At 41.3% G+C, this 72,089-nt stretch overlaps 1 long non-coding RNA gene across 1 annotated transcript; it reads left to right on the top strand.

The window, feature by feature from the left end:
- The first annotated feature begins 13,897 nt into the window (after nt 1-13,897).
- LOC309531400 lies at nt 13,898-47,972 on the top strand. The gene is made up of 3 exons (XR_014219296.1): nt 13,898-14,001; nt 24,112-24,141; nt 47,844-47,972. It is a non-coding gene; the product is annotated as an uncharacterized lncRNA (long non-coding RNA).
- The last annotated feature ends 24,117 nt before the right edge of the window (nt 47,973-72,089 follow it).

The following is a 72,089-nucleotide window of genomic DNA, read 5'->3' as shown; positions in this document are numbered from 1 at the left end:
CAAGCCAGCGTCGGGCTGTGCTTGTCCAGCCAACTCATGCCCAATACAATAGGCGTGTCCGACAGTTGAGTGACGTTGAAGCTGATGATTTCCTTGTGATTTCCAAGCCGCAGCACCATAGGTGGCGTCTGCTTCACCACTTGCCCCCCTAGCAGCTCCCTGCCATCCACCGTGACAACCTGCAGGGGCAGCGTGGCAGGCAGCAACTGTATAGCGTGCCGGTCGACAAAGTCCTGCCCTATGAAGTCTGCATTGCTTCCCGAGTCGACGGTGATTGGCACGTCCATGGTGATTCCATTGGGTAGCTGGAGCGATGCGGTGAGCCTCACTACTGGCTTGGGCGGGAGGGGGTCCATGGGCGGTAAATTCCCTGGGGACTGCTTCACTGACACGTCTGGCTGGGCCCCAGTGCCTCTTCCTCCAGCCAGACATCGTCGTTTCCCTGCTGTGGTTCTCCTTGCTGCGTTGCTGCAGTCACCATTGCTGAAACTGCAGTGTGCTTGTGGAGCCTCCGGGGACACTCTTTCGCCATATGCCCTGGATCCTCGCAGATATAACACTTCCTGTTCCCTCTAGGAGGCTTCGCTTCCACTGCTGCCGGTGCTAGGGCTCTGGCTGCTGACTGAGCCCTTGCACTCACAACCTCCATCGGTTCCACCCCTTCCCCTGTTGGAGGCGTGGATTGCGCACGCGCTGCTTCTCTGGGAAGGAAGGAGGAGCCCCTGGCTGGTTCGTGCCCGCTGCGCCCTTCTTCCCTGCTCCACGGACGTTCTTCCAGCCGCACCCCCACCGCCAGCGCCCTCTGAACGATCTCCTGCGTGGTCCGGGGTCTCTCCCCCCTCGCAATCTCATCTTTAACCGAGCTGTGCAAGCCCTCCCAAAAAAGGTCTCTGACAGGAGCCGAATCTCTGTCCCATTCCAGGGCACTGACCAAAGCGAAAAAGCGGGCATGGTACTGCCTTACGCTGGCCCTCCCTTGCCTTAGTCCATGCACCTCCTTCCGGGCAAGATCCACGTCAATGCTTGATAAAAAACACCCATCCATCGCTTTAATAAAGGCGTCCGCATTTTGGAGCGCAGGATCCTTATCTCTCCACAAATTGCGCAGCCATGCTTTTGCGTCTCCATGCAAATGGGACATGATGAACCCCACTTTCTCTTGTTCATCTCTAAAGTCTTTGTGCAGTAGTTGCAGTGCACACATTACGTCTGCTCTAAAGTTGGGGTACTGTTGCAAATTCCCATCGAAGTGAGAGACCAGACCGCCTGTGCGTCTCCCCAACCCAATCCCCTCTGGTTTGGGTGTCTGTTGCCCTTGCTTCGTAAGCACGTCCAACCTGACCTGGAGATCCCTGTAGGCGGCAGCTGCGTCCTCCTCTCTCTTCCTGGATGCCAGCGCCTCGGCATTCAGTCGTGACACTGCTTCTCTCAGTTCCGCTATTTGCTGTTCGGCCGTCATATTGTCTGCCGTTCGTGAGCTCGCTAGTAGGCACCCGCTTTCTCTCCTCTCCGCGAGGCCGTGGATGCCCACAATTTGATGAGACGGAGCTTACTGTCAGGGTTGCTTCCAGATCCTAGCTCACAGAGGATCACGCCAGCCAGCGATCATTAAATAAAAGTCTTTATTGAGTTACAGTCTCCATTCTCACGCTGCTGCGCGCAACTCTACGTCTTATGCTTAGATCGGCGAAGCTCCGTCTGAGTCTCCGCCCCTTGTGCACCAACTTAATATCCTAGCCCTGCTCCACCTTTTCCGCCTGACAGTTCTCCTCTGGGTCCCTCTGCCCCCCGGGGTCTCTCCCTTCCGGGATTCTTCTGACGCTGACCCCCCGGACCCTTCTGTCTCCTTGCGCCGGGCTTTAGGACCTGGCTCCCTTTCCGGGCTGCCTACTGCGCCACCTTCCTGTGCATTTGAACTTGGCGCGCGCGCCCAACCTTCCACTTTCCGTCTAACCGTCTCTTCGCTCCCCGATGGAGGTGTGGCCACTCCTGACTCGTGCCCTCCCTCCTGTTGTGAGCTGCCAGCGCTTGATCCCTGGCGCCCTTCCTCATCCCTGCTCTCTGGCGGTGACGCTGGTCCCGATTTCCAACTGCTCCCCTCTGAGTCCCCTCTGGCTCTATCTTCCTGGGGTGTCCCCCTAGTCTCCCCCCTTGCCCTGGCCACTGGTGCTCCTTTTTGTGAATCTTCTGATTCACTGGAAAGACTCGGAGATCTCGGGTCGTCATCATCACTCATCTTTTCTTCTGCCTCCTCCCCCTCGCTCTCTGTTTCCTCCCTTGCCCTCGCCTCTGCTCCTGAACCTCTGACAAGTATGCTTATGGAAAAGGAGGAGGAATCATTTAAGAGATGTTATAGGGCACCTGCTACTGCTGATCGAAAAGACCATTTTGTACAGGGAGGTGACCTTAAAATGTGAAATGCAATTCCCAAATGTGTGCAACTGCATGAAAAACAATGGCGGGGAGCAGACTAAAAAGCACTTCAGATAGAATACATCTGTTCACGAGTGACACAAAAACACTTGAAGGTTGAAATGTGATAGTAAATTCACCTTCATGAATGGCCATCCATCAATTTAGAAGTCGATTTCAAACTGTATTTGAGTTTTCCACACATGCATGCCAACAGCAGAAGAGAGGCTCAAAAGGACACATGTGAAGTCTGCCTTTAAAAAGGAACTTAAAAGCTTCACAATTCAAGAGGATAAAGTGACATTACTTCAGGATTAAGAAGTCTGAGACTTTCTAGTGTAAGGTGAATAAGGCAACAACCATCCTTTGCTGCTTGTTCTCAGTTGTATAGCATACTCAGGGGGGAATGAAGAAACAAAGTTAATGCTTTTGAAATAAAATAACAGGAGGGGAAACCACGAATTTCCATCATTTTGAGATAAGAGAAATGTGCTGCAGTTGTACTACCTGAAATATGACTGTCTCACAATGCCCTGTGGGGAGAAATTTGTGGAATTCCAGTAATTTCATAAGATCCACTTCAAAGTGGATAGACAGAAATGGGTGAGTCTGGGGGAATTCCTTTCCTTTTGCCGGTCCAAAAGTTTTGCTTTCCCCGTAGGAAAATGTCATAACTTTTGGAAGTTAGGCAGTGGATGGAATCCTAGGCCGGATCTACACTTGTGGTTTATAACGTAAAGGAAGGGCTGAATACTAGTTTTCAAAACACATTTCAACACATTACATTTTGCCTTTAGCATTCATAATGCATTATTAAAACGTGACACCAGAGGAGGCTACAGAGAAACCAGCAGCGCTTTGGCAGAAAAATCTAACAATCAGGTAAGAAAAACTATTAAATTTCTAAGTATGACCTGTGACATTTTAGAACAATATATATAATATTGTTCTAATAATATTCCATGGTCAGTGTAGATCCAGCCGTAGTCTTCAAACTTGGGTGAAGTGGTGCATCACCCAGTACTGATCCAATGGTGTATTCAGGGTGCCCCATTAAAGAGGTCTCAGTGGAAGTCTCTGTCTAGAAGCCACACATGGGGTGCATGAGCCTTAGAGCTTCCAGAAGCAGCCTTAGGAAGGCCACCTCAGTAGATTGATGTCTTGGGAAGGCCATAATCCTGGCTTGACCCTATAGTGGTTTCAGGAGGCTGAAATGGATATACACTCAATGCCTGAGCCAAAGATCCACCTACACCTACAGTGGCCATTTCCCAATCCAATTGGTTGTCTGCCTGAGTCTCTTCTGCCACAGGTTATCTAGTTGCTTCTTGGGAGGCGGGGGATTGTTGCTCTGCAACTGAGCCAACAACTGTGTTCCTTTTTTGTAGTTAAAAAGAGTCATTCACATCTCAACCCTGTAGATGTCTACAAAGAAGTAAATCCCATAGTGTTCATTGGAACATACTCCCATGCAAGTGGGTACAGATATATACCTGGTGCTTCTTATATACTGGATTCAATCTTCATTATTCATTCATTGGATAGTATCACTACCATAACAACATGCTTTTTGACAGTACTTCTATTGGCATGCTCCATCATAATGAACAGCACATCTTAGAATTGGTTCATTTGAGAGAGGCACCAAATACAACTTTTTCTTTAGACTGTGATTCCATGTCAAATTCTTTATAAAGATAAGGTGAAAAAATGTTTTGCTGAAGGATAAATGAAAGATTCAGGTTTATTTAAGCTTGCTGCCATGCTGATAAAACACACCTGTAATTTGAAGGCTTATTTATTTTGTCATACATTGTTGTGTTATTGACGATTTTTGACATTTTTTTAAAAAAGAAGAAGCACAAAACACCAACTGAAAAACTTTTCTTCTTAAAATAATAACTTAGGATAATAAGTAACAGGCCTTAATTATTAAGAACCATACATATAAAGTCTTGGAAAAGTACGGTATACTCTTAAAATACATTATTCAGTGTCCCATATTAGTTCTTATTTTAGTAACGGACAATGGCTCAGTGGCACAGCACATGTTCGGAATCAAAAAGGTATCAGGATCAATCCCTGACATTGCTAGGAAGGTCTGTAAAAACATCTATATAAGAACACGAAGAGCTGCCTCCATTAAGTGTAAAAAATACTGAGCTAGATGGATCAATGGTCTGACTTGATATAAGGCAGTGTTCTGGGTTTATTTCCCAGATTAGTGAGATAGAATTCCTCTCCCAGAGTACATTCCTTTTTTTAAATTCATAATAATAGTTCCTTTCCCACCCCCCAAATAAAGTAAATAAATCCTACAAACAGTCCAAAAATACAATGACCAGATATAAATATACATGAAAAGGAGGAATTATGTAAATAGGCATATGTGGCCCGTAGTATGTAATTCATCTTCATGCAACAACTGCACAGTGGGTCAGCCATTATTCGCAGTGGGGGGGTCATCTGCAAAGTGGTGGCAAATGATGGTCACCTGTCATGGTTGCCTTAGCTGAGATTCCTCCATTGCAGGGGTTTGTACCTCAGAGTTGCTTCCAACTCTACAATTCTATGTTTCCCACCCTCTTCCTCCAATTTATGTCCATGTCCTTTGGAAGTAATGTTAAAATATGTAGTGGAACACCAGTAAGAACAGTAAAGGTAAAGGGACCCCTGACCATTAGGTCCAGTCATGGTTGACTGGACCTAATGGTTGACTGGACCTAATGGTTGACTGGACCTAATGGGGTTGCGGCGCTCATCTCGCTTTACTGGCCGAGGAAACCGGGGTACAGCTTCCGGGTCATGTGGCCAGTATGACTGAGCAGCACACAGAAACTCTGTTTACCTTCCCACCAGAGTGGTGCCTATTTATCTACTTGCACTTTGACGTGCTTTTCGAACTGCCAGGTTGGCAGGAGCAGGGACCAAGCAACGGGAACTCACCCCGTCACGGGGATTTGAACGCCGACCTTCTGATTGGCAAGTCCTAGGCTCTGTGGTTTAAACCACAGCGCCACCCACGTCCCCAGTAAGAACAGTACAAAGCCCTTTTTCGCACACAAGCAAAAAATGAATAGTACTTTTGAACTATGGAGAGCAAGTGACCGACACGATCATTCTGATGTTGGGTTTATGAGAATTTATACCATATATTCCTGACTGGAGCGTGGTGGACTGAAGGTGGAACAAGTGACCTCTTTTCACCCTGTACACCCTACTGAGATACATTATATCAAGTGGATAGGTGAGATCAGATATTAATGAAAGGTGAATGCCACAGGAATCCTCTTATCACCTATCCAGTATCAGTGCTTGTTTTATTTGACTTAAAACACAGCATATCCCCAAGAAGAGGAATGTATTCAACCAAGAGTAGCCAACACTGTTCCCTCCAGATGTGTTTCCACTACAAAGCTCATCAGGCCTAGCCAGTATGAGCAATGAAGATGGACAGTGTGGTTCAACAATATCTAGAGGGCACCCACATAGGTAACCCGTGCATTAAAATGTTAGAGAAATTCACAGGGATCGTTTCATAATTTGTGGAAGTGTGGTGTCCCTTGCTCCTTTAATAGCAGACACCACATCTTTTTTCTTCCATTCTTTGCATGCATCCTTCCACTGTGTCTGAAAGGTCATTCTGGCAACAGCTGCCAGATGTTGTTTGGATGAAGTGACAGAAAGTGTTATAATGCTGGATGAATCTGGCATATGTGCATCAAAAATAATAAATGTCTACCTGCAAAAACAATGTCAGCTTATGCAAAATGACATGCCTTTGCCTGAGATGCAAGCCAAAAGGTTAGGGCCAATATCACACTGAAATATTTTATCATGCTAGAACGGATAAGGATATAACAAACATTTCTAAGCCTACAAGATTTTATTTTTTTGTCTACTGTTTAATCTCACTCCTTGGATAGATGACAATTTTCATAGCTTCCAGCCGGAGGAAGCTAAAGCATTAAAAGGGGGAAAGTTAAGAATATATGGGGAGCACATCTGTTATAGGCTGCCACACTCTTCCCAATCACTTTCCCATTCAGTTTCCATCATTGAGAAGGCAAAAACTAAACTCACGGTATTATGGTTCATTTTTACCATAAAAATAAATGCATTGCTTGATAATTTTCAAAACTTGGCCTTACAGCCCCAAATTTGTTCCGGTAAGAAAAATATTATGAGTAGGAAAAAAAATAGAACTCTTGTTAAACACATGTTTAACAAACATTTTGTTCCTGCTGTATTTTCAAGGGCAAAAATAAAATGAAACTTGAAATAGGGTAGAAGCAACAGTTATCCATAAAAATGCATTGCAAATGAAACATGTAAATAAAGCTCAGGCCCATATTTAGACTCATTGGTGGTGTCTTGTATCTTCATATAATGTGTGCAGGCAACTGAAAAACTTCACTGAAAAGCGAGGAAGGAGAATGCAAAACCATTTCATATTTTACTTCTCCACTAGAAAGAAATAGAAAGCCCTTGTCAACCTTGCTAGGATACTCCATTTCACCAAACCTTTATTAGGCATTACAAATCTAGGAAATCATAAAACATCCATATATAAAAATTTGAAATATATACAAATAAACAGCTATGTAAAATTATGTAATAATGAGTCTTTTCATTGGAGTTTCTTCCCGCAAAATACTCACATTTCAATGACTGAGGATAGCGCAGTCAGTAGATCATGATACTCTTAATCGTATACACACACACACACACTTTTATTAGTTTTTTTAACATATCATGTCTAACAATCATATAACATAACTTCTTATTTTATACAATATTTTAGACTTCCGCCAACCCCTCGGATGATTTTCCGTTCTTACTTATTATGCATCTCTTAATTTCTCTATTGCTCTTAATTATCATTAACTAATAGTTCTCCTCATAGTCTTTCTTGCAATATTTCAAATATTCATCCTTACAAAACTTCTTGCAGTCCTACTAGTGTAATCTGTTCATTACAATTACTTTTCAAATAGTTCGTATATTTACTCCGGTCTTCTAAGAATCTCTGGTCCCATAGGTTTCAAATCCTTTCTGTTAATTTATCCAGTTCTGCATACTCCATCCACTTCATCTGCCATTCTTCTTTTGTCAGTAAGTGACTCTTAATCTCAGGGTCATGGGTTTGAGCCCCACATTGGGGCAATATTCTGGCATGTCAGGAGGTTGGACTAGATGATCCTTGGGGTCCCTTCCAAATCTACAATCCTACAGTTCCATGATTCTATGCCATTGTCCCACAATGAGCTGTTATTGCCAATAGTATCTTATAGCAAACATTCAAAACATCAAAATACAGGTATATTAAATACAGAGCATATCAGTAAATTCAAAAATGACAGAAATCAACAATGTAACAAATGCAGAATAAATTCAACCTTACCCTCAAAAATTTTAGGAAACTCGGATTACATAGATAAACACAAAGCAAAACAAGAGTTAACTAACAATAAAGTTTCTGGCTTTGGTCTTTGTGCACTCCCAAGAGCCTGGCTTAGATACAGGGTCCTCTCACTAGATTAGATTTGGCCTATAAAATACTAAATAGGCAATTTTTCATGAAATTACCTCTCACTTCCTGCACCATTGTCTCAGATAAACACACAATAACCATAATATGTTATTAGAAAAAAGGAGCACAGTATTGTCCTTAATTCTCTTATTAATTTGGTATGCACTTTACACATCCATGTAACTGATCCTAGATGGCTTCCACATATTAAAACCTTTTACCATGGCTCACTGGCACATGTAAGGCATTTCCACTTAAAATAGGGATGGGGGAACTGTCACCCTCCTGATGTTTGAATGCAACTCCCATCAGCCCCAACCAGTGTGGCCAATGGTCTGGGATGAGGGGAGTTTTAGTCTGGCAACATGTGGAAGAAGTTCAACAAAGCTGGTGCTTTGTTGTTGTTTTGTCTCATAGGGGTGCCTGCAGGCTGCTGCCAGTCAATATAAACCACCCTGGCCTAGTTCAGCCATAAGTCTGATGAAGCCTCCTAGAGGTTGTACATTTTTCTCATGCCATTAAAATGTATTGACCACAATAACGTTGCTATATTTTTGTCCAGAGAGTCTCTTTATTACTTCTACATATATATTGCACACAGAGAGTGAAAACAGAACTGGTATTTTGGAATCTCAACAGTTGCAAATGATAGCCATAAGGGCTGACTTACAAAAGAATCATGATTTCAGCCATGCGGGTGGGAATAACTCTAAGGGTCATTAGTGGATAGCACTGAATAAAGACAATAAATAAAGACAATTGATTACAGGGCTTAGTGAGTTGTCCTGAACCTGAATATGTTGTCAGACTTCAGCGTCTTCTTCAAGCACCGAAAGGAATAGATGTACACAATATTCACCCCTTGTGATTTGATTACCAATCAGGAGGGAGTTGAAAATTTCTCAGAACGTAAGTTTCGTTAATAGGGCATATGACAAGACAGAGATGTTAACACATTTGCTGTTCCCTTCTGCAAGTCCCCACGGCTTAGAGATAGAGTCAATGTTTCATAAGCAGAAGGTCCCAAGCTCAATCTTTCTGAACTCCAGGTTTTTGTGGGTTTCTTTTATAAATGATCGGCTAAGAGTAAAGACCTCTTCCTGAGAGGCTGATGAGCCATTCCCAGCCAGGGTTTAGATGGAGAAATAGTCAGAGAAGGTATTAGGCAGCTTTCTGTCTTAAGAAAGAACCGAGTACAGTTTGCTGCCACTGTCACATTCCCCTTGCAAACTGGTGCATGAAGCAGAGTCTGGAGGATGAGACACCCTTAGTAAGAAATGTCTTTTTCATCACATCTGACTGATTTCTGTCATTCCTATAGCAGATTATCATCTTTCCCAAACTGGAACTGTCATGTGCTTCTCGTGGCTCTGAAGATAACTCCTCTGCCGTGTGAAGCAATAGGCGGCTGCTTTTTATCCCATCCATTGTTAGCTGTTTGAATTTGAGACGGCTAGTATTCATTCTCTACTGCTGTTGAAGCCATATCTTACAAGATCTTTAGAGAGGATACATAATACTTTGTATATTTACCAAAACAATGTTATCTGCTGACACAATAAAATAGCCATGTTATTAAACTCCGAAAAAGCCTCGACGTATCTATTTTTCATAACCATTTTAATACACAATGCATTCTTTTCTGCATCTCATATACTTAATATCCACAGCAATCTTCAAGGGAGCATTGTGCCCTGGATCTTATTGAAACAGACTCTTCACAACAGTGTCACTGAAGTACAAATAATAATAAAAAATATGATAGGAGTAATCTCATTATTTTATGCAACCTCAACTAGGCAGGCGGAATGGTGAGACTCCCCTGCCATATTTTCCTTTCCCGGCCAAGGTGTCCCAGGTGTCGTTTTGCTGCCTCGAATAATCTAGCAGAACTAGGATCCCCTGTCTTACCAGGTAACCCAGTGAAGCCTCTGCCTACTGACCCAGGAGCTGCTACATGTCATGATTGTTAGCTGTATAAATAATATTACCAGGACAAGGCAAATAAGAATCCTCCTCCTCTTCACCTACTTTCCCCTTTGTGAATTAAAAAAATGGAGCTGTTGTTTTTTATGTGGCCATCCACACAAGGGATAGATTTTCCTTGTTGTTTGGGTTCCCAAGATTCTGGACATGCTACTATGTGTTCAGTAACTTTAGCTGACCCAGATCCCAGTTGTCTTTCTTTCTTTCTTTCTTTCTTTCTTTCTTTCTTTCTTTCTTTCTTTCTTTCTTTCTTTCTTTCTTCTTTCACATGTCTAGTTCTTGTAGAATCAACACTATAAGGCAAAATGTGCAGACAATATTATTTCTAGTCATTTTGCGAAAAACAAGCTTGCTTCTGCCATCTGTTCTTCTGGGCAGTGAGGGAAGTCACAGGTAAAAATGTAATGCAAAGAAAGCAGTGATATCCATAAAGACAGGCAAAATACTACAATCACAGTGCAATTATCTGGAGATGGAGTCCCATGTTTTGAAGCTATCATTTTCGCTTTCTGGGCAAAAGTAAAAGCTGCCCACAGAAAACAGTAGAGATTCCCTGGATTCTCTACAACACTGCTCCCCCCCCCCACATCAGCAAAGGTTAGCAGAAAAGCAAGTATTTAATATACTGCTAACATGTGCTATATATAAAATGTATTTTAACACATACACACCCTGCGCGCTGCCAGTGCAAACCCAGCCCTTTATCTTCATTTTTCTAGAGGGCACTGTTAAGGCTGAGAGTGGCTTATGACAAAATTGCAACACTGTTAATATTGAAGGTTAGAATTGAGCTTTGACTGCTTTGGATTTCCAGCTAATTTTTTCCCCTACAGAGCTTCCTCCACAATGCAGCAAAGGCTGATCTACTGAGATTGCTTCTTTGAGTTATATGAAGACACCTTGCACATTGCAATATTATATTAAGACAACAACAACAAAGAGTCAATTAACAACAACAAAACCACCCAAGCCACATATTCCCACCAAAGAGTAATGTATGCATTACTGTATTGCACCAAACAATTAGTATAATATGAAAAAGAAGCCATCCTAGTTGTGGGGACTGGAATATGGCAATCCATAACTCAGTATGTAGAACTATTGCTAACAGAAGTCAAACGGTATAGAAAAGTTGCCCAACCTTTTAGACCCCTCCTCACCTATGCCATTACCAAATGTGGTCTGAAATGCTTAAGGTGCAACTCAATTGTGCCCCTACGTATTTCTTCCAAAGAAGGGGAGAATAAACCATGTAATCTGAAAGCGGACTCTGATACCCCAGGAATTTCAAAATCTGCATCAGAGGTCACATTTAGTCAAGGGTGTCTCATGAGAAGGCAGAATGATAGAATCATAGACTTGAAGACATGGAAGGGAGTGCAAAGGTCATCAGCATGACTTTTATATGTGACAATGTATACAGGTTTTCCTTTTTGCTACACAAGTGTGTGTTTTATCAGGGAAATCAATTGTGTGCAGTATAGTGCTTGAATTGAACTGATAGTGTTTGCTAAAGGTGATTTTGGTTACCACTTCATGCTTTAGATGGATTTAAACTCAAACAATTTAAAAGGTAGCAAGAAAAGCAAGAAAAACATGACACACATCATATGTAAAGTGGTAACATCTGACACATTGACTTATATTTTTAGTACAAGGTGAGCAGTATAAGTGTGACTGACAAGCAACTGTGCCAATTAGCAAGATAAGATAAGTGGAGTAAATGTGTGACAAACAGGAGTGTTCTACATCTTCTTCCCCCTGGTTACCTCACCTGGGGTCATGACCCACCAAAGTTCAAAGAGTATATCAGTTTCAAGAAGCAGTTGTACCTGAGAGCCAGATGTGCAATGTAGAAGCAGCAGCAAGGTTAAAATTTATGAGAATTTTTTCTCATATGAGAGAGAGAAGGGAGGGAGGAATGTTTTTTAAAAACCCTCTTATCTAGGACTCAGCAATCCCAGTCTACCAGCTAAGGATTAAGGTAATAACCTGAAATATCTTGGGGGGAAATTCTTTTGCACATAATACAAGTGTGTGGAAAGGGCATGCATCTATTCATATACCTCTTGCATGTATAATTACCCCAAAGAAATCTTTTTTTAATTTTAATCTGATGATCTCAGGATTCTTTGCTGGTAATATTTTTAGATAAATTTAAAAGAAAACGAAATGATATTACAGAGACTGTAGAAGTAAATGAGAGTTAGAAGATAAAGATTGCTGTCTAACTATTATATTCAATACTAGAGATGTGGAAGAGGTAAGTGCTAAAATTGATCACTGAAAGTAGCATCACCAAGTGATCCACAGATCCTGGAAAGGCAGTAGCTTTGCCTAACTTCACTGCCCTATTAGTAAAGCTGTGCTTATTGCTGTGTTATTGGCGAACTGTAAAATGATTGGCCATGTCCATTTGAAAGGGCTGGACATGTTTTATCAAGACAATATATCTACCTTGATGGTCTTAGTGGATGACGGAGGCCAGTTTTGAGTGTACAGTGGGAAGAGGACAATGAATACATTCAACTGGATTTGGCTGAATACTGAGTTTCACAGTAGTGACCAGGCAATCAGCAGTGAATTGTCCATTCAGGTTTGCACATGTTGTCAGTAGAACATAAAGTTACACTGTGCTAGTTCCCTATTTTGTTCTGAGAACAAATGAAGATACTGCTTATATTGTTTAAAAGTCTTGGATGGCTAGGCCCTACTTATCTGAGAGACAGCCAGCCTCCTGATCCTGTTAAGAATTCAAAGATGTCTTTTTCATGATATTCTTTGCACACCAGCAGGGCCAGCCCAAGACATCAGGCTTCCTCCATAAACAAGCAATGAGAGGCTGATCTCTCCAAATCCATAAACAGAAGCCAAGTGGACTTGTAGTTGAATCTTACATCAAGACTGGCTATGGGATCTGAGGAAGGCAAAATACTCTAGGAGCTGCAGGAAATGTTATGAATATCGCTTTCTCTGAGGAAAAACTCAGTTACTATTGGCAGCTAGAGAAAGGTGGCATGGGTTTACATAGTCTTCTTCACAACTGGAATGCAGTGAGTTTCCCCTCTGAAAGTGACAACTCTTTTCTTTGGTCCATAATGATGTTAGAGCTTAACCTCTGTGGAGTGACTAACTAGGATCTAGAATGTTAACATCCTTTCTTAACCTCCATCTCCAAGGGTAATCTATTCTTTCCACTTGAATTCAGGCAGCCTCTGAAGGCATGAATGGGGATAATGGATCGTATGCATGTCATTTAACTACTTTGCACTAAGAGCAAGCCTATTAAATTAATGAACATGACTAAGTTGAATTCCTATGGAAGGTATTTGGTGTAGTACTATGGTAATCGTTCCATTACTGCTTGGCAGATGGAAAATCCCTCCTTTATTTTTTTTGGCATGCTGTTCTGGAGATTCTTCTGACCTATTCCAAACCAATTGTGGGGGCACAGAGGTGCATGGGGGAAGGACAAGAGGAAAGTGTTGTTGCACTAGCAGAAATTATTGTATGGTTTTCCACTAACAGGATTTATTTGTTCAATCTGGCCCCTATGTTTAGTATAGCAGATGTGAACAGTTTTGAGGCCAGGTACCACACCCTATAACAGAAATCTCAACTGTCCTTACCCTTAAACAAAAGTATTATAATTGTAATATTGGATATACATTATAAGAAGTGACTTGATAATTGGCAGGAAATGTGTCACACACTTGTAGCATTTAATAGGTCAACAATTAACAATTATGTTTTTTATATGGTGCATAACAATGGGGGGGAAATCTTCAACTTTATTTCTCCATCTGCCATGCCAGTCTTTAAAGTGCTTATATATTAATCGTGTACTCCACTTAGTTTCCTTGGCAACACGGATTATTCCCTTATAGAGCATATTGTATTTCTACCGCCCTCCAAAGTTGTTGTTAAAATAATAATGCGTTGCTATTATTATAAGGTAGCTGAAAGTGACGTGAAGTCGCTCCTAGGTTGGATATTTTCAAATTATATCAGGAATGGGAAATTTTAAGCTGATAATGATACTAGTTGGGTTGGATTTGCTGCACATTATTGTGAGTATTTTAAGTTGTTTTATTCTTGGTCTATATCTATTTTAACCTTTGTTTTTGTAAGTCACTTTGAATTGCTTTTTGGGGAAAAGCAACATTGTAATAAGTAATTAAAATTATGCTTCTATTATCATTTCAAATCATTTCATGCTGGTCAGTCTAGTGAGACAATACCTGAGTAGATATGGTTATTTTAATCAAACCTAATATTAGTGCAAATGAGAGCTTCAGTGGAAAAGCTCCTGGGCTGCGACTTTGGTATTTTTCCTTCTTTACTAATACCATTCATTTTCCATTACCCATTTTTCTTTTGTATGAATTTTATTGGTGTAGCCCGTTGTCTAGCATATAAAATAAAAGTTCAATATTCTCAGCAGTTTTTAAGATAAAGCAAAGAGTAATCGTATAATGCTGTGCACCTCAAAGGTCAGTACTGTGCCTCTCTGAGGTCTTCACTGCACTCTAGATGGCTGTCTAGTTGGCCTAATGATGTCACTAGCCCTGGCCCTTGGTCTGAAAACAGATCCCCTCCCCCCACCATATTGCATTGCAAGCTAATTTGAAAACTAATTGGCACCAGATAGCCGACAGAGCTAAGGTAGACCTGAGAACAAGAACCCCCACTATTGTTGGTCACTCTGAAATGTACCTGATAGAGAAGCAGTGACATCATTACTGGGCCGCACCATTCTTCACCCCTCCAGGATGTACTCCAGTATTGACAATAACCCATAGCCATATGACCATAATAGCTGAAAAATTATATAGGTATCTCTGAGTGAAGAAACAAAGAAACTAGAAGACTCATCTCCTCCCTTTTGCAGCCTCCTTCCCCAGTCATTTGTCAATTAATTATTAACCTACCTGAAGAATATCATTTGGAAAATATTAATAATTATATCACTGGAGGCCTAATATCTTCAAAAAGAAAGAAGAAGCAACCAAAATAAAATTCAAATGTATTTAAAATAGAGTTAACATCCTAAGTAATGCGATTGTGGAGATTATAATTCTACTTTATTTTACTCATATCACTGAAGCATTGCATATGATTTAGCAATTTCAGCAGTCTTTGATCATCAGAGGAGGAAGATTTATCTATCATAGAGGCTAATTACTCTTATCGTCTACCCTACTCAGTGGTCTCTATAGGCCTGGCTTGTACTTTTTTGATAAAAATAAGAGGGCAGCCTTTGATGATTTTAGACCTGTCTCATCAAAGAGTCATTGGACAGCATCTTTACTGCATTCAGTTCTAATGAATTTGCTTTTTCCCAAGAGAGGGGAGAAAAGACAGAAATGGCATGTTACCTGCCCCCACTCCCCTGGCACACTAAAATTATCATTTCCTTTATCATGACTCTGGACCGAACATCTCAACTATTTGCAACAAATAAAAACAAATCAATATACAATTTGACATGTAGATTGCTTCTACACAAGCCATTTTCTCTGAAACTGCCAGCATTAGTTCATTCAGTTTTCACCCATTTCAGATGAGATCATTGTCACGATTCTACTAACCAGAAAGTCCCAACTTAAATTGCTGTCGCAGCTATGAACTTTCCAGGGAGTGTTAGAAAGTATCTCTCTACCTAAGTACCCCCATCTGCAGTATAGGGTACAATAATACTGACTCACCACACGGGGTTGTTATAAGGACTGCAACTAGATAAAGAATATGCATTATTACTATTATAATTATCATTCCTGCTATTGAATGGGATCGCAGTGCCAACCTTCTATGTGGTCTGTCAGTACACTAGTTATCTGGCTTGCATTTTCTAGCATGTCCCTTCCCCATTATATTTACAGCCCAAGTGTAAGTACAACAATGTGTTTTCCCATTGCTATGCTCCACTACAGTCGAGTGTGTGATGCTTGTTAGACAATTCAGTGTGATAATCCAGATGCTTTTGAAAAGTGTGGTGATTGAGTCTGTAAGAATGTGAGACCATAGCCTGCTGAAGACTCTGGCGCAAGTGCCCATCGCTTCCCCCTCTTTGTCCAGCATGCATCCAAACAGGAGACTGGAAGCAAACATTTCAAGATCAGAAAAAGCAGCTAGTTTAAACTGTGGTTTATTGCAGTTGTGGGCAACCTCTATCAACCTTGATGCTGAGCTACAAGTCTTACAACATCTGGCCACTGGGCCTTTGGGAGTTGGAGTCCAACAACATCGGAATGGCCACAGGCTCCCTCTCCTCCTTTTCTTGAAGCAAGTTGTAATAGGTATGAGTTACTCGTGCGTAAACTGGTGCTTTCTCGGTTAATTTGCCTTGTTAAACCTTTCTGACTGCACAGCCCCTTCTCATAGTGGCTGCCTCAGTCACTGGCAGAATCCGTCAGTGGGCGTTTCTTGAACCTCTTCCAACATAAAAGTTGTTTGACACCTAGTCTCCTCCTCCTCTCACTGCGCGGGAGTCTTCTGCTCAGGGAAGGCGTGGGTAGCGGAGGACCTGGGCTCTCCTCACTGATGTCCAGTGAAGAGTCCTGGAGCCCTCTCTCCACTCCCCCCGTCTGCCTCCCTTTATCCCTGGTGTTGCGCTGATTGGCTTCCCCCTCTACTGAGCTGTTTCTCCCCCTGCTGCTGGGTCCTTCGCCAGCATCATCTGGGAGCCTCCCCTTCGCCTCTCGCTCCAATGTCAGTTTCCTGACACAAGTGAAGTTCAGAAACCATAGTCCTATCTTGCTAAGAAAAGGTAAAGGGACCCCTGACCATTACGTCCAGTCGTGGCCGACTCTGGGGTTGTGGCGCTCATCTCACTTTATTGGCCGAGGGGGCCAGCGTACAGCTTCTGGGTCATGTGGCCAGCATGATTAAGCTGTTTCTGGCGAACCAGAGCAGTGCACGGAAACGCCGTTTACCTTCCCGCTGGAGGGGTACCTATTTATCTACTTGCACTTTAACATGCTTTCGAACTGCTAGGTTGGCAGGAACAGGGACCGAACAATGGGAGCTAACCCTGTCGTGGGGATTCGAACCGCCGACCTTCTGATCGGCAAGTCTTAGGCTCTGTGGTTTAACCCACAGCACCACCACACCTTGCTAATATATCCAGCTAATTGTAGCCCAAGGAATACAAATTGAAAAGAGAATATGAAACATTGAAGGCTGCAATCCAAATCTCCTTTACACCAGGCTGGGAGGGTTGGACTGGGTAGGAGTCCCTACACCCAGCACACTCAGCCTCTAAACATGTGGACTGGCGGAGCCAGTTTTGAGAGTGGGGAGGGCTACCGCAGAATCCACCAGATCCACAGCAGATCACTGCTCTCAAGTGACAACATCAGGCCCAATCTGAGTCCAATCATGTGTCAGCTCCAGGCTGTCACAGTAAATTGCCTATCCCCAAGCTGTTGCCCAGCTGGTGTGAGAAGTAGGGCTACATCTGTGGTGGTGGGCCCTCTACATTGCCCACCCCTCAACCAGAAAGGGTTTGGATTGTAGGCTTAGATGCAGTCTTTTGAAAGGGGGGGATGCTTCTCGCATTGAGAAATAATGCAATAAAATATTGATTTGATTTAAAGTTTTGAAGATGAAAGAAATTAGAGGACAAACCAGCTCATCTGGTCTTTTACAGAGAAACATCCAGATGCTTTGAAAAGCAATTTCTCAAACCTAAATGACTTCTAATTCCTAAAGAAATTAAGCAACTCATTTCATCTTGTTTGGATTATTTAATTATCTGATGCGGGGGGAAGGAAGCAACAAACTGAATCAAATAAAATACGGGGTTCTGTCTCACTGTGAACCACCCAGCTTAACAATATAAAGCTATAAACTATATACTTTGTGTGGCTTTCTTGTTAAGCTTTAAATTAGAATGTGCTAATTAGAGTATGGGGCACAGAGAAAAATGCAATACTCCATTGCAATTGTTCCTGTTTGAGGTCTACATTGTTTCTGCAGAGTAGACTGGTGATATAATTATCTCCCAATTCAAGAAGTAATTCACCTTAGTAATTTTGAATATGTCAAGAGCCCAGTTCACAAATCACCTAATCACTTCTTAGGCACTTTTTTGGACTGCAATTCACTGTATATGAGGAAAGTGACTGGTGTACCAATATCTGGATCCACCAAACCTCAAACTCTCATAGCATAATACTTAACAGCACTTAATTTCAACTCTATTTCCCTGAGCTGTGAATGATGAAAGAGATGTTGAGCTGTCAATGTTTCTAGCTGTTAGGTAAGCTATGCACATTCATGAAAGGGCTAATACACAATTTCCCAGAATGCAAGTTTGTAAAATAGTCCTGACACCATGAACAGCTTTTCTAAAATTTATACTGTTCCTCCCCCTCCCCTGATGCTTTCCTCCAGGGAAAAATTGCAGAAATTCTAGGACGTCTACTGGGCAGAGACTGCTGATTATTCTAAATTATATGGTGCTTTTGTGATATGTTCATTTCTGTGTCCTGTGGATGATAGACCAAAACCATCAGACTTATGCTACTTATGACCTAGTTCACACTAAGCCCTTATTATTGCATATCAGATGGTATGGCATTACAGAAATTGATCAATTAACCCTTTTACATCATGCCATATGACACAAAAGAAACTCCTGCATGTACGGTATATAAGCAGTCTTAGTTGCCAGACATTGATTGCTCTGTGTAGTGCATGAAGAAGCAGTTAAGTAGATTCAAATTAGCAGGATTCTATTGTTATGAGATCACGGGGTTAGGATGGACACCATGGCTGCTCAGGTACAACACTCTGCCCAATAGGACAGGCAAAAGATGATTTGAAAGGGTGTGGTTCAAAGTCTTTATCTCTGTCTACTTACCTGTCTGTATCTATAGATATAGGCATATATTTGTTGTTAAAAATCCTCAAAACAAGAGAAATCTATATAGCTAGGTTAGGGGGAGATACATCTATCAATCTCCTATGTAAACCAGGAGTGGGGAATTTGCTGAATACTCTTTTAAGGATTAGTTTTCATCACTACAGTTTGTGGAAGTGAATTTCACAGTTTAACAATGCACTCTGTATAAAAGTACCTCCTTTACCCTGTCCTGAATAATCCAACTTTCTGATTCATTGCATGGGCCCGAATTCTTTTATTATGAGAAAGGGGGGGGGACTTATCTCTATCCCCCTCCTTCACACCATGCATAGTTCTCTATCATATGCACCCTTATTCCCCCACCCCTACACAACTAAAAAGTCCCAAGTATTGTAACTGAAGATAAAGGGACAGGACATGTACTTAGGGTTTGCCAGGCTAACCCACGAAAAGCAGTGAAGCCTGTGGGAAACCTCACTGCTACTGCCACCAGAGACTATGAATAGCTGAAATACTAGCCATTGCCTCAAGGCAGCTTGCCCAAAAAGGATTGACACAGGAGAAGGAAATCTCCTTTATGTCAGTCTGATATGGCGCTTGCTCTGGAGATAAGGAGTTCTGTACTTATTAAGTAAGCTATTAAGTAAGCCCATTGTCTATTAGTTATATTGAAATAACATTCTTGCTCATTAAAGCAGCAAGCTTATGTGTCTTGTCTCTTTTTTGGGGGTGAAAGTAGTACAGGTGCAAATATAAAATGAGAGAGAAGTCAAATGAGTGTGGCAATGAAAGAGGAGTGAGGAGTGCCAAGAAAGCGAGACTGGTTATTGAAGAGTAGCAAACCTGCCCTAGATCAGGAGTCATCAACATGGCTCTGGGCTGGAGGAGTAACTTGATGACCCTGAATCCACTGAGTTCTCCCTCTCCACCCATAGGCCTAAAAAGGATGGTGACTCCTGGGACTCAGCTACATGAGTCAAAAAAACTGTGTTTTGAATGCGTTATAAGCATGCAACACCAGATGCCGCTGGTGCAAAATAAAAATTCTAAGTGATTTTCCATAGCTCCCCCCTTTTGTTATAATGATTTAACTTTTGACTTATTTATAGTTGTACCTCGGGTTACATACGGTTCAGGTTACATACGCTTCAGGTTACAGACTCCACTAACCCAGAAATAGTGCTTCAGGTTAAGAACTTTGCTTCAGGGTGAGAACAGAAATTGTGCTCCAGAGGCGCAGCAGGAGGCCCCATTAGCTAAAGTGGTGCTTCAGGTTAAGAACAGTTTAAGGTTAAGTACGGACCTCCGGAATGCATTAAGTACTTAACCTGAGGTACCACTGTATAGTGGTTTCCCCGCCTGTGTGTAGATCCACCCCTGTTCTAGTAAGTACATGTGCGTCTACAGTGGAGTCAATAACCAGGGAGAACATTATGCTCCTTCTCTGGGCATATCCCATAGGATTATGTGACAAGGTCCCTCCCTATTTTGACAGGACCCAAGACAGTCATTTGCAGTAGCAAGTATTAATAGGTACAGATGTCTCCCAATAGTGCAATGTAAGCAATACAAGAGAACAGTGCAATACAAAACTGAATAGTACAAGAGAACAATGTTTAAATGTTTACAACAAGTGTCAGAATAAGGTTATGTTTTGGGGCCATTGGGAAGATAAATGCAAAGCTACGAAAGTCATTCTGTCTCATTCCAAGTTTAGATGCAGCAATCCTGCCTCAGATGGATTAGAGAAACCCGAAGACTCTTTCACATCTATGATTCTAAATGGTTCTGTCAGGCTGATGAAGACTATGAAGCTGTGTCTATTTTGTTTTTGATTTTCTTGCCTGGACATTTTCTGTAGTTGTCAAGTGGCAGAGAAGATGCCAATAGCTCTGTGTCATAATTAAAGCTCCAGTGTCAATAGATGCAGAGTGACTCTTAAGTTTAGCATTCAGCAGTGAAGAGTGCCTGCCAATAGTTTGCCTGTAGCTGACAGTTAAGAGATATTTCTATAATCACTCCAGTCACTTTGAGCCATTTTGCTTGAAATAATGACAATGTTGAAATCTTTGGTGCTATTTCACCTTGTGCCCATGCTCTTCAGAGAAATCAGGTTCTGTTCTCATCACTACTTCAGATATAGATTAGAGGCAGCTGAACTGAAGAGTTATTATGGCGTTTGCATCTATCATATCCACTGGATCTGACTACTCTGGGTCATCTGGGTATGACACCAGGACCCTTTACACATCACCTACCTTCAGTGAGATATTTTATCTCCCCCTGCTCCACTGCGAGCATTTCTGGCATAGCTGAGTGATCCATTTAGTGATCCAGTCAAAAGGCTGGTTTGATTGTGTGAGTTTCTCACACCAGATCAATACATCAATGCTGATTCTGTGGGAAAGACGCCACCCATATAGGGTTCAAATATTATGCCAGGCATGAGCCAGATTTCCACAGAAAATTGTTCAAACGGCTCTATAATATCTCTTTTAAAAGGTCTTACAAATATAGATCCAAATCTGGTGAAATTAAAGCACTTTCAGGACTAGCCCTGGGGAGCAATTGAAAGGGGTAATCAGTGGCTACGAGGCCACCTACTCATCTTTCAAATCCCCCTATGTTCACATTATTACAGCAGATGTGCAAGAATGTGTCCCACACTGTCCTAATTCCTCCCTTACCCATTGGTTTGGAAGGCAGCAGACTGTGGCACTGCCAAACATTACGAAAAATATGTCTTCAGGATAGGAATTTGCCTGCATCAAGGATGGAAGGTTTTATGCAGTTTGTCCAAGAAAGGAAGTGTCCATCTACTGCTATATTCGGTCCCTAGCTCTTTGTTGCAGCTGACGTAGGCTATCACTCTTTCATCGTCCCAATGTGGTCTTTGAGCCATACAAATTATAAGTGATCTGCAATTTGCGCTGGCATTGGGATGTGAGCAAGTTATTCCTCAGCTGAAATCCACTGTGTGTTCTACTCAACTATATACACTATTCTCAGAGGTATTTATTCCAGGGGACCTGATAGCATTGCTTTTAACTGGAATGTTACATTATATTAAAGCAATTCTACATGGTATGTAATCTTACAGGACAATTCATTCTCTTACTTGATAGAGCTGGTATTCAGTACAACAAAATGTCTACTCTTATCACCAATGTGCACTACCTTAGCAAATGGTTTACAGACATCTAAACATTGAGTGCTGGGTGTAATTGTTGTTTTCATTCTTTGCAGAAGACATCTTTGAGAGCTTTGTAGGTACTTTATGTTTCTTGCTTGAGCATAGCTCTCCAGTACTATTCTACTCTGAGATATGTAGCCTAAAATGAGATTTCATGCTATTTCCCCCCTCGAAATTATTTGCACTATAAATCACCATTTCTGTTACATTTTTTCAGCTAGGACTAGTTTGTAAGCTTTGCTTCTTGGTTATACAGTTGGCTGACCTTAGTGCCTGCCCATTATATTTTAGCAATAATCTTATTTAACTCAGGTGATTTACTTCTTGGTCTTCTTACATCTGATGTGGACGGATGAATATGGTGGAAAGTAACTATAAATTTTCCACTAATATCACCTTAACTCAACGTTTATTAAAATCTGTGACTACCAATAGCTTTCCAAGTGTATCTAGTTCTTTAAGCTGATCTGCATGTACATTACTATATTTTATACTTGAATGTTCTTGTTATTTATTACTAAGGATGAAGTACTGCTTGTACGGTAGACAGCAGCTATATTTTCATCAATATCAAAGGGGTCAATATTGCAGGTAATGAAAAATCTCTTTTAGGCAATAGCACACTGCTAGAATTTTTATTACCAAAGCATGGTCACAATTGCATTTTTCTACACCTTGCTAACACTTATAGGGTGTGCTATAATCATGCTTTAAGCAACCCTATCATTTTGAAAGTTCTTTCTAGCTCGGGATATAATTACACAAGTTCATACAGTGCATCATAAAGATTTGTCTTCCAGTTCCATACTTTAACAAATATATGTGCAAAAATGTATAAAAGAATAAATTCCATACAGCACAACGCTAACTGTCTCAATCAATTGCATGTTTTAAAGAACAGAGTCTAGTTTAGGGTCCTCAAAATGTTGGGCTGAGATTGACATTCAGGTGCCTTCAGTAACAACCCGTAGGCTCTCCTCTAATTGTATTCTGCATGATAGTCTTCTTAATGTTCCCTTACTCATGTCAAACAAATCCAAAAACCCAACAAAGCTTGATTAGCGTCTTCAATTCACTTGGGGCTTCAACAGGACCTCTGCTGAACAGTGAGGTCTGTATTACTCTTGCAACCAAGTAGTCTGTCCATATGCCAGACCTTATGGCTGCTATTTCCTCAGCTGCTGCTGGTCCACACAGCTGCTTTTTTTAAAAGAACATTGGGGAAATCATGGATGCAACTTTCTGAGATCAATGGGCAACCTTTGGTTAAAATAAAGAATGCTGGTATGTTTGTATGCCAAGTGGCTTCAAGCATCTTATTAATGCTGATCAGATGAGCAGCCCTGGGCCTGCTTCCTACGCTTCATTTCTCTTTGCTTGCTTACTGTACCCTTCATGATTGGCAGCTAAAAGTGTGAAATGAATCCCTTGTAAAGCATTGCGTTTGAGGGAATGTGAGATGATTCACATGCAGTCTCTGGTGTTTCATCTGCAACAACCCCTTCAGCCTCCCACAGAGGTATATCTGACACTTTCATTGTATAGTTTCCATTATATACCAAAGACAAAGCACTTTACGCTGGCCTGTAAGTGTGACACCTTTATTTTAATGAACTCTCCTGTAGTTCTGATTGTTAATTTTTTTCTGAATATTGATGTTGAATATTGATCCCCCCCATCATTGTAACTCAAGATGCTAAATTCTGCCAATTTTTATTTCTCTCCCTTTCTTGTTTTTTCAAGCTCCACATTTCCACATCAGTTTGCATTTTTTTTAAAAAAATATGCATGAAAATTCAGCAGATTTTGTGTGTGCAAATTTCTCCTAATATACGTATGTTTGTACACAATTTTGTCAAATACACACATTTTTGCGAAGCAATTTCCCCTAATATAATGCATTACTTATTGTATGGTATTTTCACTAGTATATGCACTTATGTGCACACTTTACCCTAGCATATGCATTATGTACACATTACTTGGCTGGAGCATGGTAGTGCAAAATAGGACAAGGGTGAATTTCAAAAGGTGACTTTTTTGCATACTCTTTCAGAAAGTGTAGGTTCACTTTTATGCGCAATTTGAATCAAATTTCTTCCCCATCCTTTCTTGTAGCCCACCCTGGCACTTTTGGCTGAGAGGAAGGTAAGAAATAATCACCACCATCACCATAATCATGTTCCAGACAGGAAAGAATTAATACTTGGCGGGGGGAGGGGGGCTGGCTTGATCAAGAGTCTTTTACTGGAAAGTGGCACACCTTCCTAGCTGCCTAAAAGTTAGGGCAAGAACGTTTCAATCAAGTATATGTTTTTGAAAATGCATGCTGTGTTCATAGGTGTATCATGACATTAACCTAAGAGCAAGATGGTGCTGAACAACAATTATATAAAGAAATTGCAGTCCAAAGGCCAGAAGCAATAGCATACTGAGGAGAAAGTGCCATATGAGCAAAGAGTGGGATGAGGTATTTATAGCTGCAGTGATTCACCTTCACAGAACAGGTGGGTTTTTCAGTAATTATGATAATGCTAATAGCTAATGGGAAAGAATAATTGGCACAGAGAAGGCAATTGGGGTTGAGATGCTGCAAACAGGCAGGCATGCACCAAGAGATAAAAGTCCATTCTCTAAGTTAATTGAAAATAATGGCAAAGCAGCGGGGAAAGGTATGCACTAGTATAGCTTAAGCTGGCAGCGTTCAGTAGACAAAGTGATTTATACTGGCTTAATCAGGTTGTCATCAAAATTATCTTTTTGAGGAATCTAAGCAGCATTTTTACATGTATCATCCAGGAGCTTCTCTTTCTGGACAGCTGCAGATTTAGAAACAGAATTAATTTAGAGTAGAAAGAAAGTAAACAACAGAAATTGCCCTAAACGGTTTAGTTTTAAATTAGTACAGTCATAGTCATGAGTAGAAGAGATGGATAAGAATGGATTTTAGAACAAATTAAGGAAAGGGGGAGAGGAGATAGAGAAGAAAGAAAGAAAGAAAGAAAGAAAGAAAGAAAGAAAGAAAGAAAGACGAGGATGGCACACATTGTTGCTATAAAATGAAATTAGGAAGACTGGAAATATGTGATTCAGAGAGCACCAATACAACTAAAATGACATCAGGTTAGATACTGTAGAATTTATTTTCCCTGAATGGACTTAAGGGCAAAAGCATATGGCTTGTGATTCAAAGAACCATGCAGCTAGTTCTGTATGTTCTGGAACAGCAGTATTTCCTGGCACAGGCAGTTTTAAAACTGAGAAGAGTTTACACAATGGTTTGTGTAAAAAAAGATGTCAAAAGTGATGCTAGGATAACCTACAATATGGCCTTTGACACAGCTAAAGCTGTTCTTTAGAATTCCAAGTTTAGATGATCTTTACAAAATACGAATTGTCCACAGTGATACTAGCATGAAGAACATTGTGAGGAGCATCTTGAATGAAATCCAAAGATTGGAATGTTATATATTTATTTGTTGAAGGTGTCTCTGAACATTCATACCCTCCAACATTTCTCTGATCAAAATAGGGATTTCCATTATTATTATTATTATTATTATTATTATTATTATTATTATTATGCTCCATTCATCTGACTGGGTTGCCCCAGCTACTCTGGGTGGATTCCAACATACAGAAAAACATAATAAAACATTAAACAATAAATACCTTCCCTATACAGATGTCTTCAGATGTCTTCTAAAGGTTGTATAGTTCCTTATCTCCTTGGCTCAGGGGTTGCATATCTCCATGCCCTCCAACTTTTCTCTGATGAAAATAGGGACGTCCTAAGGAAAAGCAGGACATTCCAGGATCAAATCAGAACTGTGAATTTGAGATTGTCCCTGGAAAATAGGGATACTTGGAGGATCTGAACATTATAAGCACTGGCAAAGCTGTAAAATACCCAGGCAGTGTAAGTGAAAAGCGAACCTTTACTGTACAGATTTCACACAAGACATGAGCCCATTTCAGTTTTGTTTTGTTTTCCTGTCACTCTTTCACATTCAGATCACAACACATGTTAAGCTGAGCTGCTCTCAATATCAGGTGTAATTAGATAGACAGACAGACGTGTCTCCTGGAAGCTTTAATGTGTGCTCAGTTGAGAGAAGGCCAGCCACCATATTAAGACACTATAGCATACAAAAATGGCTGCCTGGAGATGTGTTTCTCTTCAGAGATTGCTGTCTAATGTACGTTATTATTCTGTCATGGTTTTTCCATGTCAGTCGTAGGAAAACTGTTTGTTGACATTGATCCTAATTGGTTTCCATCACATGCCACATACCTTATGTGATAGAAGAATGAGTTATATATACTGACAGTCATCAGCATCCACAACATTGAGGGAAGCCCTGACTTAGATTTAAAAATGAAGGGGAATGTGTAAGAAGAGAAGGAGATGTAGCAGGCAGGAAACAACTAACAGGGAAAATGAGGCCTGTTTCAATCAATTGTTGAATGACATTTTATTCAAGAACTGAGCTTTGGGGACAAGGTGAGGGAATGAAATTAAGATATCATGGTCTTGCCATGGGAAAAGAACTTTCCCCTTATCTCTGAATAGTGCAGTTGATTTTACTTTGAAAACAATGGAATTAAGAGGTAAGTGTGAACAAACCTTTAAACTTGATGTTCTAAAGAAAGAATGAATTCCACAGGCAGTTAAAGCCCTCTCAGCTCTTTGAATTAAGCTTTTTGTTCACCATTTCTTTCTAAAAGGTTGCATTTTGCAATTCCCATGTCAGTGTTTGGATAAAATCTAGCTTCGTTACAAACATATCCTGTTTATATGGTTGAGAGGGGATCATGCATTTGTTGACAAACCTATCATAGCTTTCTGAGTTGAACCACTTTAGGCTGCCTTTCTATTGCAGAATTGTCTTATTATTCCAAAGGAAAGACGCATACCCAAAAGAAAGATTTGATGCACTGTATCCAATCACACACCTGGAGTACACCTGGAGTACTGTGTCCAGTTCTGGGCACCACAATTCAAGAAGGACACTGACAAACTGGAAGGTGTCCAGAGGAGGGCAACCAAAATGGTCAAAGGCCTGGAAACGATGCCTTATGAGGAACGGCTAAGGGAGCTGGGCATGTTTAGCCTGGAGAAGAGGAGGTTAAGGGGTGATATGATAGCCATGTTCAAATATATAAAAGGATGTCACATAGAGGAGGGAGAAAGGTTGTTTTCTGCTGCTCCAGAGAAGCGGACACGGAGCAATGGATCCAAACTACAAGAAAGAAGATTCCACCTAAACATTAGGAAGAACTTCCTGACAGTAAGAGCTGTTTGACAGTGGAATTTGCTTCCAAGGAGTGTGGTGGAGTCTCCTACTTTGGAGGTCTTTAAGCAGAGGCTTGACAACCATATGTCAGGAGTGCTCTGATGGTGTTTCCTGCTTGGCAGGGGGTTGGACTCGATGGCCCTTGTGGTCTCTTCCAACTCTATGATTCTATGATTCTATGATTCAATCCCAGTCCAACTCAGAGCAGACCCATCAAAATGAAGTAACACGACTAACTTAGCTTCATTAATTTTAGTGGGTCTACTTTGAGTAGGACTAGCATTGGATAAAGTCCAATGACTTTTGTATGTAAAAAAATATGATTGTTTACACCTGACTGGAAGCCCGGGTATTTTTCAAAAGAAGGGTAACATTTCCTCCCTCAGTCAGTGATGATATAATTCATTGCCAATGGTTAATAAGAGCCAGCTTGAAACTTTATATACTTTCCCTAATGAAAAAAACACACACTTGTATATGATTGTCACCACAGCCATTCAAATGAACCTACCATACAAATAGACTTGGTCATCTGGAGATAGCGTGTTCTCACTAGCAGAGAGCACGTGTTGCGGTTGGGGAGCAGGCCACCATCATGACTAGGCAAATTTGGGAACCCAAGATGAAAAAAGGGTTAATTGGGTCGCTGGGGAATTTTGGGTGTTGCAAAATTGGAGGAGGGGTTTAGAGTCTATAAATTGAGGAGCTAGACTAGGAGACTTCTGTAGACATGTTATTTCTATGTCCCAGTGTAGTAAAACACGGGTTATTTTCCCCCCTGCATTTTGGGAATTCTTTCTAGCTCCTTTGCTTCTAAAACAGACTATAAGACCTGTTTATAATCAATCACGCTTCCTCTCTCTTGCATACACAGAGCTACAAGTCTGTGCCTGGCACAGATCCTTTTGTATATCATTCTTTGCATACCACACTTTTTTCTCTTCTAGTTCACCTTTAGTTCACAATGATGTGTAAATCACAATGATGTGTTAATCCTCAATGTATAATTAATTGTGTGAGTTTATATAACAATCTAAACATTAGTAAACACCTTCGTTATAACATTATCAATCTTAGTCATAGGTGGATTAAGAGCTTATATGCCTGTCTAAATACAGCTCTAACATTCTGGCTTTCATGTGCCAAAGATCTATGGAACGATGTAAGCCCGCCTTACATACAAATGAGCCAATAAGATTTCAGTTTCTTTGTCTTGTGTTAAGCCAATCAGCCACTAGCACATTCGTGGCCATGCTTTTGTAACTCTGAATAAAAGGAGATGCTGTGGGCCGGAGAAAAAAAAGATCTCTCTCTCTCTCTCTCACCTTCATCTGGCACACACGCAAGCTCTCTGAAAGAAAATATCTTGTTGTCTGTCTTTATTCATCTCTACAAACCTACAAATGAACATCTGGTGACCCCTTGACGTGATTCTGAAGAAAGGTAAGTAATCAGATCCCCATAGAGATCCCTTTAAAGCCAAAAGCATTCCTCATACTAATCCGACTGGGAAAAAGTCTAAAGCGCTTAATTCGTTAGTATGGGAGGGGATTTAAGTAAGGTGCAAATGGCTCATGCGAAAGAACTTCTTTCGTTAGTAAGACAGACAATAGACAAAGTTCAAATTTCTCTAAAAGAGATTGAACAGCTAATACAGGAAATAAATCATCAATGTCCTTTTTATCAAGCAGAAGGCTCATTGCAAATTAGCACATGGGAGAAGATCGGCAAAATTTTATTTTCCGAGCCACGCGCTCCAATCAGCTGTCTACTCACATGGCAAAAATGCGCAACGGCCATTGCGAAATTAGAACAAGCCTCTTTCAATTTCTCCATTGCTGGCAACTGCAGAAACACCTCCCCCACCATACCCTCTGATTTTGCCTCCTTTATCTCCTTCATCACCCAGCCAAAACCCCCCTCCTTTTTCCTCTCCTTCCATTGCTCCTGAACCGTCTCAGTTTACAAATTCCCCCCCATCCCCCCTCACCCCCCTTCTTTGCCTAAACAAGCTAATCAGCATGCCTTTGTCCCTTCCTCTTTGTCTTCTGAACATGCTGCTTTGCCAAAACAATATGGAGCCGTCCGTGCTGGGCTTTTACAAGCTAAGCAAGATGGGCTTTTTTCATTGGAAGAAACAGCTGCATGGGCTGGTGAAATGCCATTAATTTTTCCTCTCACTTATCAAAATGCTCCTGGAGGTAATCAGCTACAGGTATATCATGAGAAATTGCCTTATGCTGTAATGAAGGACCTAAGGAAAGCCATTAGTGATTCAGGTCTTAAATCTTCTTATGTTACGGGTATCATAGAGGGCATATCCACCTCTTATACAATGATTCCGGGTGACTGGAAAGATCTAATGAGGATGATGCTAACTGCAGCGCAATTTTTAGTTTTTGAAAATGAATTTAAACATGCTGCCATAGCTCTGGCTGATCCAATGCATACAGCAAGCCAGCTTTTTGGTGCTCCACCTTTTGATACCTTGGCTGCCCAAGCCGTGTTGTCACCTTCACACTTTCAGCGCACTGCAACTTGCGTGCAGCGTGCATTCCGTAAAATTCCTGTTTCAGGACAGCCCCAGAGTTCCTTTGTAAATGTTAAACAACATAATACAGAACCTTACCATCAATTTATAGATAGATTAAAAGAATCGATTACTAGAGAAATTGACAATGTGACAGCTCAGGATGAGTTGCTGAAAAAAATGGCTTATGAGAATTCTAATTCTGATTCTAAAAAACTACTGCAGTCTGTTGTAACTCGCTCAAAATTTAGTCTTGCAGACATGATACAGGCGTGTGCAGAAATTGGAACGCATTCACATACAATGTCATTGCTTGCTTCTGCAATCCAGGCTTCAGCGAAACCAACAGGAAATTGTTTTAACTGCCTGCGTCCGGGTCATTTTGCCAGACAGTGCACAGCCCCAAGGGGAACTGCACGTAAGGATAATACTGCAAATACCACGACCAGGCCTTCCAAAAAATGCCCAAAGTGTGGGAAAGGATATCATTGGGCAAATCAATGTAGGTCTCAGGGAAACTCCTTAGGGCCCCAACTCTCGGGCCCCCAAGAATAGAGAGTTGTCAGCCTTTAGTTTCTGCTGCTGCAAAGGTTTCTAAAAATGTGCCTTCTGAATTTGTTATTGATTTGATAAATCAAGAGACCAAATACACTGCATTACCTGGTGAAATTGTAATTATGGCCAGCCAAATGGCAGGCCCACTCCCTTCTAAAGTCACAGGTTTAATTTTACCAAAATTTTCTGCTGCAAAACAAGGCATTCAGGTCATCCCAGGTGTCCTGCCTCCTGACTATGTGGGCACAATCATGGTTCAATTTTGGAGCCATATGCCCATGCAGTTAACAAAAGGAGAATCTTGGGCGCAATTGGTGATGCTGCCTTCTCCACCTGATGCTGTTTCTGCTGTTGACACTAATTTGCACAGGCTCTCTTTATCTTTTTCCCCTCAGCTTCTAGCTGTGACCCAACATATTGGAAGAGAGAAACTCCTTCGTAAGTATAAAATTAATGGAAAAATATTAGAGGGTCTGATAGACACTGGTGCGGATGTTTCGGTTATTTCCAGTAATTTTTGGGAACAAACTTGGCCGCTTGAAACTTCTCCTGAAGTGTGGGGCGTGGGAGGTAACCAGACTTCTTACAAAAGCGCACAGTGGCTGCCTGTCTCTTTGCCTGATAGCTCTGAAGTTATTGCATATATTCAGCCCTGTGTGCTCAAAATCCATCTTAATTTGTGGGGAAGAGATTTGTTGCAACAATTACAAGCAACCATTCAAATAGAATGAGTAAGTTTGTGCTCTCACTTACTTGGAAGTCCACTGATCCTATATGGATTCCGCAATGGCCTCTTACTACAGAGAAATTGATTGCTTTGAGACAATTGGTCGATCAGCAATTATTAGCTGACCATATAGAACCTTCTGTCAGCCCTTTCAATAGCCCAGTTTTCGTAATTAAGAAGAAAAATGGAAAATATAGATTTTTGCACGATCTGAGGTCCATAAATAGTATTATTGAACCCATGGGGCCTTTGCAATGTGGTATGCCTAATCCAAATATGATTCCACATTCATATCAATTGGCTATAGTAGATCTGCAGGATTGTTTTTTCTCTATTCCCCTGCATGAAAAGGATCGCAAATTTTTTGCTTTTACAATTCCAGAATTAAATAATTGTAGACCATCTGAGAGATATCACTGGAAGGTTCTGCCACAAGGAATGATAAATTCTCCCACTATGTGCCAATATTTTGTGGATAAGGCACTTCAATCCTTCCGTCTTAAGTACCCACATCTTCAGATATGTCATTATACGGACGATCTTGTTTTCTATTCTCCAGTCCTTCCCCCTAATTGGAAACATGATTTAATAACCTGTTTGTCTATGTATGGCTTAAAAATTGCTCCAGAGAAAGTCCAGGAATCCCCCCCCTTTCAGTATCTAGGACATAAAATGATAGCTAGCTATTCTATTCCAATAATCCCTGAACTTCATATTTCAAAAACAATGAAATATGTACAACTGCAACAATTGCTGGGAAATATTAACTGGATAAGGCCTTATTTTAAAATCCCTCTTGAAGTGCTAAAGCCATTGTTCTCAGCTTTAAAAGGCCATCGGTCTCCTGGTGAGCAAATCACCTTGACCTCTGATCAACTGAACACTGTTGCACAGTTGAAAGGAATCATGCGTACTCAATGGGTTGATAGAGCAATCCCTAATGTTATGCCTGATGTAGTCATAATGACAGATTCTGTACAACCTTTTGCTGCAATTATACAGATGGGTCCATCTAAAATTCACATACTAGAATGGCTTTATTTACATCATGCACCAAGGAACACAATAAACCCTTTAGTGGATCTCCTTGCTCAGCTCATTTGCAAGGGACGACGGCGTTGTAAGCATCTTTTTGGTATTGACTGTAATCAAATCATTGTGCCTATGCCTTTAGAACAATGGGAAACTGCTCTCTCCACTAGCATGGATTTGCAGTGTGCTTTAGCTGATTTTGTGGGTCAGGTGGATTGTCATATTCCACCCGATACTCGCCTGCAAATGGGCAAGCAATTTCCTATGTCTTTTTCTTCTATTTTGTCCCCTGTTCCTTTGAATGCCCTGACTGTTTTCACTGACGGGGCTCCTTCTAGGGGAGTTGTTGCTTGGCAACAGAATGAGGAGTGGCATAGCCTGTACACTCTCCCACAAAAATCTGCTCAGCGTTCTGAACTTGCAGCTGCTGTAAAAGCTCTGCATCATTTTTCTTCACAACCAATTAACTTGATTGTTGACAGCTTATATGTTTCAAACGTCATATGTAGAATGCAAGGCAGTTATGTAAGTCCTTTATTGGATGATAACTTGTTGAGTCTTTTCCTGTCTTTACAAATGCTTCTTTCTGCTCGCTCTCACTCACTCTTTGTAGTCCACATTCGCTCTCACCAACCTTTTCCAGGTTTCATATCAGATGGAAATGCAAAAGCAGATTCCTTGCTAAAAATTTTGCCTGTCTCTCCTATTGAAAGTCATGCCTTTCATCATCAGAATGCAAAAGCCCTTAGCCGCCAATTTCAAATTTCGTTGGAAGCGGCAAGAGCTATAATTCAGCAGTGTCCCCAGTGCAGCAATCAGATTGGCCATCCCAGCCCTGGGGTTAATCCCCGTGGACTGGAAGCAAATCAGTTGTGGCAAATGGATGTAACTCATTTTGCCCCTTTTTCACCCTGGAAGTTTCTGCATGTCTCTGTCGACACATACTCTGGCTACCTTTGGGCCACGCCTCAAAAAGGTGAGCAAGTTAAGCATGTTTGCAATCATCTTGTTCGTGCAATGTCAGTTATGGGCAAGCCTCATTCTATAAAGACTGACAATGCCCCAGCATATTGTGCAAAGGGCTTTGCTCAGTTTTGTGAAACTTGGGATATTCATCATCTGTTTGGCATCCCTTATAATTCTCAAGGCCAAGCTATAGTTGAACGCTCTCATCGTACCCTGAAAACTGCACTGAACAGGCAGGAAAAGAAAGCAGGCATTCCAAACTCACTTTCAGAAAAGGAAAGTTGGTTGTCTAGTGTGCTTTTCACTCTTAATCATTTGAATATCTCCATACAGGATCATCACTCTTACACACGTCTTCAAAAGCATTTCCAGCAAAAGGAAATTCTTCCAGCTCCACTGGTGCGCTATAAAATTCTACCCTCTAATGAGTGGAGTGAACCAGTAAAATTGATTACATGGGGTAAGGGTTACGCTGCAGTTTCTACTCCACAGGGTGCCCGGTGGGTTCCTGCACGTTGTATTCGGCTGCACCATGGCATGGCGACAGGCTCTTCTAGATCCACTGCCTCAATTCAACCACCAACTCCAGATCACCAGCGATGTGACGTCCAGCCCCCCCAGGATTCGTAAGCGGGGACATCGCAATCCCCCAGTGACGTGGGGCCAAATAAAATCGCTCTCTCTTCAAGCTGAACAGTATAGGAGAGAACAGCAGCTGGAAGCAAGCCCTACTAATCAGCTTCTATCCCTCATTGCTTGTCTTAATATGAATTCCATGATAATTCTCATTTTCAGTATTTTAATTTTGCCTCTCTCTACTTCAGCTCTCCCTATTGGTGATTCCACATCGTTAAATGTATGGGAATCGTTTGCAAGAACGCTCAATGTCTCAGCATTTTGCCTTACTCAGCAAGTAGCCATTGGTGATATCCTTGGATCTTGTCTCATTCCTGTTTGCCATAATCCTCATGACATACAAAATGATACTTGGTTTTTCTCATCCTTACCCATAAATAGTTCTCTTCGCACCCTTGGTTACACTGCTTATTCTGTCTGGGGTGACCAAGTGCGCAAACGCCCACCTTTAGCAATTGACTTGACAACACCATATGTGGCTTCTTATAACGTCAGCTGCGCCCGTATGGTAAATTGTACAAAGACAAATTGCATAAAAATGGGCAAAAATAACTTCAATTGCTCTGATTATGTAAACATTTCTTATGTATATAAGTACACAGAACTACCAGCAGGCTGGTTTTGGTCCTGCCCAGGTTACACATTCAATTACATTCCAGCGAACATTAGCCACGGTATACCTTGCTGCTTAAGCCGTCTGTCTATCATATTGCCTGAGAAACATCATTTCTCTTACTCTAGATATCAGCGCAGTGTTGAACTGTCTGAGGACTGTGATGATCTTGTCTCTCTCCCTAGCAGGTCTGAATACATCTCTTTAGCTGTTTCTCTCTTAGGTGTTCCAGGTTTGGCTGTACGTAATAGCGCAAATATTAATTCTTTAGCTTGCTCTGCAGCAAAATCCCTGAATATTACGTCTCAGGCGCTCCATCTTCTCAACACAGAGCAAGCCGAACTTCGCAATGGTTTATTAAAGTCGAGAGCTGCTTTGGACTATCTACTCATGATTCATCATTATGGTTGTGAACAATTCGAGGAGATGTGCTGTTTTAACATCACTGATAATTCTAAGGCCGTTCAAAGGCAAATTTCTCATTTACAAAATCTCACTCACCACATTAAAAAGGATATCGGATTTTCAGGACTCTGGGATTCCTTTTCCTTGTGGTCGACGGCGTGGCTACCTAATCTCAAATGGCTACGCGATGTCTTTTATTATACCATTGTTATTGTATGTATATTAATTTTGTTTTGTTGCCTTCTCCAATGCATTCCTAGCCTTACAAATCTTTTTTCTCGCCTTCTCTCTCCTCCACCACCACCTAGCGCGCTCCTTGCAGCCTATTATGCGAAATGGCAACGCCACCAGTAAGAAAAAACAAAAACAAAAGGGGAGATGTGGGTAAGATTATTTTGAGATTCGTTGGCACACCACTAATCTTGAAGTACTTTTGCCCCATCCACCCTAGCAGTTTTATTTCCGGCATTTGATGGCAAACCACTAATCCGGAAGTATTGTTGCTTTATTATTCACCTAGTTGCCTTACCTCGCAAAGAAGAAAAAAAAGGAGGAGATGTAGACATGTTATTTCTATGTCCCAGTGTAGTAAAACACGGGTTATTTTCCCCCCTGCATTTTGGGAATTCTTTCTAGCTCCTTTGCTTCTAAAACAGACTATAAGACCTGTTTATAATCAATCACGCTTCCTCTCTCTTGCATACACAGAGCTACAAGTCTGTGCCTGGTACAGATCCTTTTGTATATCATTCTTTGCATACCACACTTTTTTCTCTTCTAGTTCACCTTTAGTTCACAATGATGTGTAAATCACAATGATGTGTTAATCCTCAATGTATAATTAATTGCGTGAGTTTATATAACAATCTAAACATTAGTAAACACCTTCGTTATAACATTATCAATCTTAGTCATAGGTGGATTAAGAGCTTATATGCCTGTCTAAATACAGCTCTAACATTCTGGCTTTCATGTGCCAAAGATCTATGGAACGATGTAAGCCCGCCTTACATACAAATGAGCCAATAAGATTTCAGTTTCTTTGTCTTGTGTTAAGCCAATCAGCCACTAGCACATTCGTGGCCATGCTTTTGTAACTCTGAATAAAAGGAGATGCTGTGGGCCGGAGAAAAAAAAAAATCTCTCTCTCTCTCTCTCACCTTCATCTGGCACACACGCAAGCTCTCTGAAAGAAAATATCTTGTTGTCTGTCTTTATTCATCTCTACAAACCTACAAATGAACAGACTTCCTCTTGGCCGTTTTGCATCGGATCACATGGAGCTCTTGGACAATCTTCTCATTGTCTGGTTACATTCCTTTATTTCTTTATTTTCCCCTTCTTTTTAATCCTCTCTAGTCCCTTAAATAATTAATTTCCCCCCTTTTCCTGTTCAATTTCCCACCCCACCCCTTACCCTGCCCTGTGGGAAGATTCTCCCTGTATCTGTGGCTTGCCTTTCCCAATAGGGAGAGAGCCCCCGTTAGGGGCTTTCTTTCGCAAAAAGGTTTCCCCCATTTCTCTTGTTGAAATTGTGGGGCTAGTCAGGGCTGTTCCCAGCTTAGCTGGTATCACTTTCATTTATAGTATCCCCAAAGGTTGGCTTTATGGCTCCCTGTGCCTCCAAGGACTATGAGCACTCTGTATATGCTCTTGAACTATGCTGTTTCTGAACAAGTTTATTTTCTTTAAGTTTGTTTTGCCCTGATAGTGCCGACTGCCATTTTAGAGATGAGCCATTGTGGCTTAGTGGCTAAAGTGCAGGACTAGGACCTGGGAGACAGGGTTCATATACCCCTCTTAGCCATTGTTATAACAAAACAAACCAAACTGCTCCTTAGGGGCTATTCTGTTGCTGGGTAGTTCGGCCCATTTGTGAAAAAAGAACTTTGGGTTTCTTGAAGGGGTGCTTCCCTCTAAAAGGGCAAGCAGGGGTACCTGGACAAGCTGCGGGCTACCTCAACTCTGCTATTTCACTGGAAACATTTATGCCTGGCCTAGCAGGTGATCCTAGGGCTTTGCCCTAGGATTCGATGGCCTGGAAGCGTTCCCGGCCTCAATAGTGTCCCCATGTGGTCCATGAAGCATTGGTTTCACTGGGTCAGCGGATAGTGCCAGTAATGCCTAGGTTGCAGGATTGGTCCCTGTATGGGACAGCTGCATGCTCCCCAATTGCTTAACCTGGACACTTAAGTCCTTTTGGTGGTTACCTCACTGCAAGGGATGTAACGGGAGCCATGTTTGCAATATGCAACTGGGAGAAGCACCTTTGCGTGCGTTGCAGAGCACGGCGCTGCACGGGCTGCAATTGCATTGCATTGCTAGGAGATTTGCAGTTGCATTGCACGGAGGGTGTGTGCATTGCACGGAGGGTGTAGTTGCATTGCACGGAGTTTGTTGTCGCATTGAACAGAGGGTGTGCAGTGCACGGAGTGTGTAGTTGCATTGCATGGAATGTAGTTGCATTGCAGGGAGTGTGTAGCTGCATTGCATGGAGGGTGTAGTTGTATTGCACAGAGTGTGTTGTTTTGTTTTGTTTTTGCATTGCACGGAGTATGTGTGCATGGCACGGAATATGTAGTTGCATTGAACAGAGGGTGTGCAGTGCACGGAGTGTGTAGTTGCATTGCATGGAGTGTAGTTGCATTGCATGGAGGGTGTGTGCATTGCAGGGAGTGTGTAGCTGCATTGCATGGAGGGTGTAGTTGTATTGCACAGCGTGTGTTGTTTTGTTTTGTTTTTGCAGTGCACGGAGTGTGTAGTTGCATTGCATGGAGTGTAGTTGCATTGCATGAAGGGTGTGTGCATTGCAGGGAGTGTGTTTTGCATTGCACGGGGTGTGTAGTTGCATTGCACGGAGGGTTTGTGTGTGCATTGCATGTAGTGTGTAGTTGCATTGCACAGAGTGTGCCTTTTTTTTTTGCATTGCACGGAGTATGTAGTTGCATTGCATGGAGAGTGTGTGCACTGCACGGAGTGTGTTTTTGCATTGCACAGAGTGTGTGTCTGAAAAGGAAGCTGGCTTGGCGGCAGCTTGGTTGGGACTTCTTTAGGGGTTCAGGCCAGCATCGGCCCTGTAAATTTACATATCATGATGGCAGCACAAGATGCCCCCTGCCCAAGCGGGGGCTGGAAGCTGGCAAGCAATAGCTCAATACCATTTGCCCATATTCCCATTTTATTTAGGGATCCAGTTGGATATCGTTGCTAAAACATACCACTTGGCTATGGAGAAGCTGTCTGCCTTGAAGGAAGTTAATTTGTAATACTTCCTCTGTAGCAAGTGATGCTTCACCAGATCCGATCTTGCTGGGTCACTTAACTAATCTTCCCACTAGGCCAGGCTGCCTAGATTTCACCCCTCCCATATCCAAGAATCTCCTGAGGAGTCTGCTGATTCTCCAGAAAGGAGGAGGCGTGTTCTGGTCTCTACTTATTCTGCTCCAGCACCAAGTCAGTCAGTCAGTCAGTCAGTGTCGGAGAGGGAGAGAGACTGAGTCTTAGAGATCATGTGTAGAGATAAGGTTGCTGCTAAGGGCAGCTGCAGACACTCAGTGCAGTGCAGCATTTATTTATACTTAGACCTATTAAGCTCTGTATATAGTTTGTATAGTTGTAGATAGAATAAAGAAGATATTCTACAGAGCTGCTCTCTGAGTTGTTTATATACTCTGCTAGACTCTGCTGTGCGACGACTGTCTTCTTGTGGGAGTGAATCCGGTGCTCACAACTCTAAGCTGTGAGTCCACAGCACTTTGACCTGTTCATGTGCAGAAGGTGGTCTCTGGAAGTGCTACCCAGCTCGCCTAGCCCAGTCGGGGCTGAAGTGGATGAGTCCAGTTGGTGGCACTGGCTCAAGGGCGATGCTGACAGAGGTCCCCTTACCTTTGTGTATGCCTACCAAGTGTGGTGAAGGCAGATATCAGGCGATGGTAGCAATTCCTGAATGTATGCAATAGTAGTTCGCCATGGCAGGATACCTTGAACCCGCTCAGGGATTTTCAGGTTCATGCTGGTGCTGCTGGATCTTTGTCCTTTGGTTTTTATTTCAAGGGCTGCTGGTGTGCAAAGCTATGGCCTCAAGCCTGGTGTGGTGAGGCAATCATGTGACATAACTTTTCTTGAGTTTTCCCCATTGTAGTAGCAGTTCACATGTGGCCCGAGGAGTTCAGTGACCATCAGATCTGCTTTTGGTCTGATAACCAGGTAGTGGTGAGCGTCTTGGCAAAACAGTCCTCATGCTGTAGCGCAGTCTCTGCCCCTCCGCTCATGCTTTCGAGCTGCGCCACTTAAGGTTTAATATTGTGCTTTCTGCTCTACAAATTACGCTGACACTATCCGATTTTCAGATGAAGCCTTCAGATCCTGGGCTCCAGACTCAGCTATTGCCAGACTTTTCCAGACCTGTGGCATTTTGACAACAATTAGTAATTTCAGAGAGCGGCAGCTTCCATTTCCCCTTCTGCTTTTACCTCTTATGGGAAGGCCTGGATGGATTTCTTAGCCTTAAGCTGGCAGTTCTCGGCCATTCAGAAGAATTGGCCCCCATCCTCTGAGCAGATCCTGCAGTATTTGGTCCACCTGCTGCAGATTGGGCATGCGGTTATAACTATCCGAATTCAGTCCGCTGCAATGTCTGTTACATTGAAGCTTTATTTTTCAGAGACCCTTGTATAAAGTTTGCAGTGCACAGGGCCTTGGAAGGTTGGAATAGGCTCCAACCTCATAGGACAGTGGGCAGGAAGTCGGTCAATTTTTACCTATGCAGTATCTGCAACAAGTTAAAACTTGTCTGCGGGTTAAAGATCAAGGTGAGACTCCTTTCAGTAGTCCATTGCATTTTCGCACTGAGGGTTGGGGAAATGGTTGTTGGAGCCAGCATGGGGCTGAGAGTCTGGAGGCTTATTGCTTCTGGACTTTTCCTTATCCTTTGGAGCTTGTCATTAGAGTTGGTAACTCTAAACAGACTTAGTGGGCAGGAGTGCCACAATCAGGCTTCCTGCCACAGGTGAGGAGGGCCCTTGTCCGGTTATGGATAACAGAATATTTGGCTTTTATTCCCTGGGGGCTGGCCCGCTCCCAGTGCATGAAAATGGGTTCCCGTTAGCCCGGCATCAATGTGCTTACATCGTGCACCAGTTATTACAGCCTGTGGCTTGCTTACCGCTGAATACGCCTCATTCCTTATGATTAGGTGCTGCTCCAAAGGCTGTACACTGGGGGCCTGTCAGTAGACAGGATTGTGAATACGGGTCATTGGAAGTCTGACGCTGACGAGGGTTATATCAGGAAGTGTCACAATGATGTCTGTGCTGATGCTTGTCTGTTATTTCCTTTTTTCATAGGAGCAGCTGTGCACATTTGAGCCACAGCATTGTACACTAGGCTGGCAAGCATGTTGACGAGTTTGGACTGGGGCGCCATCTCAGTCTTCCTGCCCATGTGAACATATACTGGATGTCCAGATGGGGAATGCTTTGGGAGGAGATCCTTCCTTTGGTGCGGTCGAGTGTGACTGTGCAGGTCCTCCCGCAGTGCTGGTGGTACAGCTGGGCGAGAATGTCTGTTGTCTTCCTCCAGCATAAGTTTGCATTCCTGCATGCAAGAGGGCTTGGATTGAGTTGATGGCAGCTCTCCCTGGACTCAAAATAATTTAAGGCATTGGTTCAAGGTGGTTTGGAGGGGGGGGGTTGGAGCACCTGTCCCCTCCAATGCGCAAAGATGTTCCATTAAGGGAATCCAAGGATTCGCCATGCTCTTGTCGACCCCTTTTGAGGGGTAGGGCCATGCAAGAGTCCCTGGGAGCATTTGGGGTGAGCTTGAGTCTGATCCTGGGTCATTCCTCCCCCATGCTGTTTACTGGAACTGACGATATGGTGGGGCCCAGTCGTCAGTGCTGCCCTGCTGAGGTCAGGTGCAGTTAGTTGGGAACCAATGCCTAGACAGATAATAGAATAAAATAAATAAAGTAAATAAAATAACAAATAAAATAAAATAGGTCCTTGCTTTAGGTGGTTCTGTAATATTGCACCCTCCTAATTTTCTTCAAGGCTATTGCCCTCTTTAGGGCAGATGGGGTGCATCTTTCCCCTATGGGGAACGACACCTGGCGGGATGCGATTGCCTTGGGATTTATTGGTCCCCCACAATGTTTGCTGGTACTGACGATATGGTGGGGCCCAGTCGTCAGTGCTGCCCTGCTGAGGTCAGGTGCAGCTAGTCGGGAACCAATGCCTGGACAAACGTACCACCAAGAAGGCTGGAAAGCATGTTAATAAGGTGGTGGAAATAAAATACAGGTCGTTGGAAATCGAATGCATTCAAAGATTATGTTTGTTAACATTATTGGTCTTACAATTTTTGCTTGTTTTATCTTATTATCAGGTTTAGCGGTGACCCGTGTTTGGATTGTGGGGCACAGTATCGTCCATTGGGCTGGCGTCGCAGCACGGCAATCTGGATTGGGTCCAGATCTCGGCTTTCCTCCACACATTCATTTGTCTTGGCTGTCCAGAGGTGGGATGCGCTGGTCGGAGTTCCTGCCAAGTATCCGGAGGCAGTTGCTCCTGGAGGGGCCGCCAGCTGCTATTGTGGTGCAGCTTGGTGAGAACGACCTGGTGCCCATGGACTGTTTGTCACTACGTGCTGCAATTTTGGGTGACCTGGAGACGCTGCGTGCAATGGTGCCAACAGCGAAAATTTTTTGGTCAAAGCTTTTGCAACGCTGCGTTTGGAAGGGCAGTCGTTGCCCGGCTGCCACTGAAGGGCCAGAAAACGCATCAATTCTGCTGTGGTTAAAAAAGTTTTGGAGCTGGGTGGCGATGCAATTTCCCACCCAGAGATTCTTTTTGAGAGGCCATCCTTTTTCCGAGCTGATGGCGTGCACCTTTCCGCTTCAGGGAATGAGGCTTGGATTGGTGTGGTGGTGACCAAGCTGAGGTCTTGGTTGGGGCTGTGAGTGGTTTGGCGGTGAGCTGAGGGCTCCATGGCGGTTAGGCACTGGTTAAATTGGTGCTTGGAGGGGTAAGTGCCTACCCCTCCAAATGATGCGAATGGGAATTCGGTTAAAGGAATCCAGGGGCTTGCCATCCTTTCGTCCTTGTCCGTGGAGCCGGACTTGGGCCGGGCAAGACCCCACCGGAACATGAGGGTGAGAGGTGTTGGACTGCATTTACCCAGCCTCATTTCTCCCCAATACTTGTTTCCCACGCTGGCTTCCGGTGGTGTCCGGAAGTGCCAGCTCTGTCCTTGGGGGGGCAAGGACAAATAGTATAACCAATGCCTAAGCAACCACTCACATTTTCTGTATTTAAATAAAGTTGTGGCCAAAATTATGCCAAAAACCTTAAACAAAAATTAACGTGTGCTGTGTGAATTTTTGGGGGGTGGCACTGCGGAACTCAACACGCAACTCTACACTTAAAATAACAACAATGCTGTTCCAAGGCAAGCCAGATCATACAAAAATTTAAATTCTTTGACATGAATACATTACAAAAGCTAAGCAAATCTACACGATTTCTCTTATTTCATGGAACTTGCTTATTGTTTGCAATTTTTAAAGATTGTTCTTGTTATTTAAAAAAATATACATATTTCCCTTCATCTGAGAATCACAGGGAGATGCAAAACATAGTAAGAAATGAAACAATACCGCCCTACAAAAAAGATATGTAATGAAGGCACCAGGCAAGCTTCTTTGGGGAGAGTAGTCCACAAACGGAGCCATCACAGAAAAGGCATGTTATTATTATTAATGCTAGTCCTGAGAGGGTCTAGGAGCTGGAAGCTAACTATCTGACTACTGAAATATTGTACAACAGTTTTTTGGGATTTTGCGACTTTGCTAAGCTATGCCCACACACTTTCAGTCATATATCATCATGACAATGAGAGCTAGAAACACACCTCAGAAAACAACAACACCACAGTTAAACTGCTGCCAGTTGTAAGCATTTCTGAGTGCTCCCACCATATCATAGCATACTTACAACCCTGACTAAACAGCAATATTTGTTGCAATTGATATTATATTTGTGAGACTTTTGATTGTTAAAATTGGAATATCAGATTTTCTGAATTAAATATGCTTGCTGTGAATGGTAAGCATCAATAGGAATGCTACACACTGTACATGGAATCTCAAAGAATTTCCATTAAATACATTCAATGTAGCATTTATTTCAATCTGAGATCTTACATCCAGGCAAATTGAATTTAGTTTATTTGAAAGTGCAATGGTGCAGACATTGAAATAAACACATTCCCACATTAAAATAAATACATTTGCTTTTTCATTGTGAATCCTAAGCTTTTTTAATTTGAATTTGTGATCATTCATATGGCATTTTAAAAAGGCTTTCTGTTGTTTTGCTTTAAACAACCCATAGCCATTTTAGACAAAATCAATTTTAATGTCGCATTATGAATGGCAATTTGAACAGCGACTATTACATAATTCAGATGTATTTCCATAGTCTTCATATTTCAGCCACATTGTAAATAGACAGCAGTGTAACATGGACTAGCTAGCATGAGAGGCAAGAAAACTGCATGCCGCTGGTGAATCTAGCAGGTTCTACTCTCCCGCTCCTGTTTAAAATCCTAGGAGTCTTGAGGCTGTTCTATCTGATGCAACATTATGCTGTCTGCAGTAAGAGAAAGGGAGTGTGAAAACATTTGCCTCAAATACAAGCAGAGCCAGGCACTCCTTCCTTGCCAGATACAGAATGCTGCAGTAACTGGAGCTACGAGCTGCTGTTTCTTACACCACAGAATGTCAATAACTTGTAGCTTGTGTGGCTGTCTTGCCTCAATGTGGTCCACAGTCTCCTTGTCAAGTTAAGGAGAGGACTATAGTGCAGCAATGGCTAATGATGATAGAGTTAAACATTGTTTCCAGTGTTACTGGTTGGAACAAAGCCTGTAGTTACTTTTATTTTCCTTTGTGGACAGCTGCATATATATTTTCCTGTGGTTTGGGATAAAATGTTGCATTTACGCTGCTAGAGAGAAGTCATTCTCCAAGCAGAATGTCGCCATTCTTTCAACTTTAGGTTCAGCGTTAACTGACTATGGCAAGATTCAGATACGTAGCCGCGTTGGTCTGACACAGTCGAAATAAATAAATAAAAAATAAAAAAATTGTCCAGTAGCACCTTAGAGACCAACTAAGCTTGTTCTGGATATAAGCTTTCTGAAGAAGTGTGCATGGACACAAAAGCTTATACCCAGAACAAACTTAGTTGTTCTCTAAGGTGCTACTGGACAATTTTTTAATTTATTTTGACAATGACAATTAAGTTTGCACCTGTGGGTGCCTGGTATCCATTTCTGTGCAGTGCTAGATAAGGAAGGAATGGTGTAAGCACCATTTGCAGATTGTACATATAGACGCTAAAATTGGCTTGTGTACTTAAAGCATTTATATATTGCCCTTCAGCATATTAAATTCACTTATTTAAGGGGTGATGAACCTGCAGCCCTCCAGGGGTTGCTGGACTGCAGCTCCCATCATTCCACTACATGCTGAAACACACACACACACTTTTTAGCCAGCCCTGAAAGCAGTACAACAATTGCTATTTTGTATTCTTTAACCTTGCAAACTTTTATGAAGTTTAACAGCTCCTGTGGGGTTGTTCTATTTTAGGCCCATTCTGCAGCCAGGTACCTCAGTACTGTCTGGCAGAGCACATTTGCAGCTTGTTTTGCTGAGAGGACAGACCCCTGGGTGGAAAGGGGAACTGTGGAGAGCATGGCTAACTAACTGTAGCACTGAACATGTCCCAATGTCATGCTACAGTACAAAAGCCTGCCTCCAACTATTATCAGTAACAAACGGCACTATGAAATCACATTTGTTGAAAAGTGCACTTCCATGAAATAAGAGCTATATGACACGTGAAAGTCCAGCATATGCACCCATCACACCTGTAGAAACAATCTGTGTTATTTGGGGAGGGGAGTGGGAACCCAAGCGAGAATAGTTGTGAAGCATCATATCACAATGCACAAAGTAGAGATTAGCTCTGCCTCTGGGCAGTTCTATGAACTGCATAGACACATTTTAAAAATATTCATAATTAGCTTTTTTTAATAGACATTCTTTCATTTCTTCAGGCGAGGCATGTATCTTTTTAACAAAATCAAATATACCATAATAAAATCATAACACATTTCTGCAGTTTAACTGTTAAGTTACGTTACATTGCCTCAAGTAAAAGCAGAATAGTAATGTAATGGGCTTTGGCAGAGTGTGTGTGTGGGGGGGGGGGACCCAGTGCTCAGTCAAAACAGGATTTAATAAGGAAGCTCCAATCTTATAATAGTGCTTTGCCGATCAATGAGGTGCTGAACTTCATGAAGTTCAACTGGCCACATTGCACTTGCATATAACTGGCAAAATAGCCAGTTTCAAAGAAGCTGCATGAAAAAGAAAACCCTACTAGAAATGATCACTTTACATTCAGTAATGGTGTGTTTCACTTAGTGCTGTACGGTTTATGAACAAATTCACAACTCTTTTTGGAGATCTATGTTTAAGAAAATCTTATTGGCCTTTTAAAAAATAATAACAACAAGAAGACAAAAGAAAATTAGTATAATGCTTAAGTGTAAATAAAACCTCTAAGCGGCTTACAAAGATGATCAAACATACATTAATATTCTCAATAAAAAAATGGTGTTGAAAACAAGTTTATAAAACTGCAGTATGATTGAAATCAGCAGCTAAAAGGATACATTCTAAGCTAAAATTACATGCTCAACTAAAATTACAGATTAAGCCACCCATCAACTTTACACGTTTGGGTACGCTTACCTCAACAACAGCAAAAGTAGGCACCAAAATAATACAGGAAAGGAGTTACCTAATGTGAGTGAGCAGGGATGTTGCAGTATGCAGGGATTGCCACATGGAAATAGCACATCCATACATATGCACATGAACATTATGTGACACTTGTTTAAAAAATAGCATTTTAATGATAGTGTTTTGAACACTTACCACACATTATTCTTTCAATTTCATCAGATGTGTATTTGAGTCTGTATCAAAGACGACCATCTAAATCAGATGTAAAAATCAGCATTTCAGCTTGACAAATGTCAGTTTTATTCCTGATTTTCTTATCTTTTATCTGAGTTTCAATGCATCTGTACAAAATATAAGCAAATCCTATATTGCATTCTCAACATGATAGATTATATTTCCATTACAATTTGATGGTATTATCCTAGCTCTTTAAATTCTCTCATTCTCTAAAGCTATCCAAAAATATCCCGTTTTTGTTAAGCATTTGGTAATATATATTGGATGGGGATGTAAGTGGTAATTAAGTATAACTGGTTCCATTACAACAGACTTCACTTGAATTGTTACAGAATAATCATACCCTTATACAACAGCTTAAAAAAGCATTTTGTATAAGTATGCATGGTGTATTTGATCTGTAATGGGATCTACAAAACTTTGTGTCATATTCAGATGCTGAGGTCTCAGTAAGAATTCTTTTAATACTGTATGTACACCACACATTAACTTGGGAGTCTATTGGTTTCAGTGGAGCTAACTTCAAAGTGGATTTCCTTAGGGTCACAGCCTAACACCATTGACTAGTGGGAGTATGTAAAAATAGTTTTTATTCATTTATTTAAATATTTAGAAAATGTACTTTTGCCAAAAATATAAAAGGTGGTGTGCAACATAAAAAACACAATACTGAACTGCAATACTCCAGAGTTAAAATATTTTGGCCAATGAGTGCAAGGCAACATGGGGACTGTCAAAGAAGGGATGCTATTTTGTACTACTTTATTGCATGTGCTGTGTAAAGTTGGGTGCAAAAGGTTTCTGACATCTCCAGACATAGCTGGGGCAGGTTCTTTTATGAATGCCATTGCTAGTAAGTGTCTACTAGTTGGAACAACAGTCTGACTCAGCTTAAGATAGATTCCAACGAAGGGCAAGACAGAGGATGCTTGTACTTTCCTCTGTTGTCCTCAACAGCAGTAGCTTTTATCCAGTTTGGTTGCATTACAGTGGTACCTCAGGTTACATACGCTTCAGGTTACAGACGCTTCAGGTTACAGATTCCGTTAACCCATAAATAGTACCTTGGGTTAAGAACTTTGCTTCAGGACAAGAACAGAAATTGCATGGCGGCAGTGCTGCGGCAGTGGGGGCCCCCATTAGCTAAAGTTAACCTCAGGTTAAGAACAGTTTCAGTTAAGAACGGACCTCCAGAATGAATTAAATTCTTAACCTGAGGTACCACTGTATTCCCTAAGCACCATTGGTTTGAATATGTGACTGCCTGGGTATTGATTTTCTTGCTTTACAAAGAAATTACTGGCAAATAGCTCCCCCATTGACCCTTAGAACAACCTAGCAGACCCTTGCACTTATTGTCCTGGTTTGGCCAAAAAAAAAGAGAGAGAAAATAATTGTTAAAATTATTTTGATTAAGATACAGGTATGAAAATATTGTTAAAAATGCCTTTGTATGAAATTTTTATGACTGTTTCAGAATTCTGAAATGATGATGTTCACCCCCCCACCCCATATAAACACACTGTCTGACCCGTCACTCAGATTAATCATTCTAGAGATCAGGGACAGAGTCTTTTCACTGGTGGCCCTACACCTGTCATTCTCTCCTGAGAACTCTCCTTGCTCACCTGTTTTGTGCCCTTTAAGCAGTCCCTGAACACTTAGCAAACCAAACTTTATTGTCAATTGCCATCCCCTTATACGTGACTGAAAACTTCATTGTCTACGTTCAACTGTTTTGCTTTTAAGGTTTTTATTGTGCTCAGAAAAGCTGCATTGCGAGGGCTTGCATGCAGAGGCAGGGTGAATAAATAAATTCAAATGCTGCTGCATATTGTCATGGAAATGAAATGGGGACATCTGGGCTATTTCCATACCAAGTTTATTCTGTGCCTTTCACTCTCATGCATTATGGAGCCAAAGTGTAGCTTAAACAGGATGTATTTATGAAAGGAAATAACTGTAACTGTAGACGGATGAAAACAACCCTCATCACAGCTTGTGATCTGTTCTTTTTTCTCTATCTCTTTTACCAGGAACTCTGTCCGGAACATGCTGCAGCCTACAGATATATTTAGGGGATATGACTTTCAGATTGCCCGTAAAGCTATGGCTACAAGTTCACTGCCTGAATCTCACTGTACTTTGTCATTGCAAGCTTCATTAGTTTCATTTAACTTCATGAGAAGTTGGAGCATGGAGGGATTTGGTGTCTAGTAAATAATAACGCAAAAGATCTGCTCATTCCCACACACACGCATTTGCATAAAGTCAAAGGATGTCAATACAATAAGATTTCTCTCATTATAGGCCTCTTCTTTCTGGATGTTATTGATACTTTTGCTGCTATGTAAATAAATGCTTTTTAATCACCTACTATATTAGACACATTCCACATTCCACAAGTAAGGCAAATGCATCCCCGGGGGGGGGGGGGACACAAACTGACCTTTCCTTATTTGTAGAAACTTAATTGTATGCAATTCTCAGATTGTTTGTTGCTTGGCAGTGAAGCTCAGTTAAACAAGAATAGATGGGAGGCAAATCCTCCATCATGCCTTTCTCAAACCCCAAGGCAGATGCCAGATTAAGAGTGGCAGAGTCATGATCAAAGCTCCAATGGGCAAAGATTTCTGCCTTACGAGTATGATATGACAGGATGAGAAGGCAACATTAAATAATTGTATTTATTTATTTCACAAAATGTATATCTGTATTGGTTGTGGCGGGGCAGGGGAGGGAGTACCCACCTCAAAGGAGTTTACAAAAAGAATAAACTGATGAAATTATCAGTAAGAAAAAAGTTGGAAACTTCTAAAATATTCAAAAGTAATTTTATTTAAATAAGCTTAAAGCCTGGGTAAAACATATGTCATCATTTTACATATCTGCCTGATGTCAATAGGCATGGAGTTCCAAAGTGTGGGTGCTGTCACACCAAAACCACCAATTTCTTACAAATGTGAAATGAATATTGTTCTGCAGATTGAAGTGGTCAAGTGGGTACATAGGGGTTAAGGTGATCTCGTAGGTAAAATGGTTCCAAGTTTTTCACCTTGAACTTGCTACACCCTGTAGCAAATTGGCAAACACTGCATTTCTCTGAGCACAGTCAACATGTGCTGACAGGGTCTTGCTGCTGTCAGCAATCATGCCACAGAATGAAGAATACATAGAAATAATTGTCTGTCTGTCACCAGCTTAATAGTCTCACTTTCAGTCATCATCCAGGCCAAGGTTAGGTTCCATGGTTTTCAATGCGAGAGCTTTACAACACAATTCTCAGTAGAGGCTGGTGTGCTGGGGCAGAGCCAACATCTTGTCTCTAGCTTTGCTGCAGGTTACCAGGATGAGGCCAGGAAGCAGCGAGGGCAGGGCTGTGTGGACAATCAGCAGCGCCAACCTGGTGCTACTGCTAGTGTGCCCACACAGCCCCAGCCTTGCTGCCATGCACCATCTTAATAACCTGCAGTGATGCTGGTGATGAGAGGGCAACTCATCAGCTCTGCCCTCCATCCCCATGACACCACACGCTACAGGAAATCTTGTAGTTATCTGATCAAAAAACATGCCCCATGGAGTCAGTAGGTACAAAATGCAATCTTAAGTTAGGTGTTTTGTTTCCCCGACAAAATGTTTGGGACTTCAATGTGCTGAAAGGAGACTCCTGTTCCCTTCACAGAGCCACAATTCCTAGAATTCCCTATAAAGAGGAAGTGATTGGTATCTCAGCACGCTTAGCAAACTACAGCTCCCAGGATTCATTGGGGGAATCTGTGACTGTTAAAGTAGCATAATACTGATTTCCATGTACAGTGGTACCTCAGGTTACATATGCTTCAGGTTACAGACTCTGCTAACCTAGAAATAGTGCTCCAGGTTAAGAACTTTGCTTCAGGATGAGAACAGAAATCATGCCCTGGCAGTGTGGCAGCAGCAGGAGGCCCCATTAGCTAAAGTGGTGCTTCAGGTTAAGAACAGACCTCCAGAACGAATTAAGTACTTAACCCGTGGTACCACTGTATAGTGTAGATGGTCCTAGAGTTGGTGGACCTTACTTGAAAGCTATCCCATCCACATCTCTGCTCTATGTAGGCAATTCAGAACTAGAACATCTCCAACAGATGGCTTAAAGACCTCCAGCAAGAGACAGACCACCCCATCCCTAGGTAATGAAAGTGAGACAGCTGTTTAGTAATCTATAGCTAATCAAACCCAAAATGACACATTAAATAGAACTGAACGTGAGCATTTAAAGCCATTTATAAATGACACTGAAAGTAATGTAGTAGATGTATGGTTTAGGGAAAACAAATCTAAGAAATATAAACTATGCCTTTAGGGAGGCAAACATGTGTTACTACCAGGAAAAGCATTCAAGTTATCTGAATTCTCAAACAATATATCCTTACCGGAGGGGCAAAAAAAGAATTTCCCAATAAAATGTCACCATACAGTGCAACAAAATTAATGATTTAGAAGGAAAGACATAAAAACATTACTCTTTTGGCCTCCTGTGAAAAGGTAGGCTAAAATGTATTAAAATATAGTCAGCCAAAATAACTATGTATTAATGTGACATACAGAACTACAGGTCTGTGAATTCAGGTGAGGTATTTTTGTCTTTAACCTGATTATGACTTTTAGGAGAATATTAATTCTTTATGTGGGTGGCAAATTTTGCTCTTTTGTTTTGCTTCCCGCCCCCACATCCCGTGCTGAGAATACCTATGAACAGGTGCTCAGAGAATTGTCATAACTGTAAATCAGGCAAGTACTGTGCCTTGTAGTGTGACTTCCAAGAATGCTTTCATCTCCAGCATAAGATATATAAAATCTTCTGCATCTTAGAAACACAATTACACTTGACATTTAAAGAGAAACGAGGAGGGAATCTATTTATAATAACAAAATTTATGTTTCAGTTCATGTTCTTTCCCAAAGAATCTGAGTGATGATGCCATGTCTTTATTTCATGTTTGCACAAAGAGCTAGAAAACGACAACAACTTGCCCAGGTTCAGCCAACGGCTTCATGGTTGGGAATTATTTATTAAATGTGACTGAACATGGACGGTTTATGATGTAATCCTACCCACTAAATATTGCACAGCAAAGTGAAGGTATTCACTAATAAGCATTCATTTTGCACCATAATTAATAATATCTCCATTAGGTTTACCTGGCCTCCCTTATTTGCAGCAGTGCTGTGGGAGATAGTCGCAGAGCCACCTTCCCAATAGCAGTGTCACTTCAACTTGATGAAGCAAGGGCGGGCAGTGATGTGGTGCCATCTTTGGGCACCACAATCTTTGGGCACGGGCCATGCGACTTGTGCAAGATGTGACCCCAGAATACACACATCCCAATTTTTCACATGTCCCAGTTAGAAGGTGCACAGATACAGTATCTTACTGAATCAGCCAGAGTGGCTGTGCAAACTCAGCCTTAGTCTGATAAGAATGTAAGAGGAGTCTGCTGAACTGGGCCAAAGACCCAGCTAGTCTAGCATCCTGATCTCACCATGTGGGAAGTTGACAAGCAGGACATGAGCACTACAGAAATTCTCAGTGATTGGTATCCAGAGGCATACTGCCTCTGACAGTGGAGGTGGAACATAGCCATCATCGCTGGTAACTGTTGTCTTCCATGAATTTTTCTAAGCCTCTTCTAAAGCCCCCCAAGCGCATCCTGTTGGAGCCATCACTTCATCCTGTTGGAACAAGTTCCATAGTTTCAGTATGTGCTGAATGAAGAACTACTTTCTTTTCACTGTCCTAAGGTCTTGAGTCTATCAAAGTGTCCATCGCCACATCTTCTTTGTATGCAACATTAACAAATTATGCATTGTGTGAACCCATTCCTACAGGAAAATGATAGGGCCAAAACCTGACCATTGTGAATATGGGGTTATTAATGGCCTTTCACAGTTCCCAAGTCATAGAGTAAGAAGGGATGACCGCTGTGCTCTGATCTTGATTCTAGCACAGCAGAACAAGCTGTTGCCTGTGATTGGTTCTAAATTTAGGCTCTACAATGAATGTTTCCCTTCTTTATATTGAGTTGCAAAGTTGAATGCTATCATCTGGATTTGGCACATTTGTTGCATGCAATTAAAGAAGAAATAAACAGCAATATTTTAAAGAAAAAATGCTTGTGCAGCATATTATTCCATTTCTGTGGAAGAAAACTTGCATGTGGAAATGTAACAAATCAAAACCATATGAAATTATGGGGGGGTGTGTCTATGTAATTCTGACAGAAGTGCAGGAATAGCATTTGTTTGGTTATATATGATGAGATGGAATAGTGGAGGTACACAGCTTGTTGTGATGTAGCGAAATGAAATTAGCAGGAGACAGTGACCAATATCCTCAATTGCCAAGTGTGTTTGGGCCACACATGGCAATCTTTCCTACTCTAACACTCTTCTTTTAAATTGCTGCCTTTAACAAGAAGCGGCATAGCTGTCACAACAATGGAATGACAAAACATAAAGGCAGTTTTGGGCTGCCTTATGCTATAGCTAAACACTAGGAACTGTCCAAGGACAGCATCTTTTGTCTCATCAACGTACAAGTCGTATTGCTTCCTTAAATGCTTTGGAAAGAACAGTTTCAATCTTGCAAAATACTTTTATGTAACGTCTAACACTTGCCTTCAGTTAGGCTCAAAGGGTCCAGAGTCAATTTGTATGTCCATGCCTTTCATGTGATCAATGTAGCTATTCAGCAATAGGTACTGCAGAAAAAAACCCTCTTAGGGAACATAGGAAAGTCAAACCTTGTCCACCTGATGGCTAGATTCTAGCTATATTTTGGCTGGCAGTAACACTCCAGGGGGGTCAGGGAGAGTTCTTTTCCATCACCTGGAAACAGACATTGCAAATTAGAGATGGCAGGAATTAAATCTGGAAAATTCTGCATGTGAAATGTGTGTTCTATTAGGATGCAAGGTGTTTTGGGGGTATATGCCTAAGATGTTAGCAAGTGCACCTAAAAAAATGTAAATTGTGAATATAAAATTCATGTGGTTTCAAATACATACATCATACAGGTACACTCAACAGGGAGTTGGGATTGGCTAAGACACCCTATCCAATTTGGTGACAAACACAGGTTTGATGATGTGCAATGTTTAAAATTGCTGATAGCATTGAAAATATAGCACGCTAAGCCTACCCCTTTCTAAAATTAGTTAGAAGTATTGAAATAAGCACTATCCTTTTTAAGGGGTGTGTGTGTGTTAGATTTTACTCTTGCCGTAACTATGAATAATAGGCTCATCCAGAACTGGAATAGAAGAAATTTCATGTAGTTTTCTCTCAAAATGGGTTTCATGAAAACATTTGGAGAGCTATTTAGAAACAAGCACATTTATGCAGCAAAACTGCCAGTTATTAATTAAATAGTAGTGTCAATTATCTTAATACCGTCTAGAGAACACATCACATTTTGAGAATCAAATCTGTAAAGGTCTCATTTGAGATGAAATTGGACATGATTAGTTGTGAGTAGCCAGGCAATGTTTACCTTGTTTGGCAGTTGGAAAAGTCACACCAAATCATTAGGTCAGATCTGCCTGATGTTCACAGGAGACTTAGGTGCAGAAAAAGCACCAGTGATACCTCTGACTTTGGGTAACAGCAATATTTGGCTCATGGCAACATTTTTTTCTTGACTAATTCCTTAGCTGGTATTAACAACACCACTTGCAATGTTGACTATAGATCATTGTTTGGTTCTGACAATATTTCCTGGGCATTATAGCTAAGCTGAAGTGATGCAGAAGACATAGCTCCCCAAATTGCACCAAGCTGAATCCCATGCCAAAAAGCAGAGGATGTAGGGTGTATGTGTGTGTGTTTGTCCTAAGAAGTTTAACTATTTGGCAGTATGGCCTGTTAATTTCAATGAAACTGATTTCAAATTCCAGAACAAGAGCCTTTTAGGCTAAGGATCTCTAAGGTGGGAAAGGAAGTAAGGAATAATATTAATACCATTAACATAGCTAACATATGTATTCTGGGAAACTGAACAGAAATAATTCTTAATGCAGATATGAATGTAAAATGCATTATGTTGTACCAAGCTGCAAGCACAGAGACCAGCAATGACAATATATCTTAAAAAAAACTACTCTGTTTTATTGCTTATTATATCCCTGTGCCAAATGTCTACAAGTTCTGATCCTTATGGACCACTTTAAAAGCTGCTGAGTATCATTTTCTGACTTTCTTATGACTGATAGAAAGAAAGGCACATCATTAAAAAGCACAAAAGTATCCAACATGTAGCATAATTTCCATCCTCTGGTACAGATGAATAACTGACAAAGTACTTTGATTGCACTGAAAGCCACCCACTGTTTCTTATTTTTAAACAAAAAATTAAATATAATATTTGGACACACACACACCTCCACAGGATTTATGCTGGAGCGTTTTAACCTTTAAGCTTACATTGTTCAAATATATTATAAAATGTTCTGAATATTGACATTCAGAAATCTGTAATTAGATAAGCTTACAGTCAACATATGATATTGAATGGTCTTGTAGAAATAATTTCTCAAAGGAGACATGAATTAACTTTTAAAAGCCATGCTCTTGATGTAGAAGCCATGCTCTTGATGTAGAAGCACATTATGGCAGTGATTATGGCTGCCAGGTAGTGAGGCAAATACATTCTGCAAATGACACGGGGCACTCCCTTTTATTACATAAAATCTTTCAGATTCAATCTCTAGCCCTAAAAACAGGTCTACTGGGTCAAAATGAATGTCTGTTTATTAAAAGTAGTGGAGAAGGAAAGATTGTCATTGATTAAAGAAGAAAAAGACTAGTGAGCTTACTCACTGCCTTCCCTCAGTATAAACGTATTATTTAGGCTCAACGTACCCTTAGAGTCCCATAATTCTCTATCATTCACAAATACGCTCTGCTGAATCCTTTATTCCACCAGGAAAAAATTCAAGACTTCCTACCACAGGCCACTAACCCATGTATCAATCTTTTGTGTTTGTCTCCTCCTTTCTAGGCCACATCCACACCAGACATTTAAACCATTCTCATACTACTTTCACAGTCAGTGCTCCCCCCAGAGAGTCCTGGGAACTGTGGTTTTTAAGGGAGCTTCAAGTTCTTGGGAGACCCCTATTTCCCTCACAAATCTACAATCTTCATAGATCCCTGGGAAGATGGAATGATTCTTAAACTACTCTGGGAGTTGTAGTTCTGTGAGGGAACTAGGGGTCTCCTAACAACTCTAAGCACTCTTCACAAACTACATTTCCCAGGATTCAGTGGGGGAAGCCATGGCTGTTTAAAGTCGTTTACATGGTCCTTGTTACGGAACCCCTCACAATTCTGTTATGCAGTTCACTTCTCTTATCAGTAGATTTCCCACTTATCATGCAATCAGTCCCCTCTTCAAGGTTAATATGAGGAGGTACCTTCTTTCACCTTTGGTGGACGTGCCCAAAGATTAAGGCTTTTTGGGAAATGATATATAATGAAATGAGAAAGGTATTTAAATATACCTTTCTTAAGAAACCAGAGGCCTTTCTCCTGGGCATGGCCGGCCAATTGGTGTCAAAGAAAGACAGAACATTTTTTATGTATGCTACAACGGCAGCAAGAATACTCATCGCAAAGTATTGGAAGACACAAGATCTACCCACCTTGGAAGAATGGCAGATGAAGGTGATAGACTATATGGGACTGGCAGAAATGACCGGCAGAATCTGAGACCAGGGAAAAGAGACGGCGGAAGAAGATTGGAAGAAATTTAAGAACTATCTTAAGAAACATTGCAAAATTAATGAATGTTAGAATGATGCTGGTTTAGAAATTAAGTGGATTACAGTTGTAAGGATTAAGTTAAAAGGAAAGAAAGGTTAAAAATTAGATAAATTTAAGGGTGAGGATTTGCTGAATTAAAATTTGAAATTGGAATGCAGAAAGGGTAGGTATGAGGAGGTCGGAGAAGTAAGTTATAAGAAAATAAGGGTTTGAAATTATACTTGTTCTTTTTTGTTTTTGTTTGTTTGTATTGTTGTGTTTGTCTGTATAATTTGTGAAACTTTAATAAATATTTTATAAAAAAACAAACCAAGGTTAATATCAGGGTATGTTATGTTACAATGTCTTCTCACCTTTTGCATTCAAAGTCAGTTGCTCTGAGTTACATTGAGCCTCAGTCTCCCCCTTCCACAGCTGCCCTCCCCTTATAAATTGCATGCTGTGTCCTCCCTTGCCAAATGCCTCAGCCAGCATCTGCTCACAATAACTTTTAAGTTTTATGTGCTCAGTTCCCTTTCTGTAAAATGAATAGTATAGTCTTGTGGGATTTTTGGAAACATGAATTAGATAAAGGTTGCAAAGCATGAGAGAGAGAGAGAGAGAGAGAGAGAGAGGGAGAGAGAGAGCACTAGCTAAAGTATACAAAACACCTGTCCATTCATCCAAAGTCCTTTGGATGCAATGGAAACTTCTATTCAGTTCCCATGAATTGAGTCTATACTTTTTTCAGCAAGCACAGTGGAAATGAGGATTCCAGCCCAGCATACTTGAATATAATGCTGCTCAAGTAGCTTGATAAGATAGAAATTCTAATTGTAGACTCTGAGAGATAATAATAATAATCATTGCTGCAATTAATTAAATGAAGTATCTTGGGCAGAGATCTTAAATCTCATGTAAGTACAAGGTCTAGTACACTTTGGGACAGACAACGGGAATGAGTGTAAGGGGCGCAACACACATATGGGATAGGGAGCAACCCTAGTGAAAATGTACTGCATTTATTCATCATTTACCATATGCAGAAAGAAGAACTAGCTACAGTATTCTGAATGTCACTGAGGAGCATAGCAAGGCAGATGAAAAATTGGTCTGCACTGCAGATTAAAGAGTATGGTCCATAAGCCCATACTGAAATGAAACAATACATGCCATCGAAATACAGTGGCATGTGGTACCTTGGGTTACATATGCTTTAGGTTACATACGCTTCAGGTTACAGACTCTGCTAACCCAGAAATAGTACCTCGGGTAAAGAACTTTGCTTCAGGATGAGAACAGAAATCGTGCTCTGGTGGCGCGGCGGCAGCGGGAGGCCCCATTAGCTAAAGTGGTGCTTCAGGTTAGGAACAGTTTCAGGTTAAGAACAGACCTCCGGAACAAATTAAGTACTTAACCCGAGGTACCACTGTAGAAGTTTTCTGTTACCAGTGTATGAAGACACTGTAATCAATGCAGATAGTCAGCGGAAGGGTGTCCCACTGAAATTGATTATCACGTAAATTAAGCACTACAAACAAGATAACTAGAACAACTGCATCATTATCATAATAATATCGGAGGTAGAACAAAAAGTGCTACTATTGTACTTATTTACCTGGTTCCCTAATGTCAGTGGGATTTAGTGCAAGCACAGATGCAGATTCTGTTCTGATTATTTGTTAAAATTGAAAGCACTGTTTCAAAATGATTAATAAATGTGATACATTCTTTTAAACAAAAAACCCCAATCCTTTCTGTCAGTTTTTATTTTCTTTTTCATATAAGTCTATGCTCCATCCTCCAGATGTTTGTGCAGCAGGTATAACAGAACAATGGCACCCATAGTGCAACATGCCCAAAACACGCAATACATTTAAGTGTTTGGTGTATGCAAGAAATCAGACTTAAATGTGTCATTGTACAAGATCTTAAATATATGAAACAGATAATTAAATATAATGGGCATCATGTTAAAGGAAAAATTGATGTTACTTGAAATTTCTGACTAGAGAAAAATGCAAGAATCATACATGAAAAGCTCAAGACAAGACACTAATCTATTTTTTATTTCTCACAACATTGAAACAATCAATACATCAATCTGTCGCTATGTATTTCAGTGGGTTCTGCTGCCTGTGTCTTATTGCACCCTAAACAGGAACAAACAGTCCAGCTCATGCCATGCTATCTCATAAACAGCAAGTGATCGAAGTTCTGCAACCTTCATAGCAAGTGTAAGTGAGGGACAATGGAATGTGTCTAATGTAGATGGATTGACACGAATTTATTGGGCAAACATTCAACAGACCAATCATGTTTAGAAAGCAAAGAAAGGTGTGGGTGGCTCACAGTAGATGAATTGTTTTAGTCCCACAACCATGAGAAACGCTTTCAATTTCCAACTCAGATGTGCTGTGCTAAGATCATGTGATTGCATATTTCCAGTGTTGATACAAAAAATTATATTAAGCCAAATCTTATGTTACACTGGTTTTTTGAGGGGGGGGGCAGGTGCTGCTTTGAAGTGAGAGCAAATGAGCCTAATTTTGATGATAAATTCGCAAAGAAATACTTCACAAGGGCTTCTGTGCTTGCCAGGTGTAAAACATCATTTTGCCTTTTAACTCTGATGAGCAGGGAGAGAAAGTTTCTAAAACTCTTTCAAATCATTTCTTGTGAACTTCTGTATCTTATTCATTGCCTTTATGCTGTGATTAACTTCGGTGTTCACCCTGAAGATCCATAAACAGGTTTGGAAGTCATACTCACAAACTTCTCCTAAGGAATGTCCTTGGATATGCTTGATAATTATGGGTTCTCTGTAGTGAAGTGATCAAGGTGAGTCTCCCTCAGGGCTTGAGCAGGGTTAAATACAGGCTGCTGCTTGGGGCCAGCAGCTCAAATTTCAGCAGCTCCCTGTGTGATGCTAAAATATGGTGCCACTAGCCTTTTGTCCTCTATTTGCTATATTTGCTCTGGTGCTTCCTTGTGGCACCAGCACCCAGTGCAGCTGAACTAGCCACATTACCTTCCAACCACGTCTGGTGATGGTTCTGGTGCAGGCAAACTGAAGCTCAAAATGCCAAAGGAAGAAGTCATGATCAGTCTGGTTGCAGATCACTCAGATAAGAAGGGCAACTGCGTGGATTTTCAGTGGTATGCTCTGGTTGACAAATCCCATCTGGATCATTCTCAACAGTGAATCAATGAAACAGAAGTTTAAGTGAATGCACATTTCAGCAGTACCCAGCTAATAAACATTAAAGATATTTTTAAAAATTCTTCTTAACTTTATTTTTCAGTTTCTAAAATGAGCTATCTCCATATACACCCAAGAAACATCACACACACACACACACAAACCTGGTATTGGGGAAATCTGCAGAAAGCAGACAAATGGACTACGGGCCAATATGATGCTTCTAGTGAATTCTGACACCATCCCTTGTTTACAGTAAACTCAGTGGCTGAGGGGTTTTTTTACTCTTAAATATGACTTGTCAACCTTTTCGCAATCCTGCACCAGTCCAATTAAAAATGCTACCTGATAAAACTTTCTAGCTTTCTTAAACAATTGCAACATCAAGGTACCAGATACCCACAGGTAATTTGATCTTATCTGTGCTGATACAGTGAGTTTGACTCACCAGCTTTTCCCTACAGTTCCATCAACAGCGTTAACCTTTCCTGATATTAAAGCTCAAATCTTGTTCTGCAGAGGAATTGTATATTTTAATAATTCAAGTATTAATAGGGAACTCCACCAAGAATTAAACACATCCAGACTCTTTTGCCATATATTTGCAGGCATGAGAGGCAGTGAGCTTTTTTCTTTTCTTCTTTTAAGTGTGCATCGGCAGTCATTCCAGATCTAATCATTGGCGTAGGCTTCAGGTTTGAAAGGTTACGACCCTGGTTTAAAGTATTAGGATATAAACAACAGAATTTTTTAAACGTTGGGGTGGGGGTGCATTTATATTGGAAAAGCAGAAAACTGAGCTGAATGAAATCCATTAGGCTCCATTTGTGGCTAGAGTGGACACTGAAGAGGTGAGACACAGAGGGAAAATTGCAATATTTTGGGAGCCCTTTTTTCTCCCACTGGATGAATAGCTAATTAATCACTTCCTCGGATACTGTATTGGGGGGGGGGATGGGTTGCTGTATGTAAATCTGGACATAAAGTTCCTAATACTGAAAACCTAAAAGAAAATGCATAATACTCTATAGAGTGATCACAGAATAGAAGCAGAAGATACACATACAATGATAATTCCAGGGGGTATGACTTTATTTACCCAATTGTTGCTTGATAGTGAGTTGAATGTCCCTGGGCATTTGCTACATATTTTCTTAGAGCATCTGACCAGCATCAGTCAAGTAGTTATCAAGAAGCAATCGTTTACAGATAACCGTGTTTATTGTCTTGTATTTATCACAGAGTATAGCAATAAAGTGTCATCTGAAAGTGCCCTAAGTAGCTGCAAGAAAATTGCTAGGGAAGGAAGTGCTTTAACCCAGTGAAAAATTCAACACCTCGCACCTCCGGAAAGAAAACAGTGTCAAAAGAAGAATCCAAGGAGTGCAAAACAAAACGGTGCTTTAGCAGTGGGGAGTGCCATTCTGCCATCTCTGGTTCAGAAGGCTGAATGAGGACTGTTCTCCCAAAGGAAAATGTCACAGCAGCTTTCCAAATAGGAAAGGGGGAAAAAATAACCATTGACTTGGTTGTTTGTAGGAAATATTGCAGAGCGCACCTTTCCTTGGTGTTTACAGCAAAGCCTGCTGGTAAGCTTTGTTGCAGCTCAGAGGGTGGGACATTCTTGGAAGTCTCTCTTGACCTGCCATCCTGCCCTGGGAACAGGATGTGGGACACTACATGGAGCAAAAGGAGATCTAGGATACGATGCCTGTAATGAAAATGATCTTGTGGAGCATGCTGCCAACTTCACAGTATGTAGATTAAGAATTTACTTGTTTCCAACTCCTTACTGATGAATACATGAACAAGCAAATTTGATATATAGGCTGGAATTTACTTGGCCTGTACAAAAAAAGCACTGAGGTATTAGATTATGTTTACTTTTTTAAAAATCCTATTATATATTGTCTGTTCAATGCTATTTGCGCTCATTTGGATATGTGCACTAGGGGAAGTCTAAAATAAAAGGGTGATAAACTACTGATTTTGAAGTGGTGGGAAATGTCTACGAGGATCCTGAAGAGATTCATTTTATGTAACATCTTTATTAACAATCCGCAAGTGGGAGTGAAAAGCATGTTAATGAAATTTGCAGATGATAAATTAGAAGGCAAGGAGAACACAAAAAGGGTGAAGAAATTATATAAATGGGACCCAGTGAAATTGGAATGGTAGGCAGAAAATATCAAATTGAGATTCATCTTGGGGAAATGCAAACTAGTATGTATGTGAAAAGTAATCTTAAACAGACTATCAATCAGTGCAAGGTACAGTATAGTAACAATCAAAGACATCCAATAATGTTTTTGTTGATCATAAGCAATATGTCTACAGTATAATATGAAAGCTCTTCTGCTTGCACAAGTTGGAGTCTACTATTTTTAACTGAAATTACCTATCCCCAACTCAAAGCTGGTCCTGGGGGCTGGGGAACTCTATCAAACACAAGGGGAGAGGAAGCAGAAGTCTACAGTAAGCAGGAGAATTGGCACAAATCTCAAGCTTTGACTGGTGAAAGCACTTTTCTCTCAGACAAAGCTGCCATTGGAAAGAACCCAAAGTCTGCATTAGAGGCTAATTTTGCCATAGTATATTGACTAAGTTCTACCTTAACACTGTAATGAGCATGGACTTTGAACTCTCTCTCTTCCCCACAAAAATTAATAACATTGCTAACCAGAGCCAGACATTTCCCTCAGGTGCCCTCATTAGTCCTTGTTAAAGCCCTTCAGTGCTTTCTGATTGTTCTCATTGAGATTATTAAATGAATCTTTCACTTAGCTTCTGGTTATTCTTCAATTTGTTTGAAGATCTCTGCAATTAAACTTATTTCTTGAAAGTTAGATGCTTCTGTGTCATAAACAGAGAATCTGTGTGGAGCACTTTGAAGCTCACAGTATGTACTTTCGGGAATATTGCCACTCCTTCCTCCCACCCACCCTGCATGGTCGGAAAAGGAAAATTTGTTTATGGGTGAGACTACGAATTCTTGCAAGCCTTGAGTGCAACTTTTCCTTTAAAAATCTTTACTTTTTTGCAATCCATATCATTTTTTAAAAAATACAGTGGAATCACATCTTATGCAGGGTTAGATTCTTAAGTCTTCATGTAAGGTGAACATCATATATAGTCAAAATCTTCAAACTCATTCTTCCTCTTCTATCTATGAGGCATTACTTGTTTGTGAGCCTTCTCTTCTGGTTGATAGGGCCATGGTAGGCACTGACTTCTGGTTGGTAAGTGGGAGGGGGATAAAAAACAAGAAACTGGGAGGGAGACATTTCCGAGCACAATTCAAAGTGTTGGTGCTGACCCTTAAAGCCCTAAACGGCCTCAGCCCAGTATACTTGAAGGAGCATCTCCACCCCCATCGTTCAGCCCAGACACTGACACTGAGACAGAGGCACAGGAAGGGGTGTGTGGTGGGTGCAGACTGCCCTGGGTGTCATGACTGGGGGGGGGGGGTGACAAAATGGCAGGTGAGTGGGTGGAGCACCTCGCTCCTGGCGGCAGCAGAGAACAGCCCTCAGCCGTGGTGAGGCGCACCCAGCAGCAGTAGCTCTGTTGCTGAGTCATGTCTGACCCGGCTGCGGGGAGCAGGAGGAGAATGAGTGAGTGAGTAGCAGCTTCCCCGCCCCTCTCCTACCCTGAACTGTGGCGCATGGGAGGGCACCCTCCACACCGTTCCCCCCTCGGGAGTGTGCCCCTCCCCCCTCAAGAGTGCAACCGCCATGGGCAGTGCTGGCATATTTATTTATTTATGAATGAATGAATGAATGAATGAAAGAGACAAAGACAGGCAGAAGGAAAAGCCTGAAGCAGATCCTCAAACTGGTGGATAGCCTGCTAGGAGTGGGAAGGAGAAACAAGGAAAGCAAAAGTGGCAGACGTCCTGCTGTGGAGAGTTTTTTTTGTTTCCACATACATATAGCTGAATTGGCATTAAATTAAATGCACACACAATACGACTTCACTGTGTAGTGTTTTTATTTATTTATTTGAATGCATTTATATATTACTTAATATTTCAAAAATCTCTAAGCAGCATGCTGTCTAAAAAATGAACAATGCATTCCTAAACCACTTTTAAAAATGCAATCTAAGACCATTAAGACAGCAATTTAAAAAAGAAAAGAAAAGAAGATTCCTACCCGGCAGCAGAAGATTCAAACACCTAAAATAGAGCCCAACCTGATGGGTTCAGGAAAGCCTGTGCCAAAAGATAGAAGTCTTCGCAAGATGTCTGATACAATGAATGGCTGCTGCTTCACACATGGCACAGGGAAGTTGGCACATGTTGTGAAAAATATGCAGAATGCAAATAAATAAATAAATAAAAGTACCACTTGGATATAAAAATAACTATATGAACCACCTAGGTGCTCAGATTGAAGTCCAAAAGTGAGAAGTGAGAAAAAGGTATTCCTGTTCTGGGATTTAAAGAAAGCAGCGTGGTCACCTAGTACAGAGAAAAAGAAGAAAACACCTTTGAAGCTAGTGGGCTGTTTTCACTATCCTGCTCTTATCCACTCATTGCTTATTTGGGGAAAGGATGGAATTTTACCTTTCTCTTTAGGCAGCTGCTTATTTTGGCAGCCCCCCACCCCAGGAAGGTGGAAACAGGTGTGTGTGTGTGTGTTGGTTGCAGGAAGTCCAAGAATAACACAGCATATGAGATAAGGAAATGGTGATTTTCATTAGGCAGATGCTGATAGCAGCTTTCCTGTTGCTGTAACAGCTACAGGCAGCCACAGAAAGAAAGAAATGGAGAAAAGTTTATGAACTGGAATGTATTGAGAACAAATATACAAGAAATGGATATGGACCTAGAGTTCAACTGCTATCATCCACTTGAGGAGATGTTTCTGCCCAGCCAACGGTTAGAAACAATTATCAGTGTGCAAAGTAGGCAATTAAACAGGTGGCAAGCCAAACTTCTCCAAGCACCTTGTCTGTATCCTCACACTGCAACAACTGAACATCAACCAAACAAAAAAGGATGAGACTATCATTTATTTATTAAATACAAAGCTTGAGTTTAATGATGCCAGTATCTCGTGTTCTTTGGGTTGGTAGCTTTCAGCCTTTGAAATATACAAAAGCTGGGAAAGTGTGTATTTTGTTTGATGAATGTAACCTTTGCAAGACTCAAGACAGAACCAATTTATATGAGTATCATAGATACACTCATACATACACAAAGAATGCCAACTTATACTTCTGAATTACATTTTTAAGGACAAAATCTTTTGAGCTGTATTCATTCATTATTTTTCTTTTCTTACAAAACACTGTTCCACAGAACACCTGAATTGCCTCTTCAGCTATTATTCAAATGACAAGTTTTAGCATCTTTTGTAAAGTTTATTATCCATTCTGAGAAGGGATAGAAAAAAGGTGCATGTGGGTGTGCATATGTTTTTTCTTCAAAAGTTGATAATGGTATAAAGGGACTTTCTTCTAAAGAAATACTGTTCTTTTGGGAAAGAGCCATAGTTCAGTGGTAGAGCATCTGCTTTGCACGCACAATGCCCCAGGTTCATTTTGGTTTCTCCAGGTTTGACTGGGAATATCTGAAACCACAGAGAGCTGCTGCTAGTAAATATTGCTGTTGTTGAGGATGATTCATTATATTTGTTACTACTGCAGTCATACCTCATGTTACGTTTGCTTCATGTTACGTTCTTTCAGGTTATGTCCCGCAGTGACCCAGAAGTACCAGAAAGGGTTACTTCTGGGTTTCGCTGCTTGCGCAGAAGCACTAAATCGCGCTTCGTGCATGCGCAGAAGGCCAAATTGCGCCACACACCTGCGCAGATATGGTGCTTCAGGTTGCACTCTTTTCATGTTGCGAACGGGCCTCCGGAATGGATCCTGTTCACAACCAGAGGTTCCACTGTACCGCTAAAACCACAAGTCACATATGACTCCATATAAGGCAGCTTCCCATTTCCCTGTCTCTTCTACAGATAATACCCAGTGCCATGCAAGTGGAATTTTTTGGAGCAGATTTGGTTGGTACAGGAGGTGCATCAATTTGTACTGGTGCACAAATTGCATTTGTGCACCAGTAAAACCGCCAGTTGCATTGTTTAAAACAGAGTGGTCCGACATGTGGCACAAGGTCCACATGCAGTCCTTGAGGCCTTTTGGCAAGCCTCAACAACATTTGATGCCTGCCTTTGCGCTGCTTTCCCAAAGCTGGATAGGTGAGGTGCTAGGCTATGGGAAGGAGGTGTGAGGGCTCTGACATTCTCTGCTGTTTGCTTCTTACATCCACATAAGCCCTGCTATTGGTTTTAGATCATGCACCCATCACATAGGTGGCTGTCCCTTGGTCTGCTGAAATTGTAGAGTCTCCAAACTAACGCTGCTTTACTCCATTGGCCTGAATTATCTCACAAGTTTATCCACAATAATTGTTTCAGGGGTTGGGTGGGTGATGGAATAGTGGATAAAAAAAAGAAAGACTACAGCTTTCCTGTTGTTCTTTTTTAAACAAAAAAGGGTTTGGAGTTTAAACTATCAGTCTTAATTAGTATTACAGTAACTGAGCCTACTTAACTGCCATCTCTATGGCAACACATTCCTTATTATCGCATTCATAAATTATAGATATTGTTTAAAATCCTCTTTGGTAAATCAAGATTCCCCAAATGCTGCTTCATCTGTATTCTGGCTTGTGTACCAATAGGATTTTGGACGGCTTTGACTTGCATCCTGAAAATGTATCTTCTGTCAAGACAGTGAGGCTCCTGCAGTCACAAATCACTTTAACAAACAAGTGGTACTACTAATACATAAAGGTGATAGGAAAGTATACGGACGAAGACATTTGGAAGGTTCTGGGCATACATTATTAAATGAATGGGAAATGACGACTTGCTACCAAATATTATTAAGGAGCAAGGCATATTTTACTTGCAAATTGGACACAGTTGGCAAGTTAACCTGAGAAGGCATCATTGCAACTGAAGTGTCACACGAGTATAGTATGCATGTTTGAAATTTGAATGCATGGACTGTGATACCCTGGATGTGAAATGAATTGAGTGATTGGTATGGATATAGGTGATATGTGTCTCCTTCCTATTCCAGTTGTGTGCCTTCACTAAATAAATTATATTTGCTAAATGAAAACAGGTAATATTGTAGCCCCTGTCTATCACACTGCTTATATTAGCAGATTAGTGGCATAAAATGTGTCTACAATAAAGATCTGACATACAGGAGTGGATAGAAAATAAACCTATGATTCTTTTTACTCATTAATTTTGCTTTGCTTGGCTATAATGTAGCCATGTTTCCTGTCCCCAAAGTTTTTTTCACAAAGGTCAGAATTTTGGGGTAGAAGAAAGGGCAAGTTTTTTTTCTTTTCTTAATACATTATTCTGGAATGCTAGCTAAATGATGATGATGTTGTGTGGCAGCATGCCCCCAAATCTGGGAAAACAGTAACTATACCACCATAAATTGTGAGCTGGCTGCTGGTTTGAGGGACTTCAATTGGCGTAGCTCTGGCTGCACCCAAGGGCGAACCTGTTCAAGACTCATTTCATCCTGGAGAATATTTGGTTTCAATTGCTTCACATATGTCACAACTATGCAGTTTCAGTAATCATGTGACCATTTAGAAAAAGGACTGAAATAAGTTATGTCCTGGCAAAGACTGGTTTTAATTCAACTGCAAATCAAATCCTAATCCTGGGAAATATGAACACCTGAACCAAATAAACTTGCTCTCAGGTAAGTATGCAAAGGACTTCACCCTAATTTGGCACACGTTGACTGTACAGATGAAAGTTCCTTGCATCTGTCCTGCTTTCTTTGAAAGGAAAGTTTGTTTAAAGAGGGGGGGAAGGCTGGAAAATGGGAGTCTAGTGCGGGACAACACTGATAAGAAAAACTGGAAAGTAAAGAGAGTTAATACATTTTTTAGTATGGTCTTTTGTAAACACCAACAGGTCTACAGCAACAGGGGATAAAAGATTGTGACAGCTGTGCTTTATATCATCAAAAAGTGACAAGCAGCTATGTACATTTAGGTCAAGGCCCATATCAATGGCAGTATGATGAAGTTTCCAAAAGAACAGCAGGAACCTTAGATTAAGTTCAAAAGAAGTAGGGAACAAAACAAAACCCAAACCAAGGTTTTCATTTCTAGCCTTTTTGGCACAGGGACTAAATCCTGTGTGATTTGTGAAGATAGTCCTTGGGGGATATGTGCTAGCATGAAAGAATAAGGTTTCAAATGCAGCATTTTTTTGAAAGGAACTCAAACCAGCAATCCTGATACCATCAGAGAGTTTCTTTCCCCTGCGTTCTACATTGGCCAGTGGTCCTTGTCTATAATAAATAGGTTTATAGGGATTGCCTTGTGGATTGCCATGCCTTATTATATTCTAGAAAAAGACAGCAAAGAACTAGAACTACAGGGCAGAGTGGTGGTAGCAATTTTGTCACAAATAGATCCTGGTTTTGGCTCTGATGATCAGAATAACGCTGAGCTAAGATTTGTGGACAGCAATATAGATATTTTTTCATTGTGAAGGTGTGCAGCAGGACTCCAAACAACTTTGATTTGTGATGGAAATATTGACTAGAAAGGATGTTGAAGGGATATAAATGCCAAACAAAGCCACTGAATAGGAAATCCAAGGCAAATTTATTTCTTTCCAGTCAAGTTTATTTTGGAAACAAACATACCAAAAGCCAATTAGCCCGGCCAGCCTCTCATTGTGCAAGGTATCTTTTTCACATTGTAGTGAGTTGAAAAGGGTTACTCACTACAATGTGAAAAAAGATACCTTGCACAATGAGAGGCTGGCCGGGTTAATTGGTTCTCCCCCCAAAAAATAAAATAAACTTGACTGGAAATAAATAAATTTGCCTTGGAATATATGCCTTGGAAAAGTATATACATGGGCAACTAGTAGAATATCTTTATCATTTAGATTTACATCCTAAGAACTGTCTCATACAAAAGACACATCTGCTGGGGAGCTGCCAGAGTAACAGAAGTATGATCTGAAAGGGTCAAATAGCTCCTTCAGGCAGGTGGGAACTCATTAGAGTGTCTCCAAGGCATTCAAGAAATGTTTCAATTAAAATAAAAATAAGATGCTAATTTAAACACCTGAAGCACAAGCTTCAAGTACTATCCCTATATTCTCCTGGGGAGGGGGACACACTTTTAGAAACTGAACATCTCAGTCTTGCCCTGTTATGTACCTGTTCAAGAGGTATGGTAGCATCTATGGGCCCTTTAAATTTTACCCTAGCTATGGGGTGCCAATTCTGTGGTCAGGGCTCATGCTGTCATCTGCTGCAGCCCATGTGGTTGAGAGCCATTTAAGCATTACTCCAAGCTTGTGAGACTCACTAATAAAAAAGCAGTTCTCATATACATAAAGTACCTCCAGATAACTCTCATTTATGTGTTCATCTGAGGAATATTTCTTTAGTACTTCTGCTCAATGCCATCCAAATATACAATAAGCCATGGGATGATGGATAGTCCCTTTGGGTTATCACTTCAGGGTGTTATGAGGACACCACCCACATTTGTTTTCTTTTTTTTTACAATTCATTAGAGCACAATTTTTATTAATTTAAAAAGACTATCAGCTTTTAGTAATTCCATACAGTAGCTTCAATAATAGCAACTATGTTATAAAAAACAAAAGTTCAGTTAGTTAAAGGGAAAGATTGCATGGGAGATAAAGCAAGATGAACTAGGGAATGTATCAAGTTTTGTTTAATTCAGTTATCTGGACCTTTTGCTTTAGTTTAAACAAAACTTGTGCAACCATACATTGTGACATTATGTTAGGGAAAACAGGGGAAAACACTATGGAAAACACTTATTGCAAATTCTGACTGGAACCACCCACATTTGTTTTCACCTGGGATTTTTTGGGGGATTTTTTCTATGTGATATGACAGTCATTTATTCTTATTAAATTTGCTGACCAAAGGAGCAGGAAGTGTTTTTGGACCAAGAAGATGAAGTTTGTTACCTGTTAAGATAGAAGGGTGAGGAAGTTATTGTCAGTATCTCAGCTCACAGCCAGAGGTAACTGGCCTCCCCCGAGGCAAACTGAGTGAGATACTTGTTTATCTTCCATCTGCGTCTTCCCGGCAGACAAGGTCATAAACCGGCGATTCTCCTCGTTAGACGTGAGGAGAACACACCCTCTGCTTCTCTCTCCCTGCTTTCCCCCCCAGGGAGGGGAAATGAGACAGACAGGAGTCTTTTTACATGTTTTATTCCTGTCATTCAGCAGTACATAGAAACGTGACTGCACCCTCCAGACTCCATCAGAAGAGTCACAACTCCACCCCTGTACTTCCAGCATAGGTCAGATGACACTCTGAGCTAACATCTGGTGCTCAGTACAGAGAATAGACTCCCCCTTTTTCCCAACAGTATACAGTTCGAGACAACAACATCCTGTTTTGCATTCCAGCCACTTGCAGCTGGCTTTTGCATTGGTGCTTTTTCCTGACAATCTCCCCCAAAAGCATCAATAGGCAAAACATGATCCAGAGAAGAAAACAAACAGTTGTTATACATATAACAGTCCCCTGTTGTTTCAGTTCCACCCTTGGAACTCCCCACCACTGGTTTCACCAATGTACCTCTCTGGTTGTCTGGCTTCCAAGGAATGAGTGCATCTGCATTAACTTGGCTAGGAGTCCTCTGTTGTGTCTTTGTCTCTGACTTAGACACTGCTTCAACCTGTTTTGAGTTGTTAACAATAGCAACACATGCAACAGCTAAGTTAGCAAACTCTTTTGAGTACCTCTTTGGTGGTACACCCTTTGTGACTCTCTCAGACCTGCGTATGAGGTGCTGATCCTCTGTGCTCACTGGTTCAAGCTCTGGACTTTGTTGAGAACCAGTAGCAATGGCAAAAAGTGGTTCTTCCTTCACCTGTGAAGGTCTATCCATTGTGTGAGATTTTCTCTCAATGACTGTTACAACTGAACTCTCTGAGCTATCACTGTTATCATCAGTACCACTGTAATCTGTGACATCAGAAAAATCATCATCTGAATTGTCACCTGTGGGAAATGTGTGTACAACTACCCGCTCTTGTTCTGGAGCACTCTCTAGAAACTTTGTGAGAATCACCTGACCAGATTCAGACAAAATTACTCTGTAGAGACCCTTTTCATAACCCACAAAAATGCCTCTGGCATTCTTTACTCCACCTGGAGCTTCTGTTCTCACATGAGACCCGAAAACCTTAAATAGGCAACAGAAGGTTTTCTATGGAACAGCTTCTCAAAAGGAGAACATCCCAACTCTGTTGAGACCTTTCTCACCCACACGTGAACATAGGACGCTAGCGATTCGGCCCAATATTCATGTGGCAAATGTGAACTCAGCAATTGCTCATGCATCCCCTTTTGCAATTCTTTGTTCACTCTCACACAGACCCCCCTGTTCCACGCTTTGGTTGAAACAGCAACTTTGTGGTCTATCCCTTTTCCATCCAGGAACTTCTGAAACTTCTGTAACAGAAAAATGTGCTTCTCATCTGTGAAAAGACAGTCAATGTTAGCATCATGCATATTTTTAACCTTGTCACAAAACTCCTGAAACATTTCTAAGGTCTCTTGTGGTTTTTTTCATCACAAAAACCCAAGAGTAATTAGTGAAACAATCCACACACACAAGGTAATATTTTGCACCGCCTCTAGATGGTTCTAGAGGACCAATCACATCAGCATACACCCGCTGAAATGCTCTGTCGACCTTCTTGGACACCTTCCTGGTGCTCACACCTGCAAGAGAGATTACGTTAGAATCAGAAGAATTACATTTCATGTAATCACTTTGATCAAAAGTCAACAAATACAGTCCATCTTTCTCTTTGGCAGTAAGATACAGTTCTCCATCTTTGTAGATCTTGCAGCTTTTAGCATCATAGGACAGTTTCAGTCCTTTCTTTGCAATCTGCGACACACTCAGCAGATTAAATCTCAGTTCTGGAACCAGGTAAACATTGTTTATAGTCAAGTTCAGACTCTCAAGATACACAGTCCCAATCCTGGTCGCTTCCAACTCTTGACCGTTGGCCTGTTTCACAGCGAAGCTTTGCTTCTTCAATGTTGAAAACAGTTCTCTGTGCGGGCACATGTGTTTTGTACAGCCCATGTCGATTATGAACACGTTCCCAACATCTGGCGTGGTTCCTTTCGCCATCATAGCCTTTGCAGGTTTCATCTGGCACTTGGTACGGCTTTTGCCTGACGCCTCAGGCTTCGTAGAGCTGCTCTTTGCTCCTTTTGACTGGCGTGGCTTTCTACAGTTTCGCTGTAGATGCCCAGTCTGTCCACAATTGTAACATCGGACAGCGCTCAAAGCTACAACATGCTCTCCAGTAGCATCAGCAGCGGGGATATTTGAACTCTGTTCTTCCCTTCCCCTGTCCTTCACTTCCAGTGCAGCAAGTCTGTCGTGTTCATTAAGGACCACCGCACTCACTCTCTCCGAAGTCAGGTCTGCCGCAGGTCGGGAACCAAGCTGACTGGCAACAACCTTGTAAGTCTGATTCAGGCTGTTTATCATCATGAAGCAAAACACTTCCTCCTGTAGATTGAAATTGCGTTCCACCATCTGTTGACGCAGAAATTTCATTTCTGTCAGGTGCGCTTGAACATCTCCATCAGGCGCTAGTCTCAGATTGGTCAACTTCTCAAAATACAGCAACGCTGAAGAACCAGCATCTCTCTGATGTGTTGTACGTAGCGTATCCCAAACCTCTTTCGCATGTTCTAAATTCTGAATATGCACCAATTGCGAATCTGAGACACACAGAATTATAGCAGTCCTGGCCCTCACGTTCTGTGATTCCCAACCTGCTGCAGGTGCTGCAGGGATGGGGTTTTCAATTACATCAAAAAGCCTCTGATTCTGCAGCAGGGCCTTCATCTTTACAGACCAAGACGAATAATTGTCATTATTTAAGGGAGGTGGGTAAGGCAGACCTCTCCCTTCTTGGCATCCATCTTGAAGCCAAGCCTCTCTCTCACTTTCCAGCCTTGCTAAAACTCCAATAGCCTTTGCTGGATTTGTTTGCTGCCTTTCCAGGCAAACTGCAAGCTGTTTCTCAGACCTTGCACAGCATCGAAGACATAGTCAAAACAAACTTTCACTTCCCAGGCCCTCTCTCAGAGCCATCTACGCAGCCAGTAAATTTCCACGTCTCTGATGGGTGTCGCTTAGCAACTGTGCACACAGGAAAGCTTATCTCAACCACAAGAATTCGTGGAATGCAGGCTGAGC

This window comes from Podarcis vaucheri, assembly GCF_965113315.1.
Source record: "Podarcis vaucheri genome assembly, chromosome: 4".
Classification (NCBI taxonomy): Eukaryota; Metazoa; Chordata; class Lepidosauria; order Squamata; family Lacertidae; genus Podarcis; species Podarcis vaucheri.
Note: the sequence above shows the minus strand (reverse complement) of the source record. Positions and strands in the feature narration are given on the sequence as shown.